Source organism: Rhamphochromis sp. 'chilingali', assembly GCF_963969265.1.
Source record: "Rhamphochromis sp. 'chilingali' genome assembly, chromosome: 2".
NCBI classification, from domain to species: domain Eukaryota; kingdom Metazoa; phylum Chordata; class Actinopteri; order Cichliformes; family Cichlidae; genus Rhamphochromis; species Rhamphochromis sp. 'chilingali'.
In genome coordinates, this window is record NC_137930.1 from 20,107,884 (window position 1) to 20,167,143 (window position 59,260).

At 39.8% G+C, this 59,260-nt stretch overlaps 3 protein-coding genes across 8 annotated transcripts; 2 read left to right on the forward strand and 1 right to left on the reverse strand.

Annotated features, from left to right (window-relative positions):
• Positions 1-4,336: 4,336 nt before the first annotated feature.
• Positions 4,337-22,198, forward strand: znf532 (zinc finger protein 532). Of its 6 annotated transcripts, XM_080875415.1 has the most exons (11): positions 4,337-4,594; positions 5,200-5,535; positions 6,775-6,835; positions 11,517-13,852; positions 14,180-14,361; positions 15,776-15,952; positions 17,388-17,550; positions 17,724-18,038; positions 18,582-18,694; positions 18,941-19,070; positions 19,156-22,198. In XM_080875415.1, exons 4-11 carry the CDS (start codon positions 11,549-11,551, stop codon positions 19,657-19,659), a joined length of 3,888 nt encoding a protein of 1,295 aa, XP_080731541.1. In that variant the 5' UTR covers positions 4,337-4,594; positions 5,200-5,535; positions 6,775-6,835; positions 11,517-11,548; the 3' UTR covers positions 19,660-22,198. The 6 variants fall into 6 exon arrangements, with proteins under 6 accessions (XP_080731541.1, XP_080731543.1, XP_080731544.1 ...); XM_080875417.1 differs by lacking the exon at positions 6,775-6,835; XM_080875418.1 differs by lacking the exons at positions 5,200-5,535; positions 6,775-6,835.
• A 2,134-nt stretch (positions 22,199-24,332) lies between these two features.
• oacyl (O-acyltransferase like) lies at positions 24,333-30,994 on the forward strand (the record flags this gene model as incomplete). The annotated part of the gene is made up of 15 exons (XM_080874310.1): positions 24,333-24,489; positions 27,475-27,608; positions 27,698-27,776; positions 27,876-28,011; positions 28,176-28,372; positions 28,547-28,759; positions 28,839-28,941; positions 29,028-29,129; positions 29,258-29,423; positions 29,517-29,596; positions 29,739-29,849; positions 30,016-30,139; positions 30,289-30,475; positions 30,626-30,768; positions 30,864-30,994. 15 exons carry the CDS (start codon positions 24,333-24,335, stop codon positions 30,954-30,956), a joined length of 2,025 nt encoding a protein of 674 aa, XP_080730436.1. The 3' UTR covers positions 30,957-30,994.
• A 17,176-nt stretch (positions 30,995-48,170) lies between these two features.
• On the reverse strand, positions 48,171-49,604 carry LOC308392864 (general transcription factor II-I repeat domain-containing protein 2-like; the record flags this gene model as incomplete). Its single annotated transcript, XM_080876148.1, has 1 exon — positions 48,171-49,604. The coding sequence occupies one exon, from the start codon at positions 49,602-49,604 to the stop codon at positions 48,171-48,173; it is 1,434 nt and encodes a 477-aa protein (XP_080732274.1).
• Between the last annotated feature and the right edge of the window lie 9,656 nt (positions 49,605-59,260).

A 59,260-nucleotide genomic window follows, 5' to 3' on the forward strand; every position in this document is an offset into this window, starting at 1 on the left:
TCAATGTCTTTATTTCTTTTGGCTAATAGGAAATGAGGATATTACTCTTACTTGTTTACTTCTTTAAATCTGTCTCCTGTAAGTCCCTGTAAGTATTGGCCCATAATAGATTATGCCAGTGGCTCCTACTCTGGGAGTTCTGCATCACAAACTCCCAATGAAAAAAGTTACTTCAATAGTCTAAATAGTATATAGAGCAATTTCTAAGTTGTGGCGGCATAAAATACAAACATGCTGATGCAAAAAAAACAAAAAACAAAAACAGCTCACAAAAAATAAATAATGGCTATCCATGACTCCTATTACCACCTGTAACCGAGGAAAACTCCTTATGTGTAGGGAGGGGTGTTTTCATTTGGTTACTGTTTGAAGATTTTTTTCCCCTAGTGCTTCAAAACTGCATTTATTTAGACCTACAATATTAAATTACAGCTTTTACCAGATTAGGGTTGCTTGCTTGTAGTAATCGGTTAGTTTGGTCAATACTCAGATCACAGTTATTTGACACATCACACACTTTTAAATTTTTTTTAAAAAATTGTAAATTTAAAACGTGTTAAAAAATATTATATTTTCAAGGGAATTTCCTTGAAATGTAAATACAATCCAAAAGTAAAGCAAAGGAATGTGCTGAAATGCAAATATAGGAATTATTTTCACAAGCAACTGGAGCCAAATACAGCAGCACAAAACGCACACTACTCTAACACAAGATTAGTAACTGTGTGCTAAAACATAGGAGGAAATCCTTCAACTTTTACTTCTTCCTTTTGCACAACACCGAATTGTCTTCACGTTTTCTGCATGTTAACAATTTGTAACTATCGCTTTATTTTCAAATCACAGAAAATTATGCACACACATGAAATAAAACCAACGGCTCTTACAAGATGCCATGAATAAGAGTGATGAATATTTTGACACCTGTTGTGTGCTTACTTACATCTGCCATCTTGTTAATGAAGAGTCCAACTAATTTATTGGCACACTTTATTGCAGAGCACGGAAAGGTCAGCAGTGTGAATTAGGCAGTCCTCAAACACAGTGAGGCACCCACGTATGTACCCGTGTGAAATTCTCGTGCTTGACTGATCCCTTTCATGACTTTATTGACATACAGATTGCTGGAGGTACAGAAATGATGAGGACAGATAAGGACTCCATGCAGGGAAATACAGTTTTGTGTTGAAAAGACTAAGGGTTCCACCTGGATAAGTCCACACACAACCCAGCAGAAAATTCGAGTGCGTATGGCTTCTAATATCATATCTTCGTTCAAGAATGACCTTAACAAAGCAGGATGAGTCACCTATGTTTAAAGGGCAGCGACAGATAGGATGCGCAGTGCAGCGTCTTATCAAATATTTGTTGGTTTATTTTTATGGAAGAAAACAAGCTCATGTAACAGAAAGAAAAATGTAAAAAAAAAGACCAGGAATATGCAAGATGCAAGAAATACAAGGTTCAGTTGGAGGTTATTCTGTAAAATCATTCATAAAGCCATAGTTTAATTGATCACTTTCACCTTTTTTACTGTAACTGCTCACTTGGAACATTTTACCAACAAAAAAAGGAACAAGATGAAAAAAACATAATGAAATTACATTACCAGCTAGTGAAAGTATGAACTTTGGATTACCCCACACTGAGAAGTGAAGGAGGTTTTCATTAACTCATTCAACGATTCACTAACACCTACTCATGTCTGATTGCCTGGATTTGATCACTTATACTAGAGGTCACCTTTTTTTTTCTTTCTTTTTTTTAATTTTCAGCCTCATAATTAAACCAACTTAAATGACTTCTCTGAAAGAATAATTGTCCACATCAATCAGCATTTTGTATTTGGAAAGTAATAATTATAGGTTGTGACGGAATAAAGTGAACTTTGAAAGTTTTACTAGTAATTTTCAAGCATAAAAGGCAATTCTTCACCACAGGTTGCCATACCCTACCATGTTTATCATAAAAAAAAAAAATCTTAACACATTCAACTGTAAAGCTCTATATTGCGCTCCCTTTGTTGGGATTTTAAACAGCAGATGGCAGTGTGGGGTGAATTTACAGAAGACTACATTTGTGATTGAACTAAGAGTTGCAATATAAGTATAATATGTGATGTCAAAAGGCATGAAACTATTGATTTTACTTGTTTGATAAGTCTACAATCTATTTTTTGTTATTACTGTTATATAGTATTTTTTCAGCTTAGTATATAATTATTTTAATATGAGTTTTGAGCTGTGAGCATCATGTCATATGACGCATTAAGCAGTGTGATAGTGGTGTCACGAACACTGACTTTTAAAGGGTGGTCTTTTTGGCAGCGTTCATTAAAATGAACAGTTTGCTTTATGTTTGTCACAGTTCTGAAATCTTTTCAGAAAGCCAAAAGCACAATATTGCTTTCATTTTATTGCATAAGGAACCTACAGTGGGTTGTTTTGATACAAATGCCATGATGGCTTGCGCTAAGTCATCAAATGAGTCAAAGAAGTTTGTCCCTTAATTTTCCTGTTATAATCTATGTTTTATCCTTTTGTCAGTCATAGCTTCATGTCTGTTTGTCAAGTTGTCTTGGTCTGGACTCAGTGTGTGTTATTTCCTGTTTTATTTTGATAGTCTCCTGTCTCATGTGGGTGAGGTTCAGTTTTGCTTCCCTTGTCTCGTCTGGTATAACACAGCGGATCCTCTCTGATCCCAGCCACCGCAGCCACAGACTTTTCACACTCCTGCCATCCGGCAGGCAGTTTAGCAGCATTCAGACCCGCACTAGCAGACACAGAGATAGTTTCTACCCACAAGCCTCCAGGCTTTTGAACTGCTGACATTCTGCATACACCATTACACACTCACTACTCTGCACACTGTCACTTCAACAAATGCCACTTAAATGCTCATTGCACAGGTTTTTGCACAAACTGTAAATACCAACAATTGTCTTAAATTCTCTAAATATTTAATACTTTATTATTTTGTTTGTTCATTTTTTCTTTATCATTGTTATTATTATTATTATTATTATTATTATTATTATTATTATTATTACTGTTCCTTTCTTGTTATTTTCTTCTTAAATATAACTGCACACTTTCTATATGCTCATGTGAAGCTGAGGAGCACGAGCCAAAGAATTTCATTATGGGTAAATGTGGCTACACTGTTTATCTGTATATGACAATAAAGGTGTATACATCGTCTGTGTCTCCCTCTATTCTTTCTCGTGTCCTCCCTCATGCTGTATGAGTTTTATGCCGTTTGCTTAGCCTCAAGTCAGTTTGTTCCTGTTCAGCTCAGATATTGTTTTTGGTTTTTGTTTCCTGCACAGTTTTACCAGTGTTAAAACAAAGCTGCGGTTTTGAGTTACGTCAGTCTGCTAAGTCCTGCATCTGGGTCAACCCTCTGTTTGCCATACACCCATTCACATGACATTATAGGGTTAATTTGTTATGAAATGATAAAGGATCAGGCTATTCCTGAACATGAAACTCCGTGTCTTCTCCTGACCAAGTGCTTCTTATGTATAACATACCTTGAATTTAAACATCTGCGCTTCATGGGATCTTGATAGTTTAATTTAAAATCCACATGGTGGTGTGCAGAGCTAAAAATCACAACACTTGTGTTCAATAACTTATGGACCTAACTGTAAATATAAGCAATAAAGTATACTATCTACTAGGTATACTGCTTCAGTTTTCTTCAGCACACATAAACAGTCAGTATTGCTGACATAATCATTAAATAATGAGACACTACTGAGTAACAACCATGTTTCACTAAATGATCCAGAAAAAATTAAGCAGATAAAAGAGTTCATCTAGAACTATGCATGAACAAATACTGAACATATCTTCCAGTTGGTTCTCCAGTTAAAAAAAAAGAATAGAAAGAAAAACACAGCATCCTGCACAGTTTATAGGGAAGTACTGAAGCACTCATTATCTACTAGGATGTCCTTTATTCATTTTTAGTACCCAGTTGTACCTACTGTAAAGTGATACTGTAGTCAGATGTTTTTGTAGCTGCCACTTATAATAGTCTATATACTCTATATCATGTAACTCCATAATTACATGATAGAAATAAGAAAAAGTGTCAAACAAAACAGGAATACATTGTTGGCGTTTCTTCTGCCTCCCTTTAAAGCATTGGGAAAACACATTCAAGTGATAATATCTCAAACAGGAAATCTGGTGGGGCAGGAGATGGCTTGCTTCTAGCAGCTCCTCTTATGCCCTGCATGAATGGAGACAACATGACGTCATGTGACTTTGTCTGTGTTAGGGGGTGGGGAGCAACCTCAGCCTCCTCTCCTGCACTGAATCTGTCACAGTGTAGAGAGACAGGAGGAACCATGAGGGCCTTTTTATAATATACATTCTCAGCTCCAGCTCCCCTTTCAGTGTAAAAAATGCATTTGTGTTGTCTGACGAATAAATCTGGCATGGTGCTTACATAATGAAGGATAATTAGTTTAAGCTGCAGCATTCGAGGCTGCCTTTGGTGGCTCTGCCAGATGTATCAAGGACTGGTAGCAGGCCAAAGAGAGTCAGTCTTATTCTGCTGAAAGCCTCTTCGTGCAGTCTGCCAGGTAGGTTATGAGCTATTTGATTTTGCGCACCAATTTTATCACACGTATTGTCATCGATGTTGTATGTTATACCTTGTGATTAGCTTGTCATTGGTATGTTATTTCTGTGCTTTGCTGTGTGGGCTAGAAGAATCATCAGATCAGGATGATTGAGCTCATGTCTGCAGACGTCCTTTGCATTGCAGTCACACCTCATGAATATTTTGTGTGCCGTTAAAAGCTGGGCAGCTGTTTGACCATCAATGCCAGTGCTTTAATGTTTAACAACAAAAACGCAGGCAAGAGTCTCGGTGGCAGCGGCACACAGACCGACAGTTGGGCCTAAACAGAGGCCTGGGCTATTTATACATTTTGTTTCTGTGTGTTATGTATCACTGGGGAAAAAATGTGCAGGATCAGAACATGGACATCAGCGGTGATCCTGTGTTAACATCATTTATTGACTTATATTTGTGTTCTGTAGCGTAAATATATGAACACGGTGCACAAAATCAGAAACTTATTATACGCTCGCGCTCATTTCCTTTTCCTCCATTTCCTCTCCGCCTCCCCCACCTCCCTGTGTTTTTGCCTCCCTCTCTCGCTCTCTTCTTTCTCTGCACCAGCTGCTGCTGTTTCAGAGCCAAAGTGGAGAGTCCTCTCACCACCTCCCCCCACCCCAGCCCCTGCACAGGCAGAGACAAAAGGCCTGGTTCGCCCGCTGAATACTCCATCCGTCCCTTCATGCACGGCCGTAGTGGTGGTGGCGAGGGGTTCAGGATAATACGAGGCCTGGGCTGGGACTGAAAGCTAGGACTGACCCAGGGAAGGAGAGTGGGAGGAGGGGGAAGGGAGGGCTGAGGATGGAGGGTGGAAGCTGAAGTGGTTGGGGCTGAGGCCTCCAAAGGAAGACTTTTTTCCACTCAATATCTCTCAGAGTGGGAAAAAAAAATCTGAGAAGGGTATGCCAAGTTTACCTTTTCATATGTACATATATATATGCATGACAGTGCATGTCTATGTCCCTGTGCGTCTCTGTGGGGGTGTATGTGGTGGTGGGGATGGCACGCGATTAAATTTTGGGAGGAAGGTGCATGTGCGGCCTGTTTGCCCATGTTTACTTTTGTTTACACTTCCTGTCATTATATCACAGTGATAGGAATAATTCTGTTAGGGGCCACATCAAAGTCTTCAGTTTTCAGAGGGGTTACTATCATGATTGGGGGTAAAGTACTGAGGGATGGGTCTGAGGAACAGGCCAAGGTTGCAGTATAAGATTTGGCTACTATCCTTATTGTTTAAACTTCCTTCTTCTTCTCAGTGCATTAGTAAGCAGCTATCATAAAGACTCATTTGGATGTCATTTTACCATTTAAGTCTTGTTGGCATCTATTACTTTTTTTTTCCAACATCTGTGTTCAAACCAATCATCATATTCTTCTCCATTATTTGTATTTTTTGGCTTGATTTCAAAGCTGTGCAAGCAACCAGACTAGTGTCCACCTGTGAAATGGTAATAGCTCAATCCTTGTTCTTTTATAAAATCTTTGACAATGTGGACCTGGTTTAGTGAGAATTGTTGCAGTGCTTCCTGGGAGGTGAGCACACTGCTTCTGTCTGCAGCAGAAGGCTTTTATGCTGGGTGACCGGAACCAGCTGAAACCGGTTTGAGGCAGTCAGAGTGCTCACAGGAACAATGCTGTCTCTGTGCTCCATGGGGATAGAGATAGCCTAGGCTGCTTCATGGCAGACCATCACAGCTCAACCATAGCACAAGCACAGACCCCGCTTCTCCTGCTAAATGCTGGCTGGATGTCCGAGCGCTAGCGTGCCGAAGCACAGCTCAGTGTGAGGGGAGCAGTGAGACTTGGGAAGGGACGAGTGCAGTGGGACGTGGCTGGCTGGGAGTCTTGAGAATCTGCAGCCTAGATCCTACCTCACACATACACACACATGCATACACATAGGAGCATGCTTTATCTGTTGTCTGTTTACATGTCTGTGTGCTCGAGTGGTGCAGAGAAGGACGATTTTTACCAAGACCACCATCACTCACCAGATCGCGGGATGTAACCTGAGCCTGTATTCTGGGCCTTTGCCTGGCTGGGAAGAAACAAGACTTTTTTCTTTTTTTTTTCAGGCAGGGTGGGGTGGTGGATGGCTTTTGTGGGTTAGTAGTATTGTGACTTTGTTTGTTTCAGGATGGAAAGAAGGAAGGAAAGAAGGTTTGGCTAGTGGCTGGAGAGGGACGGAGGCAAGAGGGTGAGGAGTTGCTGATTCACTTGCATGTTTCCTCTATTATTTATTAGACTTTAGTACTCTTTTACACATTGTGTCGATTTCAAGTGCTAACAATGCACGTCTATTAAACTGGTGTTGTCAAGATGGGTTCTATGTTGTGTATTTGACATATTTGCCTGCATTTAACCTTCACTTGGTTTCTACGTCAAGCTGTTCTGCCTGTCATGGCTGTGAATAGCTGTTCTTTCCACCAGGCCTTTCTCCCTCTGCTGCAGCTTCACACAGCTCAGCAGCCATTTTTTCCCTCACTGCATATGTTTCCTGCCCTCTCCCCCCATAAGATTTCTCCTTTTCTCTGTCATTTCATCACCAGCGAACAATATGGATTACATGGGGAATTCTTTATTTTGCAATCCAAGTCCAGGTTAAAGGATATGGGTCTGTCTGTGGAACTTTGGCTCCTGTAGATTTGGATGAAACAGCAGCACTGATTCAGCTGCACGTACAAGCAGAGCAGCTTAGCTGTCCCTTTTGTCCCCAACACTCATAACAGGCTACATTCAGACAGGCCCAATCATAGCTAGTTTAAATTGTTTTTGTAATAAAAATAAAGGCTGATTCCTAAAAAATAAAAATGTTCAAAACACAAAACATTTCACCTGACTGCCAAGAATATGTTCCTGATTTGTATTTGATTATGATAAACAGACACATAGTGTTCCTGTTTATATTTAAACAAATTATTTAACTAAGCCAATTTATTGTGAACATTTTATTTCATATTATTCAAGACAAAATTTAGCTGAGCAGTGACAACTGAAAAAGGAAAATCATATATATATATATATATATATATATATATATATATATATATATATATATATATATATATATATATATATATATATATTAGGGGTGCAACGATATTCGTATCGATATTGAACCGTTCGATACAGTGCTTTCGGTTCGGTACGCATATGTATGAACAATACAACATTTGTAATTTATTTTATCAACTTTCCTTCTGACGATGCTGTCTGTGTTGAGCGCTCAGTGATTCTGCGTTCGACTACTCCGCCTAGGCTGCAGTGTCGAGCGCAGATCCACTGAGCGCTCAACACAGACAGCATAGTCAGGAGGAAGAGCGCAGGGCAAGCTAGCGAGACAGAAGTTAAGCTCTCCTTGCAAGATGGACCTCCCCCACCCTCATTCAGATCTGGCGTTTGGAATTATTTTGGTTTTCATGTGACGTATGACCCTGAAGGTAAGCGAGTCATGGACTAAAGTAAAACAGTATGTTGGATGTGCCATGCAATGCTTAATTACATTGGTGTGAACTAGTGTGTTAGCGCAGTTAGCTCGTTAACGTGTTAGCTGTCTAGCCCCATGCACAGGGCGATCGGCGGTAGCTCGTTAACGGAGATTTGCCGTGTTGTGGCGTTAAGGTCATTTCAACGAGATTAACCTGAAAGCACTAGTGGGAACACAACGAATATGACTGCACATTTACGCCGACATCATCCTAGTGCAAAGACAAAAACAACAAGCATGCTACTAACTTTAGCCGAGTCATTTAGACAGCTGTTAGCACGTGATTCTCCTTATGCTGCTGAGAATATAGCCCAGAAGAAGCGGATAGTATAGCTTTTATTTTGGAAAGAGACATTTCTCTGTAATAAACTCTCTTTTCCAAAGATGAGTGATTCCTCAATCAGATACAGGGCTTGCAAAATCGCTAGCCCGACGTCCCGGAGCTAGCGATTTTTTCCAGTCGGGCTACAAAAATCTCTCTGCCCTGCCCGTCGGGCTATTGTAGGAAAAATATATGTCAATGCTTTTGCATTCTTTCAGAAATGTAGCTGGGTAATTATGTCATTGGCATCGGTGAGCCACTGTCAATATGTGACATATTGAAATCGCGTTTGAATTTGCACTTGTTTTTTTGCTTTCACTTTGCAATGACAGCACTGATCTGTGAGTGATGATAATTTGTGCACCAATTCCTCTGACATTGTGTTATTAATCGTTAGCTTACTATGCAAACATGACAAGTGAAATCTCCCGCAGCAAGCTTAAACATGTGAGAGGTTGATCGCGCAGAGAATCGCTGAGCTTATGTGAGTCCGTGTGTAAAAGTAGCAGTATATATATTTTAGTTCTGCTGAGCCAAATAAGACAGGTCAGGGTGAAGAAGTGACAGCCAAAGAAAAGCTTACCACAAAACGGAGAAGTTATGACAAATCAGACTATAAGGCAAAAAGAAAGTGCAGCTTTATGGTTTCATGGACAAAAGAATTTCTGTGGCTGCAATATGACGAGCTAAATAACCAGGGCTGCACATAAGTGGTCCGCAGGTGCGCATTCGCTGTCAAAATAAAAAACGCGCACAAGGGTTAGGGTTAAATTTAAAAACTGTACTTTTGAGTTAAAATATATATTTATAATTTTAATAAATGACAAATTAAAAAGGCATGAACATTTTTTTGTATCGAAAAAATATCGAACCGTGACACCAAAGTATCGAACCGAACCGTGAATTTTGTGTATCGTTGCACCCCTAATATATATATATATATATATATATATATATATATCCAGGGCTCTAGACTAACTTTTTGACATGGGCGCACCGGTACGCCTAACTTTAAAAATTTAGGCGTACCGGCACAAAAGTTAGGCGCACTCAAATTTTTCAACCGCATCGCTTAACACCGCAGTTTTACATGTGCACTTTCTTTGGGGGGGGAAGTCCATACAGACAATATTAATTTCTAAATTATTAACTAACAAACTTGTGCTTAAAGTGCTTTGTCAATATTGTAGAAAATGTTAAAAACTTAATCATCATCTTGGCCTCCTCTGACGACCTGTTTGCTGCTGTCTGCTGCTGAAAGGCCGTGGGGAGAGGGGACACTTGGGCAGTGCATTTACTGCAGCATATAATGTGTTTTCTGGATACACTGTGCTTTTTCAGCATTCAAATATTGATGGCACCGTGTCAGAGCACTGGCTATGAATTTCAGACAGATCAGGCCTTAACTTAACAAAAAAGTTATCAATAGTTCTTTTCATCTTTTCTTATTACCCACAGCTACAGTACATCCACTTCTCTCAGGCCTAGGCTGCTCACTAGGGCTGAGTATCATCACTGATTTCTATAATCCATTCAATTCCGGTTCTCAAAGTCCTGATTTGATTCAATTTAGCCTCAGACAGTCAGAAATATTATAATTCTGATCATTTATCAGTACTGATACACATGAGACTTCATCAGAATTGTGAAAATCACCGCAGATGCCTTTGTGTGAAAGTAACTGAGAATAAAACACAGGAAAACATGAAGGAGATTTTCCTGGTCTGGCTTTTTATAGCAGATAACCTTAAAAATATTCTGCAATTTTGCATAATTTTAAGAAATTTAAATTTCTTCAGTATTGAACAGCAGAAATTAGGCTTTCTTGTCCGAGGTCATTTAAGTGAAAAAAGAAAAAGCGCTGTAAACAACGCTAGACTGGTGGGTAATAAGCGAATGAATAATGCAGAAAACAGATTTGAGACGGGGAAACTGTTCCTGAAGTACAGAGAGAGAGAGAGCTGTGCAGGAAGTGTGATTTTTATCGTGGTGGAAGCAAAACAGCAAAAGTCAGAGGGAATTCATGACGACATTGATCAAATGTGAAGCGCAGTTTGCTGCTTCTTTTGCTGCAGGCTCGGTGAATTTTGGTTGGAGAGAGGCAAAACCTGCAGCTCAGAATCAGCGCAAAAAGACGTAAACACAGCGCGGACCCGAAGAATCGCTAAGCTCCGACAGCGTGTCCGTGTTCAGGCCGTCGGGTGAGAAAGCCGAGAAAGACGAAGCTGATTCTGATGTGTTGGGTCCGCTCCGTGTTTAGGTCTTTGTGTGGAATCCGTTAATGAATTGATATCGCTTTATTCAAGCTAGTCACCTCTCTCTTCCACCTGCACTTTCAACTGGACCACGGCCAATCAGAGAGGTCCCGCCCCTGACTATCTCTGATTGGTTTAGTCCACGATAGGGGCATAATGTGTGTCTGTTGTTGACCACACGGAGAGTTACAGAGATTTTTTTTTTTGTTACCGGAACAGTTGGTCGCACCTGTGCGACCAAATATTTATTTTTAGTCGCACCACTGAAAAATTTGGTCGCATTTGCGACCAAATTGGTCGCACTCTAGAGCCCTGATATATATAGTTGAGGCATAATTCCATAATTCAGCAAATTCTTGACGAGAGCTAAAATTGACATAATCAGCACTGTGGTATACTTTAAGTTTATTTCACTTTGACGAAAATATTATTACTGTTTTATTTATTAATTTATTTAATAACAAAGTGCTTTTAATGTCATCACAGCATCACATCTACACACTATGTGGATGGTGTGTTACAACCTGGTGTACCTGTCTAAAACTAGTTAGTGAACTTACTAAGTTATGACAGAAATAGGACTGAATTCTACATATTTATATTTAATGTATGAAGCAAACACAAATATAAATGGAACACATTTTCTTCCGTATCCAATTTTTTAAGACTAGCTTCATGCCATCATTGTATGACTGACCTGATCAGAATTCTTATATACTTGCACACTCTTGTAAACAGAACAATTACAATAGAGTTAAGGGTTGTAGCTCCCAAGACCAGCATAATAAAATGTTTTGATACTTTGTCTTTCTAGGGTGATCACCTCACTGGAACAGGAGCAGGAATATGGGAGATATGAAGACGCCTGACTTTGATGACCTGCTGGCGGCCTTTGACATCCCTGACATGGTGGATCCTAAAGCCGCTATTGAATCTGGCCACCAAGATGACCATGATGGACAGCTCAAGCAAACCAGTGGTGGTGTGACTAACAGTGAGAATGAGGCCCAACACCCCTCAGCAGCACATGATGTAGGTGTTAGTGTCATTGTGAAGAACACACGAAACCTAGACACAAGTGACCATTGTGGGACTGAATCAGAGAGGGGTAGGCATTTCCACTCCCATTCCCGACTCCCTTCTGTTCACAATGGACTTCATAATATTTTGGTGTCCACAATACCAATTGGGGCTCAATACACGAAGAATGGATGTAAAATTCCCAGAGAGGAAGGCCAGAAAATGAACAATGAATCATGTACCTTCAATCAGTTTAGCCCAATTTCCAGCACAGAAGAGTTTGATGATGATGAGAAAATTGAGGTAGAAGACCCAGGAGACAAGCAGGGAGGTCACACAGCTAGGAAAGGGGAGCGGAACTCCAAATCTGCTAAAAGGGAAAGTCTTTCCAAACCCAAAACAAATGGAGACCAAAAGCCTGATCTTAACAACAATAACAGTGGTACTTTTAGAAGTTGTAAGTTCAAGAATCTCTCTCAGCCAACTTTACCTGAAGGGAAACTTGAGGAAACAATGCCCAAGTCTCATAGCAAAGAGTGCCAAGAAGGTGGGCAGTCATCGGGACTTGGTAATCCATCCAGCCTTTCACAAGTCAAATCCAAATCCTCAACAAAACTTTCATCTTGTATAGCAGCCATAGCTGCTCTAAGTGCCAAGAAAGCTGGTGCTGAAGACTTAGGTACTTTGGATTCTCCTACAACACAACAAGAACCAGCACAGGTCAAAGAAAATTCAAGAGTCCCTGAGAAGCCACAGGATCAGGAATCAGCCATGGAGATTGCAAAGAGACTGCTAACAAGACAACCAGACAGCCCCTCTAGTGTGACTAGTGAACGCAGCAGCAAAGGTTCCCCTGCCTCAAACACAGACACCACCCCAGTTATCCCAAAGGTCAGGATCAAAACAATCAAAACCTCAACTGGACAGATCAAGCGTACAGTCACCCGAGTCCTTCCAGAATTTGATCCTGAGGGTCTGAAAAAAAGAGAGAACAGCACATCTGTCATGACAACCACTAATCCTAGTGCAATTTTTTCAACCACAGTATTAACCACCACAGGGGGACCTTCAATTGAAATAACCAAGCAAATGACAATTAAACCTGTTGCAACAGCATTCCTGCCAGTCTCAGCAGTCAAGACAGCTGGTTCCCAAGTTATCAACCTTAAGCTGGCTAACAACACAACGGTTAAAGCAACAGTCATCCCTGCTGCATCAGTACAAAGTGCCAGCAGTGCTATCTTGAAAGCTGCTAATGCCATCCAACAACAGACTGTCATGGTACCTGCCTCTAGTCTGGCAAATGCCAAACTTGTGCCAAAGACAGTCCATCTTAGTAACCTCAGCCTTTTGCCTCATACAGTGTCCTCTGCTGCCTGTGATCTCCAACACACCTTGTACAAACAGCCCCAACATCAGCAATCACAGCAAGCAAAACAGCAGACAATTCTCACCAGTCAGCAGTCAAAGAAAGTCTCTAGAGTTCAAGTGTTCACTAGTTCTCAAAGCTCTGTGGTGGATGCCTTCAATAAAGTCCTGAGTAGCATGAATCCTGTCCCTGTGTACATCCCAAACCTCTCCCCACCAACCTCAGCCTGTATCTCTCTACCCTCACTTGGCTACAAGTGCTTGGAGTGTGGAGATTCATTTGCTCTTGAGAAGAGCCTGACACAGCACTACGAGCGCCGCAGTGTGCGGATCGAGGTCACCTGCAACCACTGTGCCAAAAGTATAGTGTTCTATAACAAATGCAGCCTCTTGTCTCATGCTAGGGGTCACAAAGACAAAGGGGTGGTTATGCAGTGTTCACACCTAATCCTAAAACCCATCCCTGCAGATCAGATGATTGGTACATCAGCTGCAGGACCACACAGCGTTAATGGCACCACCACTACCACTCAAGCACATGCGCCTGCGGGTCAAATGCAAGACAAGGTATCTGGTGCTGGGAACCAACCTGCAGTGATTTCAGCTCCAAGCAGTGCACCTGTTGTGGCAGCCATGCCGTTGGAGGATGATGCATCAAAGCTCTGCAGGCACAGCTTAAAATGCTTGGAGTGTAACGAAATGTTCCAGGATGACAACTCACTAGCAATGCACTATCAACAAGCATCGGAGCCCAGAAGTCAGGTGTGTATGTAATGCGTAAATCACCACAGGATGTGAGGGAAGCTATTTTTGCCAACTCCGGTCAATTTGACAAAATCTCTACAAAAGCCGCAGAAAATACCATGCTATGAAAACACAAGGCATTCTATATAAAGAGTAGAGTGTATAGTTGACTGTAAATGCCAAGATACATGTAAGGAAGAAATATAAAAATAATTTAATCTGCAGTATATATTAATTTGCATTAATAATATTTTAGTTAAATAACATGATGTATTCTGGAAGCAGTTTTCTAAACATAGTAGGTGAAAAAAGTCAATTTTTTAATGTCTTTTCTTTATCCCATAGAAAACATGCACCATTTGCCAAATGCTTCTCCCAAATCAGTGCAGCTTTTTGTCACACCAGCGGATCCACCAGCACAAATCACCTTACATCTGCCCTGAGTGTGGTGCCAGTTGTCGCTCTGTCCACTTCCAGTCACATGTGACCAAAAACTGTCTGCATTACACTCGGAGAGTCGGCTACTGGTGCGTTAGAACTTTATAAACTTGTTTTTTTGTCTTCTGTTATGCGACATAGTTTTTTCTTTTTCAAAACATGTGCTATTGAGACCCAGATGTTTATGTGCATAGTGTGAAATCTGATTAAAATATGAAGCCACGTTGCACCATGATTTTCTGAAAGTGGCCATACACAGAATAAAATGTGTCTTGTTCTTGCTTTCCATTCAAAGTGGCACTTATAGTGTCATTTCTAATTACAGTTATTAAAACATCTGCAGCTTGACAATCCCATATCCCCAAAAGTGATATTATTCACAACAAAAATTACTGAGAAAAAATTAGACTGTCACAGTTGGAGTCACCCAAGTTACATGCCATTAAAAATAAAAGTTTGTCTTTGAGCAATTACAGTTCAATTATGACCCTGGTCAATCAAATTGTTATTAAAAGAACAGTTGGCCATGAAGGTAAAATCCGCAACGATGTAATACATTTTATTACATTCTTGGCCTCTTGATGATATTTTTACAGTTGATATGACTTGTAATTGCTTATCAATTAAGAGTGCTATCAACTTCATAGACATGACACTATGTGCAAATGCACTTTCAGAACATTTCAATTTTAACTTAAATTCATAAATCAGCTCAATATACAAAAAATTTACTTTTATCCCCAAGACCAGAGGTTAACAATCCCAAAATATAAATGTATTTTCTATTTCTGTGTGACGATATCTGTATTTCTACTTCAATTAGTACTTTAAAATGTGATTATAGAGAGATTTGTCAGGCTGGTCATTTCCCGCTGTTTCCACATACTAGTTATAGCTTCAGTCACATGCATAGTTGGTAACCTCATGTTGACCTCTGGACCCTGGGTTAAAGTTTGAAATCACAAGGTTTTCAGCTCAGCATATATTCTTCCAATTTCACTTTACAACTGTCCCACATCTCAGTTGCTCACAGAATACACACTTTTACTGATGGCTGCCTGGTGGTCCTGGCAACCTGTCTCTAGTCCAGCAGAAATGGGGCTTCAGCTATTGATTTCACATCAACTGCCAGCAACTGCTTTTTTTCCCTCATGACTAATGGTTGCTAAAGGGTTGCCAGCCAGTCTTTAGGCCTTTGTGACTGGGGCCTAAGTTAACTATCGTGTATTTTAATATTCAATATAAATCTTTATATTTAACTCCTAAAACACATTTATGCATATTTATTCATATATTTTACTATAAACTCAAGAATCAGGTCCAAGTTTGACACGAGTCTTTTGCAGACTAAGGTGCTGGACTTTTGATGGCACAAAGTCAATGACCATTTTGAATTCATATCAGCAAAGTTTCTGTTAGGAGAATGTGCTGAATTGATTCATAAAATGTAATTTGAGTCAATATCTTACCTGTTCTTCCTTTCTCCATTCTTTGTCCCTCCAGCTGTATCCACTGTAGTGTGATCTTTGCTGATGTCGCAACTCTAAAGTCCCACATACAAAGTGCTCACTGTGAGGTCTTCTTTAAATGTCCTCTCTGTCCCATGGCCTTCAAGTCTGCACCGGGAACACACTCACATGCATATACACAGCATCCAGGACTGAAGGCAGGCGAGCCCAAGTAGGTCTTCACATGCTGTATCTATCATCAAAAATATGTAAAATAGAACCTAATTCTGAAAATATTTTTGCAAAAATACAATCATTTGCAAATCACATAAGCCCATATTTTATTCACAATAGATCACAGAAAATGTATCAAATATTTTAACTGACAAAATGTACAATTTTAAGAAAAACATTATCTTATTTTGAATTTGATGGCAGCAACACATCCCAAAAAACTCAGGACACAGCCAAGTTTAACACTTTTTAGAATTACCACTTCTTTTAACAACTGTCTAAAAATATCTGGGAACTGAGGAGACAGTTCTGTGTCTTCTTTGTCTTATTTTTAACTTCATGATGTGGCAAATATTTTTAGCTTGTTAAAGGTCTGGACTGTAGACAGGTCTATTCAGCATCCAGACTCTTCTACTATGAAGTCACACTGTTGTGCATTAGTGCTAATTCCATAGGCACTAATGCATACTATCAGAGAGGCGCTGCCAATCAAATGACATCCTCTCTTCTGCAGCATCCATGTTTTCCAATAAGAGTTTTAAGTCCATTGTAAATGAGCAGTGTAGTCTGACAACCTGAAGATCGCAGACATGCAGTATTGAGGTTCAGCCTTGTACTTTGTGCACAGATATTTCTCCAGATTCTCAGAACATTTGATCATATTATGTACTGTAAATACTAAGATATTCAAAAGCCTTTACAATTTTACATTGAGAAACATTAATTAATTCTAAAACTGCTTCACAATTTGTATTTCTTGCAAATAGGTGAACCTTCTGACAAACTCTGCCTTTATAAGATACTTCTTTATACCAAATAATGTTACCAATTTGTTACCTAATTGGTTACAAGATACTCCTCCAGCTTTTTGTTTTAAGGGTTAGGCTTTTCCAGTCTTTTGTCCCCAATGTTGCTGCCATCAAATTCAAAATGAGCCAATATTTATCATGTATTTCCATTTCACACAGATTCCTAACATTTTCAGAGCTGGGTTTTCAAATTAATCTCAGTTATATACCCATATGATAATTGTTTTCATGGTTTACTCATCAACATAAATGTATGTAAGCTTTCTTTGACACAAGCACACGTCAATGTAACCCAGTACCCATGTCCAATACCTTTCATTATCTTTGCTGTTTCATCAGTAGTAGGATTTGTGCGTTTTAGATTTGGTGGCTTAGCTTTGGTTTGTTTTTTCCACACAGTAACCTTTCACTTACTTACTTACATCACCCATCATTAACAGTTCTGATGATATATACGCTCAGCAGCAGCTGTCCTTGACCCATTTGGCCTTAATGTCCCTCAAGTTGAATATTTCATACTATATGTAGTGAACTGGCACCAACATTAATTATAAGCATGATGTAAACCCAAAAGTAGCATTTGAACAGCTCCCATCCCTAAATACTTCTCTGTCTGTCTTTCAGGATGATCTATAAATGTTCCATGTGCGATACTGTGTTTACTCTTCAGTCCCTCCTCTACACACACTTTGACCAGCATATAATCAATCATAAAGTTTCAGTGTTTAAATGTCCCGATTGCTCCCTGCACTATGCACAAAAACAGCTCATGTTGGATCATATTAAGGTAGGCAAAAATATATAGTTTGATTTTTGTGCAATAGGATTAATTTTTGTATGAATATTTTTAACTTGAAAGTAAACATTTTACCGTAACTTCCAATTAATCTCATGAGTTGTACTTTAGAAATGTCAGACTGTAGATTTTTTACACTTTTTGCCCACATGGCTCATTTTCAGGCCATACATGGAACCTTGAAGACCACGGAGGGCCCGCCAAACCTGGGGATCAACCTTCCACTGAGCACGAAGCCCACTAATTCTAACAGCACCAACAGCAAGAGCCCCCGTAATAATAACAAAGATGGTAGAAATATCAACGGTCAAAACAAGGGAGAAAAGAAACCTTCAGCTTTGTCAGTAAAGAAAAATAACAGTAACTGTTCAGAAGACTTGAAGAGCCCTCCCAGTTCAGGATACACATGTAAAGACTGCAATAGCCTCTTCAGTTCCAGGGAGCTCTTTGTGGTGCACATGAGGCGAGAACATGGCAAGGTAAATATCTGCCACTCTCATAAGAAAGTTTAAGATTTGCCAAATTATTGTTTTTAAGATTTGCTTAGTGCTGATAAATGAGTTGAGCCAGAAATGGAAAGCATTCACCTTCTTAGTGAAGCACATTGCCACTGCAACCAACATGTTTCAAAAGGGGAAATTTTTAAATTGAAGACAAATGGTCTTCATGGTAGTTACCATTTTCCATGCAAACAACTCCGAACGAGGTTTGCAGTGCAGCATCACATACCTCTTTGCAAGCAGTTTCACCTAGTGACAAAAGGCAACTTCCTGCAACTACATACCACTGGGTGCAGGACTACACCTTTTTCCCTAGCATCCAGTGGTTACTAGGGGCCACTGACCCTAGGTCAGGTGCTTAGGCAATCAATGCCACAGCAACTGCTAGCAACCTCTAGCAACCGTTTGCAGCTGGTAGGGAATACTCATTTTCCATAGCAAATGGTGGTTTCCAGGCAGTTGCCAAACAGTCTCTAGGTCTGTATGATTTAGTCCTCAGATATTCTTCCCTTCCCTCTGCAGATGTTGAAAAAGCACCCCTGTCGACAGTGTGACAAGTCTTTCAGCTCCTCCCACAGCCTTTGCCGACACAATCGTCTAAAACACAAGGGCTTGCGGAAGGTCTACACCTGCCCGTGAGTATCACTTTCTCTGCAACTGTTTGTGTATGCTTACATTTCCTGAGCAAGTCTCACTCTGTAAATGAGCAAAAGTAAGAAATTATTTGTGTCCATGGTCTCCATGACCAACTCACATTTTTTTGTAGGGATTTTACAGGTTTACAAAGTTCAGCATCAGAACAATGCAATGTGCCTTGTACGTAGTAAAGTCTGAAATACTTTTTTAATGTGCTTTTACTTTTTTAAATTGTGATTTTACAGGCACTGCCCAGCTCTCAGTCAGCCCTTTACTAAAAGAGTGTTGCTGGATCAGCACGTTCAACTGATGCATGGAGTTAAAGATGTAGGAGGAAAGACTCATAACATGGAGGCTTTACCTGACAAAGAAAAGGTACTGTGGAACAATTTTAGAAGGAAATCACTTCTTTGTTTTTCATGACATCTCTGAGCTAACTTTCATATAATGTCCTTTACAGAGCCTCAGCCCCAAAAGGAAGACAGAAGATGATGAAGGAGATCCAGGGCTGAACCCCAGGGGCACTATCTCGCAGCCACTGAAGAGGCTTAAGGTGAACATCCTCAAAGTTCACAAGTGTGCTGTCTGCAGCTTCACCACTGAAGATTTTGCTGCGTTCCAAGAGCACATTCCTCAGCACAAGTCTGACGGCTCATCTTACCAGTGTCAAGAGTGCGGCCTGTGCTACACCTCCCACCGCTCACTGGCCCGACACCTCTTTATTGTCCACCGGCTGAAGGAGCCTCAAGGCCTTGGCCGATATAACGGACGGAGCAAGGAAGATGAGGAGAGTCAAAGAGAGAACCAGTTCGATGTTACTGATGAGAACAGCGATGGGACACCAAACACTAAATGTAAGGTGTGTGGGAAGATGTTTGAAACGGAGGGAAACCTGAACACTCACATGAGGACACACGGGATGGCATTCATAAAGGCAAGGAGACTAAGTGCAGCGGAAAAGTGAAAGAAAGACACTTTTTACTCATTCCACAATTCAACTTAAACAGCTTGTTAAACCTACAGTACCTCCACTGACTGTGTTTATGTTGTAGGTACATCATGCAAATGCAGTGGTATATAACATGTATACAATACAAACTAAAAAGTGTGTGATATACATCAAAGATCATTTAACGTGTCTGAGGAAATTGAACAAAGTTTCTGGTAAAGATGTTTCTAAAGCCTTACATAGAACTTTTTTAGAAGAGCCTTTTATGTGAAATAGTTTCCATAGTTGTCTTCTTGCTAGGACCAGATAATGTATGGACAATATATTCTAATGGGATTAATCCTCATACAGTCAGCAGTGTTCTAAACTTTCAATGCCCAATGAATGTCTGTCAGAAAAATATATCAAACTGTGGGAAGCTTCAGCTTCCCCATAGCGCAGCTAACTTGATTTGAAATTGTTTTTGAAAATTCACGGAGCCCTTTAAGACTTACCTTCTACAAAAAGACCGCACTTCTTATAACACACCCAGAAGAACACATGTGCAGTAACTTTGAGCTGGAGTAAAAGTAAATATCAAACAATTCAGGACAATCGGTTAAAGAAGCAGCTTAGTGTCATTTGAATTTTCATAAAGTAAGCTGCTAACATATCAACAAAGTTTGGAATATGGAAACATAAATATGTGACGCAGCATACAAAAGCTAGGCGAAGTTGTTGTTTTTTTTCCATTTTATGTTTCCTAAAATTTCCTAAAACTTCTCGATTAACATGCGAAAAAATATATATATTTATTTTTGATTATTTTCTATGAGGTTTAACTTTAGTAAATGATCAAACATTCAATACAAACTTCACGAAGCATACAAGTAACCGTCAGTCGATTACAATTCACAGGCTAGAGACAGAAAAAATATTCAGCATCACTAAAGGGAAAATTTCGTTGAGTATCTGAGTTGCACTCGTATGCCTGAATTACACTTCTGAGGCAAATCTACGTAGCGCCTGTGTTTCAGAAGGGTTTATGGTTACAACACTCCTGCAGATGCAGATTTAACACAGAAGTATAAATCCCCTGTCAGGCATGTGTAGGGTGACCATATTTTGATTTCCAAAAAAGAGGACACTTGGCTCAATCATGAAGAACTTGCTTAAAGAAACATATTTAAACGGCACCTTCTCTGTGCGGTTATTGAATTGTGAAATAAAATATGCCATATAGGCTTTTACAAGTCAACAAGTGCAAAAAAAAAAAAAAGCCTCTGGAATTAAATAATGGTACAGATAATGGTATGCCTCATCTGCATAGGAAAAATTACCAGTACTGGGTCGGTACGAGGGAAATTTCTTTTGCAGTTCGTCTGAAAAGATGGACGTGCGCTTTGGGATCTTTTAAACATCATTAGGTGCGTTGCTGCGCGCTGACTGTCCCGTCTGTGAGTGCAGAACAAGCGCTCACAAAGCAGCAGTTCGGGGATGACGTCACACACATGGGTCCTCTGTCGGAATATAGGAAAACCCGGACATTTTTATCAATCACGAAAATCCCCCCTAACAGAACGTGAAGAGGACATGTCCGGGGAAAAGAGAACGGTTGGTCACCCTAGGCATGTGTGGCTGTGCTGTGTTTGATTTGAACTTGAGCTGAGAGCTTTGATGTGAGGATTTGGGGGTAACATTGCGCATTGTTTATATGCAGTTTATTCATCAGAAGCACTTACAGAATCTGTATTTGTCAGACGGTGAAGTTAAGATAAACACTGGCGATATCGTAAAGTCCCTTTCCTGTGCTGCGTCACATATGAGTTCAAAGCTCCCAACTTTACTGATCATAAAGTCAAACTTTACTATATCCTTTAAAGACACTTGTGGGCCAATTTTTTTTGGAAGTATTTTATAAAGGATTGTGATATTTTTTTAAGTTGATGTTTCATTACTGTCTTAATATACTGTAACTGGCAGCTCTTTGAGATTACAATTCACTTAAAATGTTTATTTACCTAAATATTGTAAATATGAGACAAAGCACTTGACTTCCTTTGAACAGCAGTCCTCTTTACAGTATATTAGCGTAATTCTAACAAGAGCACAATAACATTAAAATTGTAAGGACACTAGAGTATCATTTAATTTGCTGCCTTATTGTGTGGATGTGAATCTTTTTTCATTTCATGGTTCTTCAAGTTATGCGATGTTATGTTCACTGACAGGAATTATACTGAAACAAACTTCTGAGACATAAGAAAACGTCTATGAATGTACGCTTGGCTGTAAATAGGCGACAGCCAATTCAGTGAAATAAACACAAGATTGTTGCTCATTGTTTTCTTTGGTCTCAGCCTTTCCCAAACGAAAGCCTCACTTTGTTTGTTGTTGTTGTTGTTGCTTTATAATGACAATAAGACTTGAAATGTCTTGCGCTGTAAAACTGCATGCGAGAACCAGTCTGTTGATTAGAATGTGTCTTGCTGCCACTGCTGCCATTTTTAAACATTTCTGATGCTTGTAAACAAAATTGTTCTAAATGTTAATAAATGATGTCTGTTACACAGGAGACATCACCTCTTCACTGGGGAAGAAATCCTGTCATGATCATCCTGATGTACCTGATTCTGCTTAATGTTACTATTAAGACTAATGTCTAACAGCCAGATTGATATAATTGTACTCAATGATAAAAACAAGTAGTTCTCTGATGAGCCACGCTCCCAGTAATACTTAAGAGTCAGGTGAAAAAGAAGGAAACTTTTAGCCACTTTTAGCAGAAATAAGTTTAGGGCAATCATTTTCTGCATGCCTTTATCAGTCTCTCACTTTGTTGTGGAAACATTCTGGCTCACGCTTGTTTCACAGTTCTCTTAAGGTCCCACTACAGCATTTCAATCTGCTTGACATCTGAGGTTTGACTTTGCCATTAAAATAACTTTATTCTTTCCTTTTCAGTCATTCTGCTGTTGATCTGCTGATTTGTTTGGGACCATTGTCCTATTGTGTGACACAGTTTGGGGCAGGCTTTAGCTTTCAGACAGACGCCCTCACATTTGCCTCTAGAATACTTTGGTACACAGAGGAGCTGATGGTCAACTCAGTGACTGTAAGAAGTCCATGTCCTGTGGCTAGAACACAAGCCCAAATCATCACTCCTCCACCACCGTGCCTGATAGTTGATATTGGGTGTTTGTGCTGATTTGCTGAGTTTGGTTTTTGCATCATGTCCAAACATCTCCACTTTGTTCTTGTCTCTCCAAAGGGCATTGCTCCATCAGATGCAAGAGTCAGCTATTCTGCAGTGTTCTTTTTATATAGAGACGGACTTTCTCGGACAGCCCGTCTAAACATACTCTTTTAGTCTTTTTCTAATTGTACTGTCATGAACTTTAACATTTAACATTCTAACTGAGCCTTCTTTTTTGCATGACTATACGTGTTACATCATGTTTTTGTTTAAAAATATAAAAATTTCAACAATTTCATCACTTATTTCAACACTAAATCCAGTAGCTATCAATGCAAAAGAATCACTGACATTTAGAAAAGTTTCACTCTGCAGTTCCCCTCGGCTTTTGCTTCATTTTTAGTATGTTGTGGCACTTTGTTATGGTTTGACTTCCTGTTACATAAATTAAGAAAAACTATTCTTTTACTTTTATTGATTGCCCTCCTTTGATGAAGCCACAAAATGTGTGTTCCGTGACAAGAACACAAAATTGTTATTTTTTAGCCCAGTGTGACAATTCAAAATCCTCTAAATCAGCATGAAAAACATAAAATAAACATAAATAACCACACTGCACTGTTATCTTTTAGAATTAAATAACCCAGTAATGACTATGAGTATCTTGCAGCACATGGCTAACAAGTGCCGCTAATGCCCAGTATTGCATAGCTCTAAAGGTACCAGTTAGCTGCAATGTAAAAACAGAAAGAAATGTCTATTATTTATTAAAAACTCTCCTTTTCTCTATAGATTCTAATGCTGCACTGTCAGTGACAAAATGTTTTAATCATGCTATGGAGTAAGTAGTTAAAATAAGTGGTGATTGTAGGGTCTTTTCCTCTTTGTAAGAGACACAGAAGCACTTAAGCACTAAACTACTATTATTAGATCAAAATAGGGTTGCATTCTATTAAATATGTGTTGCTAGGTAAAAACGAGACGGCCCAAGAATGTTTTATGGACAATCGCTCCCTCTAGTGGTCAGTTATTTGGAGTGCTGTACTCTGATGGCTGGATGATCTGTGGTGTTTCTTCCATCACTAGAGAAAAGTAGAAAATTGTAGTAATAGTTATAACTGAGCAGAGGAATTTTCAAGTAATTACCTTTGTGTCTCTGTGTCTATTTAATGCTATTTAAAATGTGTGAATATGTAAAATACAATTGGTATATAATAAAAATATAACTTAAAAATGTGTGCTTAAATGGTTATGTGGACTGGTCACCCGTCAAAGCTGCACTTTAATAATGTTGTTCTTGCGTAGTGAGAAAAATCACAGCCTGGATTGTTTTGTTAGCCTCTCATCCTCCTTCATGTAACCAAATCCTGTTTACACCTGCTAGTGAAAACCAGTTAAAGTCATTCAATTTAGCCATGGAAGATGAATTTCACAGTACACTCTGAATGGTGACGTGTTCCCTTCTCTGTTATTTAAACACCTTCTTCCCTAAAAAGAAACAGTCAGAGCCAAAATGATCCTCCATTTGGTGGCGTTTCTTCTTTTTGTGGGGGGCAGAGGAGCAGTGGAAAACACACAGATTTTGACAGTGTCCCAAAGATGCTTGGAGGATACAAACACTTTTCTCCGGGAAATTAACCAGGATGAACCAAAGGGCTATGCTGTTCTAAGTAAGTGATTGTGATTTTTGTATGGCATTTCTTATGCGCTTGTGTGGTAAGTGGCATTTAATCCACTTTAGCAGAGGAGCCAAGATAGAAAAGTCAAAAATACAGAAATAGATTACAAATTCTTCAGGACAATGCAAGACCATAAGCTTAAGTTCATTTTCACCTTCTCAGAGAATAAAAATACTGCCGCTGGAAGCTTCTGAAAATTACAAAGATTAGGTTTTTATGACTGTCATGCTTACATCAAAAATGATCGATGCATACATCAAATCCGTGACTTTAACCTGTGCAGCTGGTGTAGAGCCTATGAAACTGCATAAGTGTTCAAAAGAACTGTAAGAATATTTAAATAGTTAAGATGATGATGTTGAAAGTGTTCATTTCATACCTACATTGTAACTAATTCCTACTCATTGTGTGCTTACAGTGGGGCAAAAAAGTATTTAGTCAGCCACCGATTGTGCAAGTTCCCCCACTTAAAATGATGACAGAGGTCAGTAATTTGCACCAGAGGTACACTTCAACTGTGAGAGACAGAATGTGAAAAAAAAATCCATGAATTCACATGGTAGGATTTGTAAAGAATTTATTCGTAAATTAGGGTGGAAAATAAGTATTTGGTCACCTCAAACAAGGAAGATCTCTGGCTCTCACAGACCTGTAACGTCTTCTGTAAGAAGCTTTTCTGTCCCCACTCGTTACCTGTATGAATGGCACCTGTTTGAACTCATCATCTGTATAAAAGACACCTGTCCACAGCCTCAAACAGTCAGACTCCAAACTCCGCCATGGCCAAGACCAAAGAGCTTTCGAAGGACACCAGGAAAAGTATTGTAGACCTGCACCAGACTGGGAAGAGTGAATCTACAATAGGCAAGCAGCTTGGTGTGAAAAACCAACTGTGGGAGCAATCATCAGAAAATGGAAGACATACAAGACCACTGATAATCTCCCTCGATCTGGGGCTCCACGCAAGATCTCATCCCGTGGGGTCAAAATGATCATGAGAACGGTGAGCAAAGATCCCAGAACCACACGGGGGGACCTGGTGAATGACCTGCAGAGAGCTGGGACCAAAGTAACAAAGGTCACCATCAGTAACACACTACAACGGCAGGGAATCAAATCCCGCAGTGCCAGACGTGTTCCGCTGCTGAAGCCAGTGCATGTCCAGGCCCGTCTGAAGTTTGCCAGAGAGCACATGGATGATACAGCAGAGGATTGGGAGAATGTCATGTGGTCAGATGAAACCAAAGTAGAACTTTTTGGTATAAACTCAACTCGTCGTGTTCGGAGGAAGAAGAATACTGAGTTGCATCCCAAGAACACCATACCTACTGTGAAGCATGGGGGTGGAAACATCATGCTATGGGGCTGTTTTTCTGCCAAGGGGACAGGACGACTGATCCGTGTTAGGGACAGAATGAATGGGGCCATGTATCGTGAGATTTTGAGCCAAAACCTCCTTCCATCAGTGAGAACTTTGAAGATGAAACGAGGCTGGGTCTTCCAACATGACAATGATCCAAAACACACCGCCCGGGCAACAAAGGAGTGGCTCCGTAAGAAGCATTTGAAAGTCCTGGAGTGGCCTAGCCAGTCTCCAGACCTCAACCCCATAGAAAATCTGTGGCGGGAGTTGAAAGTCCGTGTTGCTCGGCGACAGCCCCAAAACATCACTGCTCTCGAGAAGATCTGCATGGAGGAATGGGCCAAAATACCAGCTACTGTGTGTGCAAACCTGGTAAAGACCTATAGTAAACGTTTGACCTCTGTTATTGCCAACAAAGGTTATGTTACAAAGTATTGAGTTGTATTTTTGTTATTGACCAAATACTTATTTTCCACCCTGATTTATGAATAAATTCTTTACAAATCCTACCATGTGAATTCATGGATTTATTTTTTTTTCACATTCTGTCTCTCACAGTTGAAGTGTACCTCTGGTGCAAATTACTGACCTCTGTCATCATTTTAGGTGGGGGAACTTGCACAACCGGTGGCTGACTAAATACTTTTTTGCCCCACTGTATGTATTTTCAGTGAGACAGTAACAAAGACCAGCCTTGAGGCTAATAACTAACTAACTGTACTACCAGCATAAGGAGTAGCACTGGACATTGCGTGGTCAACACCACCCTCCTGATGGAACCACTGAAATGCAAATCTTTGCGGAGCTGTGATAAGAGGCTATAGCTAATAAATGTAGCTGTTAGCTAACACATACTTTTGTAAGCTAACAGCTAACTTATGAAGAACAAAATACCTTATAAATCAAAATATGCTAATGCTACTCAAGTTCAATGTAAATGTTACTTACTACTTCACTATTTCAATACTTTTTTTAAGAGCCACCAACTATAAACCCTACACAATTAGCTTAAATTCACCTCTATCTGTTTTATTTAACTCCCTTTTCCCCTACCAGTGTCACAGCAACATTAATGACATCACTGTTTGTTTCACACTTACTAATAAAAGTAGGTATGCCAGCTCAGCAGGGGTCTTGGGACACACGTAAATCCAACCTACTAAACCTACTGTTAATGCCCTACAATCCACCTAGAGGGCGCTCATGAGTTAGTCTTCAGTGAATAGAGCCAAATGGCAGACTGAAGTATCTAAGCTTGCTCCTGCCACGGGGAAAAAAATCTTCTTTTTTTTTTGTTATCCAGAAGTCCAAATTTGGGGTTATTTCCTCAAAATTTCAACTTTAAAATTACAAATTTCAAATTATTTTCCAAGAAGATACTAAGTCGAAACTTAACTATATTTTGGTGGATGCACTAGTATGTGTATGTCGTTTTGTGATCAAAATTAGCAAGACACAAGACACTTCTTCTTTATTTGTTATCTAAAGGGTGTCTTTAAAACCTAGAACTTCATGAAAAAGTGAGATTTACTTATATAGTAACACCATGCATCTTTACAGCCAATGGGCCTGTGAATGAATGGCTTTTTTTCTTCTTCTGTGTGTTTTGTCAGTGTATGATGCTTTTGGGAAAGTGGGCAGCAATGTTGTAGGAGGTAACACCAACCAGCCTGGTTTGCTGCAGCAGTGCCGCTCTGCTCACGGCCCCAGCTTTTCTGGACAGTACTGCCAGGTGTTCCTTCGGCAGGTAACAACTAACACGATAAAAAGTCATGACAACCAATAGATATTAGATGAAAGTAAGCATACTTTAAACTACGTTTTCTTCTTAAACAGGGAAGAGTCCAGTACTTTGTCGGTATTTGTGTACCTGACTCCTGTGAGAAAGATGACGTGCAAACATTGGTGCTTTACGGTCAGTGATTTAAAAATGAATTTATGCGGTATCATCTATACAACACAATATCGCTTCTTTCTTTTTTTTTAAACGTGACTAATTTTCACTTTTCGACAGACCAGCTTCAGTTTAATCAGATGTCCCTCATTCCTCCTTTACCTTCCATCCTGGTCAATCAGTCCACTCAGGAGATGATCATGACTCACTGTTTGTCCAGCAAAATTGCCCCTGATACATCTGATATCACCTGCCTGTCAGTATACGATTACACTGCTCTCACTTTCTTTACTGTTTTATCTGCATATGCACTTCCATTAGGGTTACCTGTGGAGCAAAGATGAGCATCTTTTCATATGTCCAGGCCTTTAGCTCAGGACACCTTGTTTTTGTCTTGTCAAACTTTATTTTCTCCTGCAGGTTTGTCTGTTGTGTAATGGTAGCAATTCCTCTCGGAGCCACCCTGTTAACAGCTATGATAAGGTGGCAGTGGAAAAGAAAGGTCGAACCTACATTAGAGTCTTCCTGCTTAAACGCTGCGCTCAACCTTTACGGGACCCTGAAGACCAGCAGCTCATCCAGCAGTGAAACTAATAGCTGGAGTTCAGAAGAAAGTAGTAAGTGCAAAGTGCATCATCTAGATTTGCTGAGGAGTAGTACTGCATATCACACATATTATGGTTACTATCTTCAGTAACCAAATAATGCGATTATGTGAGCTGCAGAATCAGTTATTACAGATGTATTTATATTGAGACAATACTGACCTTGTATAATATTGGTTTTGGCAGATAGCAACCACCCCACACAAACATGCGCTCTTCAAAGCCGTGTGTATGGCTGCCTTCAAGCAATCTCTATACAGAAGACCACGCAGGGCATTTTTAGCACCTCCACATCAATTCCAGTCGGAGGCTACGCTTCACTGAATGGCATCCGTGTTCTCAGCCTGTTATGGATCATATGTGGCCACTCTGCACAGTTCCCTGTAATCAACAGCTTGGGTATGGCAGTACATTGATGGTCTCATTACTCCATAACACACATATACTTTCACTTATGTTCATAAGACCTGTGTTGCAGACAATTACAAAGACTGGAGGAAAACTGTTGAAAGCAGCCCTTTCTATGTGCTAACCATAAGTGGACCTGTTTTCATGGCTGTCGATACCTTCTTACTGCTGGGGTGAGACTGGAACAATTTCAGATTGACAGTGTAAACATATATTTTTTAATTATTTTATTGCCAGCTTAAGAAATTTGATGTTTTAGGGGTCTGCTTAGTGCCAGGTCCCTGCTGGGCTCTATCAACAAGGCTGAAGACAAACTGAGCCTCAGCCTGGTTGGGAGCTATCTCTTAAAGCGGATTACAAGGTGTTGTATTTTGGTCAGTTAACCAAATTAATTTGTGTCTGCGTCACTCCATTTTTACACTCAAGTAAAAGAGGCTTTCTGCATGTGTTATTCATTTTTTAAATTGCTGTTCTCTGTCCTCTTTGCAGGATTCAGCCACTGCATCTGTTCATTATGTGTCTAACCATTGGCCTTATCTCTCTGGTCAAGTGGGGACCCTACTGGTTCCCATTTATAGACACAGTGATGGATTGTAAGACATACTGGTGGGCTAACTTACTATTGATCAGTAATCTGCTCCCAGTCCATGAGATAGTAAGTTTAACTTATAATTTAGTCCTACATTGGGTATTTTAGAACAGATTTACTTACCTGTTCTTAACCTTTTATCTTCATATCCCTGTGCAGTGTATTCCTTGGACGTGGTACCTGTCTCTAGACTTCCAGTGTTATGCAACCACTCCTCTCTTGGTTTATTTATACAGACTGTATGTTCACATCCTTTAATATGATTCTGAAATACTGTTAAAGTGATTTCTTCATTCTTGAACTAGAGCATCACTAGGAGCCGTATACATTTTTATTATCTCTGTGGTTGTAATCCTATCCCCTCCATGTTTTATTTGTCAGAAATAGGAGTGTGTTTATGGTTGTGGCAGGTGGCCTCCTCCTGATGACTATTGTGGCCAGTGCTATTATAACTGCACACCTGCAGCTACCAGTCTTTCAGCCATCTACAATGTAAGATTCAATGCAAAACAGCGTTTGGTGAAATGAATATCAAGGTTTTTTGTTTTTAAGTTTCAGTGTTTCCTTTTTCTACAATGCAAAAACATAATTGAGGCTGTCTACCAACTATGCATCTCTTCTTATGATTTCCCAGAAAATAAACTTGTTTATTTTGCAGGACATCTGAGAATTATGTTTTGTATTACTATGTGAAACCCTACACGAGATACGGGCCATTTCTAATAGGGATCTTGACCGGAATATATCTGACAGCAAAGAAAAATCCACTGTTAAAGCAATGGGTGAGAGCATTTTGACAGGTTTCAATCCCAGACCGTGGCTTAGTCTTTTCTGAGAATTTAAAAACAGCATATGCCTTTTGGTTTATAGCCAAGCCAGAATTTGAACATTTGCCACCACACTTATGTGCTTATCATATCTGTTGTTTCAGTGGCAGGCAGCACTTGGTTGGCTCTGTTGTCTGTCACTTTTGGCTCTTTTGGTTGGATTGCCCTACATCCTGAAGGAGACGCCAGCCAATCCATCTGTGCCACATGCCCTGTATCAAGGGCTGCATAGACCACTCTGGGCACTGGCTGTGACCTGGATTATACTGGCCTGTGAGGAAGGCTATGGAGGTAAACCAGGTGTTGGGATGAACTAAATCCCATATCTCTACATTAACAGTAATAACAATATAGGAAAGCACATAGTATGTTAAAGGAAATTGAGTCTGTATGTTCTTATTTTTATATGTCTTTATATTTTCTTGTTTTTTATCACTCCAGGCTTTATCAAGAGGTTCTTATCCTTGACTTTCTGGGTTCCTCTTTCCAATATCAGCTTCGCCTGCTATCTCATACACCCTGTCTTCATCATCCTGTACATTGGCTTTCAAGAGACCCCAATCCATTACACAGACATCAATTTTGTAAGTATTTCATGTTGCACGTTCTGTTTTAGTGTGCTTATTTCAAATGATTTGGCACAGTTCTTCATAACATCAGACTTTTCTCCTCTGCTCAGATGTACCTGTTCCTTGGCCACCTGGTGCTGACATTGGCAGTGAGCTACATGCTCACTGTGTTAGTTGAGAAGCCCTACCTGCTCCCAAAATAGAGCAGGGCATGGACGTGCCCAGCTATTCACATCCTTAATAACTACCCTCATTATCTTTGTTTATGCATTGTGATCTCTAACACTGCTTTTATTTATAGCTGCTTTTGTAGCTAACGAAGCAATTTAATTAAAAACTTGGAAATATGCTTTTAGTGTGTGTGCGTGTGTGTGTGTGTGTGTGTGCTGAGGTTATTATCTGACACAGTAAACACAATTTACATATCTGACAAGTCGCTATGGGTTGATGGAGAAAACATCCTGCAGGGTCACATGACATTTTCTTGACTACATTTTTATTGCCTCACACATCCATGTTCTTAATGCCTTGCAGATACCACACAAGAAAAAGATAACTTGTCACCATGTGTTAGCGTAAGGTGCAGACATTTTGAGCAACCCCGTATTTCTTTATATTATCTCAGGAAAATGGGAAATAGGTGCAGTGATTTACTGAAGCGTGCCAACATAGATGGAAATACAGTAAATAAGGCAAGAACAGAGTTCAAATTCTGAGAAACAGACAAAAAGTTTATGTTTAGTATGACCACCTTTAAGCCCAAACTCTCTTTCTTGAAGTAGTCTTCGGGAGTAGTTCTCCAGGCATCTTGAAGGACATCTTTAAATGTTGGCATCCTTTCATTCTGATCTCTGTCAACATGATCCCACACTGCTTCAACAATGTTGCCGTTTTAGTCATGTCTATGTGCCACTGATTGACTGAAATCACAAACCATGACAGAGACAGCACTGTGTTTATGGCTGTAGATACTCACTGGTCTCCCTGTCTTCTCTGTACATATTGACAATGATTTGAACCAAAACTTTCAAATTTCGATTCATCACTCCATTACACCTGTTCCCATTGATTTTCAGTCCAGATCTTTTGTAATTTGGGATACCTTAACCATTTCTCCCTGTTTACCCTTCTTTTTGACAGCTACCCGTCTACTGAGACCATTTTTTTTGGCAAACAGTAGATAGATCAGCTGAAGGACCAAATGTATGTCTCAGACCTTGTGTCAAGTCTTTGTTTCCTATTTCTTAAGTGCATGACTTTCAGACATTGTTCATTTGTTGTAGATAGTTGGGCTGCCACTTCTTCTTTTGTCCGGTTTCCTCAAATTTTCAAAGAACGCACGCTCTTTGTGAATCTCTTTGTTGCAAAAAAAACAAAAAACAAACTATTATCTTTGGTGTTTTTCATAGATTTAATGGAGGAAACTGGGTTAAAAAAAATCATGTTCTTTGTAACAGGCTGCCAATATCAAAATGTTTGAAGATATAATTTAAAATTGGTTGTTTGCTAAGCTATGTGTAGACAAGAGAGTTAATACCCTACAGCTTATGACAAAATTTGATCCGAAGTGATTGATGGCCCTAATCACGACCTTTTGACCTCCCGCCCCTCCCCCCCGGAAGCGTGTAATGAGCGTGACGAATCGCATCCGGAGAAGGGGGGTGGGAAACCCCCCGCGTGACGAATCGCATCCTGAGAAGGGGGGGTGAACCCCGGAAACGCGTCATCTGTTGTTGGGAAAAAAAAAAGTTTTTAGAGGGAGGGGGAAACCTCCGGAAGCGCGCCATCTGTTGGAGGGGAATAAAAAAGCAGAGAGGTGGAGTCCGTCACAATTTCTAAGGCACAGACACAAGATGGATTTCCTTCTGCAGCCCAGCAGCGTTCCTGTGTCCGATGAGATCTGCTCTCCCAAAGAAGAAGGCTTTGAATATGACATATTCAAATACAGCATATTTACTATGGAAGGCCTCGATCCGGACCTTATGACCCTACCGGAAATACTCCGGAAGTGTCTAGTCATTTTCAGACCTGTTGCGTCATGTTCCCTAAGCACAGCGGTGATGCAGCAGATGATTCTGTGATGTATAGAGAGACAGAGCGGATGTAATTTTACTTTCTTAAGCTGCACCGGCGTTTGTAATGGAAATAAAGAGTGACTTCCTGTAGAGATTTCAATAGTATTTTATTTTCCTATAATACAGACGCTGTAAAAAAAACCTTTAAGATACACCATAGCTTGTGATGAAAAGAAGAACTTTCTATCCGCTTGTAACCTACAGGCTGCCTATGTGTAAAAAACGAATAACTATCCCTTAGTGAATACTACTTTTCCTTTTGAGAGACTGAAAAACAAACCAGCGACAGGCGATCTTGTTTCACTCACACACACACACACACACACACACACACACACACACACACACACACACACACACACACACACACACACACACACACACCGCGGGCCAAGGAGGAGTTTTTTTTCTTCAATACTTTAACAATAAGTTTTCTCAATAGATAGAAAATGATGACGCTGAGGAGTCAACATCCGATATTATCATTGCTTGTAACCCGGTAAATAATTTCTCGGTAAATAACATCTCCCCATAAAACAAGTCTTAGTGGAAAAAAGCTCATATTCTAATAAGTTTATTCCCCTCTGTGGGAAAGAGTTTTTTTCTCAGAGTCAACCATGAGGCGAGTTTTGTCAACAGCAAGAACAACTGTTGCCCATAAAGTAAAACAAATATCCGCCTCTAAGTCGTATTTTACCGTTGCAGAATGTGGAAAACAGACAGCCCTCACAGGAGGCACCATAGTTAAAATATTTAAATTTCAACTAAATTTGTAGTAATGATCGGATTTCCTCACTTATCTACACCACACTCCTTGTCCTTGATTTCTTATCGTTTCTTATCGTTCCTCTGTCCCTTAATAGAAACCACATATATAGAAACTATCCTCCCTTTCAGTTGTCTTTTGCACTTCCATATCGCAAAGCAGTTACTGTAGGTTATTTTCTGCTTATGCATTAATGTAATTAATTAACTTATTTATCCTTAAGTAAGGTAATGACTTGAGTTCTAATGCTTTTTGTCTCTTGAGTTAGCTGTCAATGTGGGATTTTTTTCCCCTTTTGTCCAGTTAAAGCTGCCTTTCATTCTTCAACACAGCTTAAACTCTAATAGGTAAGCTTTCTTGTAATTTCTTAGTTCTGCAGGCTTCTTGAAAGACATCCGAGACTCTTCTTTGGATGCTGGCTGCCTTTTGTTTTGTTTTCTGTCAAGATGATCCCACACTGCTTCGATTATCTTGAGGTTCGAACCCTGGAGAGATCAATCCATGACTGATGCGTTGTTTCATCCAGGCATACTTTGACTACATTGGCAGTATGTTTGCGATCATTGTCGTACTGAAAAATGAAGTTGCTGCCAATCAGACACTACGTGGTATTACATGGTCGATCAAAATCTGGTGGAACTTTTCTACATTCATAATTTGATTAATTTGGATAAGAGCTCCAACAACACTGGCTGAAATCCAGCCTCAAAGCACGGTAGAGTATCCACGCTGTGTTAAAGACGGCTATAGACATTCACTGTTGTATCTCTCTTCGGACCTCTTCCATGCATATTTCAAATTTGGATTCATTACTCCATAAGACATATTACAGCTGATTTCTTTTTCCAGTCAATTTCTTGTGTAATTTGGCACACCTCAGTCTTATTTTTCTCTGTTCTCCTTCCTTAAGAATGGCTTATTAACAGCCACCCTTCCAACTCAGATAACTTTTGATGAGGTTTCATGAAATGTTTACAGCACTTGAGTTACTCGCCACGGCCATCCTAAATGCTAAGAACACTAAACTTTAATTCTAAATTACGTAATTAACGTTAACCAGAAAAAACAAGCCAAAGTCGAAATGTTGCTGAGCTGACCTGTGGTATGCTATGTCTTCTAAAGCACGTATAATGTAAACAGAACTGGTCTTTGCACAGAAGCCTGTGGAGCTTCATAATTAACCTCAGTGTGTGAAGAGGACTCTCCATTTAATAATAGCTGTAATAAAATGTTATGGCCGACGGTGTTAATAATAATAATGGATACTTTATTGATCCCCATGGGGAAATTACTTGTTTTTCTCTGCATTTGACCCATTCACTCAGTGAAGCAGTGGGCAGCCCACTAAGCAGGCGCCCGGGGAGCAGTGTGTAGGGACGGTACCTTGCTCAGGGGTACCTCAGGGTAGCCGTTAAGTGGATTCGATCATGGGGCGACCACTTTACCTACTGAGCTATCCCTACCCCGCTGCACTTGGGTCTAGCAGGGAAGATTTCAACTTTTCAATATGAATGAAGGCTGAAAACTGATTAGATTAATGTCTGATGATCTTTTCTGTGCTTCTTCAAGTTTGTAACACCAAACATATTAAAGGATGATGTAAGGCTCACAGGAAGAGTTTAATTAGACACACATTTACTATTTTTCTTTATACTCTTTCTTTCTTGACATGTTTAATATGCTTACTATCAGAGGAGAAAATGAACCTTGTGTAGTCTAAAAACTTTTTTATTTAATCAAACTGTAATGTTGTTGAACTCTGACGGACGTGTCTTTTAATCTTGTCAACAAATCCTTAATCATCTAAATCTGCCATTTATCATCTTGTAAAATGTTCCCTCTGCTTCTGTTGCACATCTCCCCGGACACTCTCTGCTTCACCAGCCCTGTGCAGGTGGTCCAACCCCTGCCTGCCTCCTTAAACTGGGGTGTTTAAATCTCTTTACCTCTGTTGTGAACTTCACACAAAGTTTGTGGTAACAAAATCAAACTGACGAGGATCTCGTTTGAAAAACACACACACTCACGAGACAAAATAAAAACAGACTGCTCAAAGCAAAAGCAGAGCCCTCACAGCTGGTAGTACAAACACAGTGACAACATGCGTATTAGATACCCTCAGTGCCAAAAGCATAAATATGAAAAAATGTGATCACCAAGAATATCCTAAAAATGGCATTGAGGTGGGTGTTACAGTAAAGAAAAAAAAAGTAGCCAAATTTTCATCGGAAAATGTTGAATTTTAGTAAAAACAATGCTCTGTAGTTTGATACTGTCGTTACAGACAAAGCAGATGTTTAAAGCCTTTGGACGCTCATTTGAAATGCACTCATTCTCCTTATCAGCTGGAAACATTAAAGCCGTAAAATGACTTTTTCAAACGGATAAAAACTATTGAACAGCAGCAATGTTGAGCCTGTTCCAAAATTTGAATGTACATGTGTTGAAGGTGCGGGTCTTGTTGAATTATTAAACATACTTTCTTTAATTTTTCGAGCCACAAAAACAACAACTTTTAATTTTCTTCTGCTTGAGTCTCGGCCTCGGGTAGCTCTACTTATCATTGCTCAGTCAGTCGTCTGTTTGTGCTACTTTTTTTCAAGGAGCAGTGGATTATTGGTAAGGGTGACTTTATGTGTTTAGCTACTTAAGTGGAAGTACTGTGGAAAGTTTTACCTTACATACATAGATCTACCAGTACAGCTTCTGAGGTAACTGTTTACAAAATGTTATAATCTATTCAAAGGTTCTTTGCAATTTTACATTGATAAACATTATCCTTAACACATTTGGCCCACATAAAGTACTATGGCCATCACACTGTCATTTAGAATTGTTTAAATAACTCGTGTCTTAAGTCCTTCCATCAAACAGAAAATTAAAAAAAAAAAAAACATGGTTCACTTTTATATCACAAAATGTTAGAAATATAAGCCGTTCATAACAACCTGAAAGGCTGGGAGTTTAAAATGTAAACCGATGGAAGCAGAAGTAGAAGACTATAATGTCTCAGAGCACACGGTGTCTATTATTGTGTAGACATGTATAAATAAGAGCTTAATAAAGATGCTTAATTTCTTAAGAAATAAACAGGTGGAGTGATCTTTATCAAAAGTGGATGTTGCATCTGTGGCTAAACCACTGTACCCAAAAAAACTTTAAAAATCTACTGTGTGTGAGGCTGTGTAAGTAAAGCTTGCCCTTCACACCTGCGTGTAATAAACCATTTGTTGGGGGTTGTGGATTTGGCACCTCAGCATTGTGAAAGTGGGGAAACATATTTCTGGCTGTGCATAAGATTTCTGCTTACAACTTAGAATCTCAGTTCTAAATGAAATTCAGATGTTTTTTTAAGTATGGCTAATGTATTAATTGACTTCTAAGGCACACACACACACACACACACACACACACACACACACACACACACACACACACACACACACACAAGAACAACACAGAGAAGAAAAAGAGGGGGTCGTTTTACTACACATCATAAAAACGCAATCATTCATCTTCCAACTGTATCTTTCTGTTCTGGCTTTAGAGTCAAAGGTTGTTTACTGAGCCGTACTTTGGGAGTCATACTGTTGTGATACTGAGGAGAAAAGGGTAAGGTTTGATAGACTAAACCCTTACACACACATAACTTGAAAAACCTAAAGAGTGTGTGAGACTGCTAGCTGTGTTGTTCAGCATTAAACTCATCTACAAATGTGTTAGTAAAGAGCGACTTGTACTTCTGTCCCATTAAGCAACGGTTTAACAAATTTCACTGCAAACTATAAAAGGAATCTGGATTTATATAGAACATAGTAGTGATGGATTAAGTGCAGGAAACACTAGTATAAGGTGTCTATTGAACAAATCTCCTTCAGCGTTCAAAATGACCAAAGTGAGGCCTACAGGCGTTTCTCTCGGTTGGTTGTGTTCAGGGAAAAAGCAGCTAAATACACTGAGATTGCTCCCCATTGTTAGCGAGTTAACTCTGGATATCTGTAGGTTTTGTCAAACTTGGAGTGAACAAAAGCAGAAAAACAGTAAAAGATGCAGACAGTGAAAGTCTGGTTTATTTCATGAACACAATGAAACATTTTACAGTCCACAGAGCAAAGTAGCATACATGATAAATAGATACACATAACATGAGAAGTAAAACTCGTCGTCTTACTACATGTTATATTCTGTAAACTTAAAATAACCACAGAAATTAGAGTTTAGTGTTTTAAAGTCATTATTAAAAACATGAGTCAACATTACTGAAGTGACGCTTTAACGATGCGTCTTATCACCGTGTTTATGATGATAAAACATGTTCTCTCGTTAGTAGATGTCAGCGCTGTCACTTGTCATGAAAATGTCCAGAGCCAGGGTTCCTCTTTAATCACCATTGATCATTAATAGGGTCACAAAAGATTTGTCACATTATCCCCATAAACAAAATTGCTTTTATAGAAATCATTGTGATACAAATATTTAGATTCTTGATTCACAATGTGCACGAACTCAAAATCTTTAGAGGTTCATATTTATAAAGTATCGCAAATAATACATTTATACCATTGTATGAGCTACACTTCTTGTAAAAAACTGATTGAAAAAAGCTCCTGTCGTGACCTTCCTTCTGTGAGGACACACACACACACACACACACACACAGAGAGAGAGAGAGAGAGAGAGGGGGAGATCATTAGGATTGGAGGCGTTTTTGGATTTTCACTTATTGTTGGCTTTACAGTCACATAAAATTCATTCCAATTTTTTTGCCTTTGCTTCAATTAAGGTGTTTCTTTAAATCTACAGCAGCTTCCTTTTCAAAAAGTTTACTGACATAGTAAGGAAGTAGCTAGGGAACTCAGTAAGTATGAGCAACAACAGCTTAGGGACTGTTTCTACAATAAAGAGGAATTCATCATCATCCGCAGTTCATCAAAAAAAAAAAAGAAAAAAAAAGTGCCATTAAAAACAATTCAGCAGATCCTCAAAGTATGGATACAATCTGTTTTCAGCTGTAGAGGTACGCTTCACGTACTTATCAACATGCAGTTTAGAGGCTTGCATTAGAGTGCTTTGGTACTTGGGCCTCTTTTATTTAGCACGGTTATACCATTGTGTATTTAGCTATATAAATATGCTCAAGAGTCTATTGTATGTTTGTCATGCAATTAAAAATTCAAAAATATAATTTTTAAATCACTATCCTGAGAGCCTAGCTGCAGCGAGACCTTTCTTTCACACGGATTCCTGGATGTGCGTTGGATCCGACTTTGCTACCCACACAGAGCGTTTCTGACAGTCGGGCGCTGCTTATACAATAGAGAACAGCAACAATACACCGTGTTTCTCTGCTCCAAGGTAAGGATGTCTGTTATACCCAGCGCATAAATGTCTCTGTGTTAACGCTGATTATTCAAACCCTGTTGAAAATGTGACATATTTGTTATCCAAAAACATTTCCACTAAATTTGCAAAGTTACTGATTTAAAAATTATATTTTTGAATTTTTAATTGCATGACAAACATACAATAGACTCTTGAGCATATTTATATAGCTAAATACACAATGGTATAACCGTGCTAAATAAAAGAGGCCCAAGTACCAAAGCACTCTAATGCAAGCCTCTAAACTGCATGTTGATAAGTACGTGAAGCGTACCTCTACAGCTGAAAACAGATTGTATCCATACTTTGAGGATCTGCTGAATTGTTGTTTTTTTTTTTTTTTTTTTGATGAACTGCAGATGATGATGAATTCCTCTTTATTGTAGAAACAGTCCCTAAGCTGTTGTTGCTCATACTTACTGAGTTCCCTAGCTACTTCCTTACTATGTCAGTAAACTTTTTGAAAAGGAAGCTGCTGTAGATTTAAAGAAACACCTTAATTGAAGCAAAGGCAAAAAAATTGGAATGAATTTTATGTGACTGTAAAGCCAACAATAAGTGAAAATCCAAAAACGCCTCCAATCCTAATGATCTTCCCCCTCTCTCTCTCTCTGTGTGTGTGTGTGTGTGTCCTCACAGAAGGAAGGTCACGACAGGAGCTTTTTTCAATCAGTTTTTTACAAGAAGTGTAGCTCATACAATGGTATAAATGTATTATTTGCGATACTTTATAAATATGAACCTCTAAAGATTTTGAGTTCGTGCACATTGTGAATCAAGAATCTAAATATTTGTATCACAATGATTTCTATAAAAGCAATTTTGTTTATGGGGATAATGTGACAAATCTTTTGTGACCCTATTAATGATCAATGGTGATTAAAGAGGAACCCTGGCTCTGGACATTTTCATGACAAGTGACAGCGCAGACAACTACTAACGAGAGAACATGTTTTATCATCATAAACACGGTGATAAGACGCATCGTTAAAGCGTCACTTCAGTAATGTTGACTCATGTTTTTAATAATGACTTTAAAACACTAAACTCTAATTTCTGTGGTTATTTTAAGTTTACAGAATATAACATGTGGTAAGACGACGAGTTTTACTTCTCATGTTATGTGTATCTATTTATCATGTATGCTACTTTGCTCTGTGGACTGTAAAATGTTTCATTGTGTTCATGAAATAAACCAGACTTTCACTGTCTGCATCTTTTACTGTTTTTCTGCTTTTGTTCACTCCAAGTTTGACAAAACCTACAGATATCCAGAGTTAACTCGCTAACAATGGGGAGCAATCTCAGTGTATTTAGCTGCTTTTTCCCTGAACACAACCAACCGAGAGAAACGCCTGTAGGCCTCACTTTGGTCATTTTGAACGCTGAAGGAGATTTGTTCAATAGACACCTTATACTAGTGTTTCCTGCACTTAATCCATCACTACTATGTTCTATATAAATCCAGATTCCTTTTATAGTTTGCAGTGAAATTTGTTAAACCGTTGCTTAATGGGACAGAAGTACAAGTCGCTCTTTACTAACACATTTGTAGATGAGTTTAATGCTGAACAACACAGCTAGCAGTCTCACACACTCTTTAGGTTTTTCAAGTTATGTGTGTGTAAGGGTTTAGTCTATCAAACCTTACCCTTTTCTCCTCAGTATCACAACAGTATGACTCCCAAAGTACGGCTCAGTAAACAACCTATGATTCTAAAGCCAGAACAGAAAGATACAGTTGGAAGATGAATGATTGCGTTTTTATGATGTGTAGTAAAACGACCCCCTCTTCTTCTTCTCTGTGTTGTTCTTGTGTGTGTGTGTGTGTGTGTGTGTGTGTGTGTGTGTGTGTGTGTGTGTGTGTGTGTGTGTGTGTGTGTGTGTGTGTGTGTGTGTGTGTGTGTGCCTTAGAAGTCAATTAATACATTAGCCATACTTAAAAAAAACATCTGAATTTCATTTAGAACTGAGATTCTAAGTTGTAAGGAGGAATCTTATGCACAGCCAGAAACATGTTTCCCCACTTTCACAATGCTGAGGTGCCAAATCCACAACCCCCAACAAATGGTTTATTACACGCAGGTGTGAAGGGCAAGCTTTACTTACACAGCCTCACACACAGTAGATTTTTAAAGTTTTTTTGGGTACAGTGGTTTAGCCACAGATGCAACATCCACTTTTGATAAAGATCACTCCACCTGTTTATTTCTTAAGAAATTAAGCATCTTTATTAAGCTCTTATTTATACATGTCTACACATTAATAGACACCGTGTGCTCTGAGACATTATAGTCTTCTACTTCTGCTTCCATCGGTTTGCATTTTAAACTCCCAACCTTTCAGGTTGTTATGAACGGCTTATATTTCTAACATTTTGTGATATAAAAGTGAACCTTTTTTTTTTTTTTTAATTTTCTGTTTGATGGAAGGACTTAAGACACGAGTTATTTAAACAATTCTAAATGACAGTGTGATGGCCATAGTACTTTATGTGGGCCAAATGTGTTAAGGATAATGTTTATCAATGTAAAATTGCAAAGAACCTTTGAATAGATTATAACATTTTGTAAACAGTTACCTCAGAAGCTGTACTGGTAGATCTATGTATGTAAGGTAAAACTTTCCACAGTACTTCCACTTAAGTAGCTAAACACATAAAGTCACCCTTACCAATAATCCACTGCTCCTTGAAAAAAAGTAGCACAAACAGACGACTGACTGAGCAATGATAAGTAGAGCTACCCGAGGCCGAGACTCAAGCAGAAGAAAATTAAAAGTTGTTGTTTTTGTGGCTCGAAAAATTAAAGAAAGTATGTTTAATAATTCAACAAGACCCGCACCTTCAACACATGTACATTCAAATTTTGGAACAGGCTCAACATTGCTGCTGTTCAATAGTTTTTATCCGTTTGAAAAAGTCATTTTACGGCTTTAATGTTTCCAGCTGATAAGGAGAATGAGTGCATTTCAAATGTGCGTCCAAAGGCTTTAAACATCTGCTTTGTCTGTAACGACAGTATCAAACTACAGAGCATTGTTTTTACTAAAATTCAACATTTTCCGATGAAAATTTGGCTACTTTTTTTTTTCTTTACTGTAACACCCACCTCAATGCCATTTTTAGGATATTCTTGGTGATCACATTTTTTCATATTTATGCTTTTGGCACTGAGGGTATCTAATACGCATGTTGTCACTGTGTTTGTACTACCAGCTGTGAGGGCTCTGCTTTTGCTTTGAGCAGTCTGTTTTTATTTTGTCTCGTGAGTGTGTGTGTTTTTCAAACGAGATCCTCGTCAGTTTGATTTTGTTACCACAAACTTTGTGTGAAGTTCACAACAGAGGTAAAGAGATTTAAACACCCCAGTTTAAGGAGGCAGGCAGGGGTTGGACCACCTGCACAGGACAGGTGAAGCAGAGAGTGTCGGGGGGAGATGTGCAACAGAAGCAGAGGGAACATTTTACAAGATGATAAATGGCAGATTTAGATGATTAAGGATTTGTTGACAAGATTAAAAGACACGTCCGTCAGAGTTCAACAACATTACAGTTTGATTAAATAAAAAAGTTTTTAGACTACACAAGGTTCATTTTCTCCTCTGATAGTAAGCATATTAAACATGTCAAGAAAGAAAGAGTATAAAGAAAAATAGTAAATGTGTGTCTAATTAAACTCTTCCTGTGAGCCTTACATCATCCTTTAATATGTTTGGTGTTACAAACTTGAAGAAGCACAGAAAAGATCATCAGACATTAATCTAATCAGTTTTCAGCCTTCATTCATATTGAAAAGTTGAAATCTTCCCTGCTAGACCCAAGTGCAGCGTTTAACACCGTCGGCCAGAACATTTTATTACAGCTATTATTAAATGGAGAGTCCTCTTCACACACTGAGGTTAATTATGAAGCTCCACAGGCTTCTGTGCAAAGACCAGTTCTGTTTACATTATACGTGCTTTAGAAGACATAGCATACCACAGGTCAGCTCAGCAACATTTCGACTTTGGCTTGTTTTTTCTGGTTAACGTTAATTACGTAATTTAGAATTAAAGTTTAGTGTTCTTAGCATTTAGGATGGCCGTGGCGAGTAACTCAAGTGCTGTAAACATTTCATGAAACCTCATCAAAAGTTATCTGAGTTGGAAGGGTGGCTGTTAATAAGCCATTCTTAAGGAAGGAGAACAGAGAAAAATAAGACTGAGGTGTGCCAAATTACACAAGAAATTGACTGGAAAAAGAAATCAGCTGTAATATGTCTTATGGAGTAATGAATCCAAATTTGAAATATGCATGGAAGAGGTCCGAAGAGAGATACAACAGTGAATGTCTATAGCCGTCTTTAACACAGCGTGGATACTCTACCGTGCTTTGAGGATGGATTTCAGCCAGTGTTGTTGGAGCTCTTATCCAAATTAATCAAATTATGAATGTAGAAAAGTTCCACCAGATTTTGATCGACCATGTAATACCACGTAGTGTCTGATTGGCAGCAACTTCATTTTTCAGTACGACAATGATCGCAAACATACTGCCAATGTAGTCAAAGTATGCCTGGATGAAACAACGCATCAGTCATGGATTGATCTCTCCAGGGTTCGAACCTCAAGATAATCGAAGCAGTGTGGGATCATCTTGACAGAAAACAAAACAAAAGGCAGCCAGCATCCAAAGAAGAGTCTCGGATGTCTTTCAAGAAGCCTGCAGAACTAAGAAATTACAAGAAAGCTTACCTATTAGAGTTTAAGCTGTGTTGAAGAATGAAAGGCAGCTTTAACTGAACAAAAGGGGAAAAAAATCCCACATTGACAGCTAACTCAAGAGACAAAAAGCATTAGAACTCAAGTCATTACCTTACTTAAGGATAAATAAGTTAATTAATTACATTAATGCATAAGCAGAAAATAACCTACAGTAACTGCTTTGCGATATGGAAGTGCAAAAGACAACTGAAAGGGAGGATAGTTTCTATATATGTGGTTTCTATTAAGGGACAGAGGAACGATAAGAAACGATAAGAAATCAAGGACAAGGAGTGTGGTGTAGATAAGTGAGGAAATCCGATCATTACTACAAATTTAGTTGAAATTTAAATATTTTAACTATGGTGTGTGAGGTGGGCCCCTGGGTGCCTCCTGTGAGGGCTGTCTGTTTTCCACATTCTGCAACGGTAAAATACGACTTAGAGGCGGATATTTGTTTTACTTTATGGGCAACAGTTGTTCTTGCTGTTGACAAAACTCGTCTCATGGTTGACTCTGAGAAAAAAACTCTTTCCCACAGAGGGGAATAAACTTATTAGAATATGAGCTTTTTTCCACTAAGACTTGTTTTATGGGGAGATGTACGAAATTATTTACCGGGTTACAAGCAACGATAATATCGGATGTTGACTCCTCAGCGTCATCATTTTCTATCTATTGAGAAATCCCATTGTAAAAGTAATGAAGAAAAAAACTATTCTGCCGTCTCACTCCTCCTTGACCCGCGGTGTGTGTGTGTGTGTGTGTGTGTGTGTGTGTGTGTGTGTGTGTGTGTGTGTGTGTGTGTGTGTGTGCCTTCTTGCGAACGCCGTCTGTTTTCCGCATTCTGCAACGGTAAAATACGACTTTGAGACGGATATTTGTTTTACCAAATGGACAATTGCTGTTGACAAAACTCGCCTCATGGTTGACTCTTTCCCACAGAGGGGGGTGCTTTAATAAACTTATTCGAATATGAGCTTTTTTCCCCGCTAAGACTTGTTTTATGGGGAGATGTACGAAATTATTTACCGGGTTACAAGCAATGATAATATCGGATGTTGACTCCTCAGCGTCATCATTTTCTATCTATTGAGAAAACTTATTGTTAAAGTATTGAAGAAAAAAAACTCCTCCTTGGCCCGCGGTGTGTGTGTGTGTGTGTGTGTGTGTGTGTGTGTGTGTGTGTGTGTGTGTGTGTGTGTGTGTGTGTGTGTGTGTGTGTGTGTGTGTGAGTGAAACAAGATCGCCTGTCGCTGGTTTGTTTTTCAGTCTCTCAAAAGGAAAAGTAGTATTCACTAAGGGATAGTTATTCGTTTTTTACACATAGGCAGCCTGTAGGTTACAAGCGGATAGAAAGTTCTTCTTTTCATCACAAGCTATGGTGTATCTTAAAGGTTTTTTTTACAGCGTCTGTATTATAGGAAAATAAAATACTATTGAAATCTCTACAGGAAGTCACTCTTTATTTCCATTACAAACGCCGGTGCAGCTTAAGAAAGTAAAATTACATCCGCTCTGTCTCTCTATACATCACAGAATCATCTGCTGCATCACCGCTGTGCTTAGGGAACATGACGCAACAGGTCTGAAAATGACTAGACACTTCCGGAGTATTTCCGGTAGGGTCATAAGGTCCGGATCGAGGCCTTCCATAGTAAATATGCTGTATTTGAATATGTCATATTCAAAGCCTTCTTCTTTGGGAGAGCAGATCTCATCGGACACAGGAACGCTGCTGGGCTGCAGAAGGAAATCCATCTTGTGTCTGTGCCTTAGAAATTGTGACGGACTCCACCTCTCTGCTTTTTTATTCCCCTCCAACAGATGGCGCGCTTCCGGAGGTTTCCCCCTCCCTCTAAAAACTTTTTTTTCCCCAACAACAGATGACGCGCTTCCGGAGGTTTCCCCCCTCCCTTCTCAGGGTGCAATTCGACACGGTTAGCAACAGATGGCGCGCTTCCGGGGTTCACCCCCCCTTCTCAGGATGCGATTCGTCACGCGGGGGGTTTCCCACCCCCCTTCTCCGGATGCGATTCGTCACGCTCATTACACGCTTCCGGGGGGGAGGGGCGGGAGGTCAAAAGGTCGTGATTAGGGCCATCAATCACTTCGGATCAAATTTTGTCATAAGCTGTAGGGTATTAACTCTCTTAGACACAACACTGGTTCATCCCTTGAGGTCGATCGCTTTTTTATGCTTGAGTGATTCATAGGTCAACGTGAAGAGCAAAGTTTTTTTCTAGCAGGAGAAAAAAAAAAGAAGAAAACTTAAAAAATGAGAAAATGAGTAGTCATTTCAACACCAGTGCACTGAAAATGAGAGAAAAAGTTGCCAATGTATAAAGAAAAGCTTTGAAAGACTTTGAAAGCCTGGAGAACTAGTGCTCATGATAGTCTGGCCTTGGAAGCAAAATATAAAGAAATGAGCAATGGCTCAGGACTGTTGCATAGTAATGTAGGTATTCAAGCCCATTAGCCCTTTAAGAAAACCAAGCTCCGACTGTACATAGCCAGCCTGTAAGCAAGGTACAGATGTGGTTGTGATTATAGTTATATACCTAAAACAACTACTACACCATTTGTGGTTGTCAAATATATATATATATATATATATATATATATATATATATATATATATATATATATATATATATATATATATATATATATATATATATATTAGGGGTGCAACGATACACAAAATTCACGGTTCGGTTCGGTTCGATACTTTGGTGTCACGGTTCGATATTTTTTCGATACAAAAAAAATGTTCATGCCTTTTTAATTTGTCATTTATTAAAATTATAAATATATATTTTAACTCAAAAGTACAGTTTTTAAATTTAACCCTAACCCTTGTGCGTGTTTTTTATTTTGACAGCGAATGCGCACCTGCGGACCACTTATGTGCACCCCTGGTTATTTAGCTCGTCATATTGCAGCCACAGAAATTCTTTTGTCCATGAAACCATAAAGCTGCACTTTCTTTTTGCCTTATAGTCTGATTTGTCATAACTTCTCCGTTTTGTGGTAAGCTTTTCTTTGGCTGTCACTTCTTCACCCTGACCTGTCTTATTTGGCTCAGCAGAACTAAAATATATATCTGTCTGTGAAGGTTCTCAGTCATCCAGGTCATCGTAGTCAAATATATATCCTGCTGCTTTTACACACGCACTCACATAAGCTCAGCGATTCTCTGCGCGATCAACCTCTCACATGTTTAAGCTTGCTGCGGGAGATTTCACTTGTCATGTTTGCATAGTAAGCTAACGATTAATAAGACGATGTCAGAGGAATTGGTGCACAAATTATCATCACTCACAGATCAGTGCTGTGGCTCTCTATACACAGTTCACACGATTGCAAAGTGAAAGCAAAAAAACAAGCGCAAATTCAAACGCGATTTCAATATGTCACATATTGACAGTGGCTCACCCAATGACATAATTACCCAGCTACATTTCTGAAAGAATGCAAAAGCATTGACATATATTTTTCCTACAATAGCCCGACGGGCAGGGAAGAGATAGATTTTGGTAGCCCGACTGAAAAAAATCGCTAGCTCCGGGACGTCGGGCTAGCGATATTGCGAGCCCTGTATCTTATTGAGGAATCACTCATCTTTGGAAAAGAGAGTTTATTACAGAGAAATGTCTCTTTCCAAAATAAAAGCTATACTATCCGCTTCTTCTGGGCTATATTCTCAGCAGCATAAGGAGAATCATGTGCTAACAGCTGTCTAAATGACTCGGCTAAAGTTAGTAGCATGCTTGTTGTTTTTGTCTTTGCACTAGGATGATGTCGGCATAAATGTGCAGTCATATTCGTTGTGTTCCCACTAGTGCTTTCAGGTTAATCTCGTTGAAATGACCTTAACGCCACAACACGGCAAATCTCCGTTAACGAGCTACCGCCGATCGCCCCGTGCATGGGGCTAGACCAGGGGTGGGCAAACTTTTTGATTCGTGGGCCACATTGAGTTCTAACATTTGACAAAGGGGCCGGAACAGGAGTAGATAGATGGCATGCTTTGAAAACATCACCTCATTGGGGGAAAAATACACATCTTGGGATATGGAGAAAACATGTGCTTTAATTTCCAATGAAAATGAAGAAAAGCATTACAATAAAATCTCTGACTTCGAAATGAGCCTTTAAACACTGAAAATCAAATAAATGAATATTTTATTTTAAAGCACTGAAAGTTCTGTTATCCTTCAGGATATCACATCACTCTCCTCCTAACTCTTTTTTTTTTTCCAAAAACGGTAGGAGATGCAGATGTACTTGTCCTGTTCCTTTTATTCAATTTGTTTCCCCGGTGCCAAAAGTCAACAACGACCAGTGCAAGGACGAAACAGTTGCAGCAAGTCAGTCTGTGAAGCGTTATATTTGATCTGCGCGCACTGTTCATTTTAACAACGTGCGTATCACGGAGAGACACACATTTTAATGGGAGCAGTGTTGTTGGTCTCCTTTTTTAGCCAGCGCATCAAAGTCTGGAGTTAGTTTTGTTGTGGCGATTCTCAGGATTGATCTGAGGTGTAGGTCTGTTAACTTGGATCTGTGGCTGGCTTTGTTGATGTTCATGACGCTGAATGTCTGTTCACACACGAAGGTAGAGCCGAACAAAGCCAACATCATCTGCGCTTTTCGCCTTAGATTTGGAAACGCGGCATCATTGAGTGAAGCATAGAAGTCATTTAGTTTCAGAGAGCTGAACTTCTCTTTTAAGGCAGGGTCAGACTGAAGGTCGATGAGTTCGAGCTGAAGCTCCTCTGGAGCTGTTTCGGGGTCTTGTGACAGAGGAAAGGCCACCAATTGAAGTGACTTGTCAATTTTATCGAAATCCAAAAACCGACGGCAGAATTCTCCGTGCAGTGCATCCAGTGACTCACTGTATTTCTTTACTTTTGCTCCGGCCTCTTTCAGCGTGGCTAGTGTAGGAAAATGAGTGAATGACTTGTTCAAAATCTGCCTGGAGAATAAAGCCAGCTTGGATTTGAAGGCTTTCACGTTTGTGTGCATGTCATGCACAAACTGCTCCTTCCCCTGCAGTTTCACATTGAGCTCATTCAAGTGTGAAAATACGTCTGTAGCAAACGCGAAGTCACACATCCAGCTCTTGTTGCTCAGCTCAGGAAATTCATCAGTCTTCCCCTGCCGCTCCAAAAACACGCCAATCTCCTCTTTGAGCTCCCACACTCGTTGAAACACTTTGCCCAAACTCAACCAGCGGACACGGGAGTGATAAAGCAGGTCCTGGTGATCCGCATCAGTTTCCTCCAGGAACGCAATGAACTGACGGTGCTGAAGTCCCCGTGCGCGTATGAAGTTGACAAGTTTCACCACAGGATTCACAACATGATTCAGCTGTAACACCGATTTACATAGAGATTCCTGGTGGATGATGCAGTGGAGGAAAATCACATCCTGGTCAGAGTTTTCATCTTTCACTTTATTCTGGATTCTCCTCAGCAGGCCAACGTTTTTTCCCGTTAAATTTGGAGATCCATCTGTGGTGACGTTAACAAGCTTACTCCAGGGAAGCTTCATGTTTTCGATGGCAGCAGACACTCGTTCAAACAAGTCCTCTCCCCGTGTTTGTCCTTTCAGAGACTCCATTGTCAAAAACTCCTCCGTTATTTCAAAGGTTTCGTTGATTCCTCGGATAAAAATGAGGAGCTGAGCAGTGTCTTTGACATCGTTGCTTTCATCCAGTGCTAAAGAATAAAAAGTGAATGACTTCGCCTTTTTGTTTAATATGCTGGTGATATCTTCATCTATTAGTTCTACACGGCGAGTCACTGTCCGCCGTGATAAACGGATTTTCTCAAATTTGTCTTTGGTCTCCGGGCACAAAATACCTGCTGTCTCTACCATACATTCTTTTAAAAACTCGCCCTCTGACAGTGGTTTGCTGGCCTTTGCTATTTTGAATGAAAGCATAAAACTGGCCTTGGTACTTGACTCTTGAATGGCAGTTTGACGGTGAAAAAAACTTTGCTGAGCCTTCAAATTAGCTGCCAACTTCTCAGCAGCAGATTCCCGTTCTTTTGTTGAGAGCTTGCTAGCATAATTTGCGTGCTTTGTGGCAAAGTGACGGCTAATATTATACTCTTTAAAAACCGCCACAGTTTCTTGGCATATCAGGCAAACAGCAGATGATCGGTGTTCAGTGAAAAAATATTTAGTTGTCCACTCCTTTTTGAACACTCGACATTCTCTGTCCACTTTCCTTTTCTTGGGTCCGCTCATCTTCATAGAGGGGCGGTAGGTCACAGGGTAAAGTGCAAACGTGGAGTAATAGGCCTACGCCGCTTCACCTCAACAAAGCCAATATATCTAGAGTGCGCCATCTAGTGAGGAAACATCAGAATTGCAGGGGAAATAAAACATTAACAAGGTTAATTTATTAAATTTTTTTCAAGTTTGGCGGGCCGGATCAAAACGTTTAACGGGCCGCACGTGGCCCCCGGGCCGTAGTTCGCCCATGCCTGGGCTAGACGGCCAACACGTTAACGAGCTAACTGCGCTAACACACTAGTTCCCACCCATGTAATTGAGCATTGCATGGCACATCCAACATACTGCTTTAGTCCATGACTCGCTTACCTTCAGGGTCATACGTCACATGAAAACCAAAATAATTCCAAACGCCAGATCTGAATGAGGGTGGGGGAGGTGCCCTGCGCTCTTCCTTCTGACTATGCTGTCTGTGTTGAGCGCTCAGTGGATCTGCGCTCGACAGTGCAGCCTAGGCGGAGTAGTCGAACGCAGATTCACTGAGCGCTCAACACAGACAGCATCGTCAGAAGGAAAGTTGATAAAATAAATTACAAATGTTGTATTGTTCGATACATATGCGTACCGAACCGAAAGCACTGTATCGAACGGTTCAATATCGATACGAATATCGTTGCACCCCTAATATATATATATATATATATATATATATATATATATATATATATATATATATATATATATATATATATAAAGGCCTTTTTCTTTTACTGAAATTACAGAAAAATACATCGAACACTCCTCTTGAGTGTCTAAGTGCTTTTCTTGCAACTGACTCATAGCTCACCCCACCATCCTTTCCCTACCATTAACTGTTCTGGCCAAGACAATACGTTTGAATTAGACCATGTTTTCACTTCACTTTCCATGTCAGTGACTCATCTTAAAGTGAAACTGATTGACGAGATCACGGCAAAAGGTTTTAAATGTTTGGTGACGCAAAACACACGGCTACGTTTCCATGAAAGCACTTAAAGTTACGACAAGTTTGGTTCTATCAAGATGCAAAATGTTTGGTGAGCAGCCTTAAAGAAAAACATTGTTTTCTCCATTGTGTTGCTTTTCTCTGCCACATACACAAAGACACACATTACATTTTTACTTGAGTAGTCTCTGCTTTTGTAAAATGTTGTCAAGTGATTTAAAAACTCCTAATAATAGATCTGTTTAGCTCATGTTTGACAAAAAAATCTGTATCATTCAAATTTTAGACAAGTTTTCCAGCTGCAGCATTTAGTGTGTCATTATGTAAATAATGTCTTCATACAACAGCGTAACATTAAAGCCAAGTATTTCTTTCATAAGACTGGTGTAATGCATTTCTCTGTTCTGGTGACCTCACCTTAATTGGTTATGGAACATCATCCTTTAGCTGACGCTCTCACGTACACGCAAAAACAAAACACGGCTGTGACGCACACTTGTTTCATGTGCGGGACCATTCTCACCCCCGCCATACTGCCCTAGAAGTTCTGGGAGAGAGAAAGAGAGAGGGAGCACATGTCGGGCTGAACAAGTTGGTGTAACAACATGGTGTAAAAATACATCTTGTTTTGGTAAGATGATACTTTTCTCTCCATGACAACACGACTCCATGGGGCCACGTCCCAATGACATGCTCGTGGTGGAGCAACTTGTCTGCCAAATGCTTTTAAAAAATAGTTTTAAGGTTTGTAATGCTGCAAAAATACTTTACGATTGTGTTTTTGTGTAACAAATAAAACTCTATCCAACCAACAGAACGAAGAAATTGGAATATGGACCTTAGGTTGACTAACATCTTCCTCTCACCCTCTGCTCTATGGGCTCTAGGGGACTGTCCAGAACAGAGCTAGCCCTCTTTACTAGTCTATTAAACCATTTCCTATCCCTCTCTGTGGTTCCACCTCCCCAGCAGAGAACCGTATAAAAGATAGCAGAAGCCATCACAGTGTCATAAAAGGTCCTTTGTAATGTTCTGCACATCCCAAAAGACTTCAGCCTGCCCAGTAAATGGAGCTGACTTTGGCCCTTCTTGTTTTGACCAGTCCAGTTTATTGTTAAGGTGAACACCCAGAAATGTGTACGTCGGTCCACTTGGTACCGATCAAGCCTGCCGCCATCATGAAATGCAGAGTTTTGGAGCCAAATACAGATGGATGGAAACTAAACCAAAAACAAAACAAACTCCAACAAAGTCCGTTAGGAGAATAAACTAAATCCACAACTGGCTGGAGAAATGTGGGGAAGTTAAGAGACGCACAAAGAAGGGCAACCTGGGAAAGCAGACATGGCTTCCCCTGGAAAGGGAAAAAGTAAACTAAACCCAAGACACTGAAGAAATCCCCAAATTAAAACTAGAAATAAGTATTATAAGTAAACGGAGAAACACCATCACGTATATGTACTTATCATAAGGGAGATGAAGACTCAAAAGGCAAACTAAGACTCCAAAAGAAGAAAATATAACAAAGGATTCAACCACAAGACCCAGAAACAGACCTAGGCCAGGATCATGACAGCCACAGCACCCTGTGAATCTATGGCAGAAAAAATGCATATCCTTTAACAGTTACATTATAACAAGTTCAGATTCATTAAATCAATAACTTTTCCATCTATACAATTCAGGGGAGGTAAAACTTATTCCAACTGCCAATGGACAAAAGGCAAGGCGCATGCTGGCATATACTCAACAACACATTCACACCTACAGCCTAACTCCATGCATGTGTTTGGACTGTGATTTCATTTTCTAAATCTAAAATGTTACCACAAAATACCAAATCCGGCCTCAGATCTTTTTTCTAAAGTAAAATAACAGAAGATCCCAACAGAAGAATGAAAATTTAAGCAAAAACAAACGCAGCGAGGACAAACAGATACACACTAAATGTCCATTAATATTCCCTGTGTTGCTTGGTAGATTTTCAAAGCCCCCGACAGGAAAGCAACAGCTGTGAGGACGCGAGCGTTACATAATGGCACAAATGAGTAAAATGATATGACACGGTTTCAATGGTTTGTGTCCTCATCCAGTCATTCAGGAAACGTGTCACTGATTTGCATGCACAACAAACAATTATGACGCAGTGCTTTGTCAAAGCTGTTGTTGTTGTTTTAGAGTTTGAAAGGATTAAACAAAAATAGTCATAGAAAATCTGTTACACTGATATTTTTTTCTCTTAGTTTTGATGTATTGCTGTTTTATTGGACAGTGCTGGCTCCTAAACTACTATTTACAATGTGCTGATTTTAAAGCGGTAAAATGATCCATTCCCGTCCTCTCACCTGTTCCAGGGAGGATGATGCAACAGCCTCGAATCACTTAGTTATAAATCTGTCCATCCCTTAAAGACAGGAACATGGGAAAGATTAGCTAAGAGAGAAGATATTTTACAGTTTGTCCTGCTGATAAAGAGCTCCATTATGACCATTCATGCTACACCAAAGTAATGAAGTAATAGATAATAATAAATAACAGTTAACTTCCTGTTTTTTCACCATCTACTACTGGAATGTCTGTTTTGGATTGTTTTTGTTCATAATGGGCCAACAGTGAAAAAATAATCCTTTCATTTTTCATTGTAATTCACAAATACTTTCAGTTTTATAATTAGAGGACATCCCGGGCAATGAATGAACAGAAATATTCTCCAGTTTTACACATTTATTTCTTACAATTTTCAGCCCTAAAACTTGTAACTATCTAATTTCTCCATAAGCATTTCATTTTGTGCAGAAAAACTGAGATGAAGTGTACATTTTGAATTTCTTTTTTCCGATATAAAGATATATTTGAGAGTAAATGAGTAGTTAAACTTCTTTGGGCTGATAGAAAAAGTAGTCCGGCCCACCTAAGAACAAAGTGGTCCATGATTTAAAATGAATTTGACATCACTGTCCTGAAGTAACCAAATGACTCATCGGTCTTCAGATTCTTTCTTCACATTTAGCATACGATGAGTATGGTATAGCACTATAAGACGATCACTCTCTGAATCCACATCTCAAAAGATAATTTGCTTCGTTTCCCAGAACTCTTCACCACTGACAACAGGGCATTGTTGCTTTGCCAGAGTAGTTGAAGGGGTATTAATTTCTCAAGGAAAATAGCCCTCATTGTTAAAGGTGTGCCGCTAGCACAGTTTAATCAGACAGGAACTTTAATTACATGAAAATAACTGAAATAGTATATGCTGTATTTTATTATATGTGTAATATCTGTTGTTATTTAAATACCGCTGTAAACTGGGGTTATTGGGGATGGGACAGAAACAAACAAGATTTTAAGATTTTTTTTTCCTGCAATCAGAATCTACAATTGAACAAGAAACCAAACAGACAATTAAACAACCGCAACTCAAGTCTTCAGTCTGTAAAGTAGGCCATCATTGAAACGGCCTGTAAATATAGATATCGGGTGTTAGATCGGCACATGTCCACTATATCAGGTAACCGACTTTGTACTTGTGGGGAGACAACATTTAAAAATAGACTCACACCCCGAGACCGCCAGCTCTGCCTATGCTTGTACTGAAGTCCTACATCATAGGTCTATATTCTCAACCATACGGCTATCAAAAGGGTACGTACTACTTGCATGGCTGGAAATCCCCCCCACCTCACCAGATAGACAACTGTTTTAATGCCTGGAGTAATAGTTATACTTTTATCCTTTATGATTCACTTGTGTCATGACTTGTTAGACATTTGTTTGTGGCTTTCTTTGGAATGGTAAACGTGGACAGTCACACTTCATGTGGATATGTGGACGCATAAACTCCGCTGTGCTACACGATACACAAGACACGCTTGGTTATTTATTAAGTGTGCCTATGCGAAGGCACACTTATTACTATTGCTCGGATTTATTATTATTATTATTATTATTCTTTTTCCGCCTGAAATTTTGGACCTTAACTCGCCCCACAGTTTTGAGACAAGGTTCACATATGATATATCATTGTGTGCGGCTGGAGCTGGAATGAGTTGCTATGACTTTTGGTGTTTATTACTTCTATAGTTTTTTAAATATGAATATTTTAATGCAAGTTTTTTCCCATTGAAATGAATGGAGAACAAGAAAACTTCATTTGTGGTGTGCTGGCTCACTCTAGTGGTATGTCGGGAGTAATGCGAGGCGGCCGCTGTGTCCCTGTGGTTGGCCTACTTGTCAGATATCGACAAATCCTACACTACAGACCAGTTGACAGCGTGCAATAACCCAGCCGATTCATTCGTCTTTACACTACCTCACAATCGACTCAACGGTGAGTTATTTGTTTGTTTTGTTTTCTCACAATTAATGTAAAGCCAAGGTATATATCAACGGCGCGCACAGCGGAAGTATGGCGTCCCGCTTGCCCTTCACAATAAGAGCATTATAGCGGATTATAATGGGGGCGCTTTTATTTTGTATAACTACCGGAAGTAGTTCCTGTGTACTGACGCTAGCTGGGTAGCTAGCGCCGCGTCGCTTAAAAAGCAGCCGGGCTTGTCTTAAACTTAAGAGGGTGACACTCGCTAAACCACCCGATCGCTCGCCAAGCGACTGTTTCACACTGGACTTATTTTTCGTTTATATGGGCCGATGATGCTGGTCGATGAGGAAAAACTGAGTTGTTTGGTGGTGGCTAACGCGGAGCTAGCTAGCCACCGGTATGTGTCTCTTTCCCCTCATATGTGGGGAAAGAAACATGTGAGGCGGCCGCCGATCGACCGGTTTTCAGGTGAGAATGTAGGTGTGTAAACGTCAAATATCTGCTCGTTTTGTCAAAACATCCCATATTAGCAACAGATTTCTCACGATGTTGCTGCTAGCCGGCTAGCTAGTTTGGCCGGCCGGCTAGCCGGCTAGCTAGCTCGGCTAGCTAGCGCCGCTTCGCTCAAAAGCACCCAGGCTTGGCTTTCAGTGAGGCGTCTCTAACTCCTTTCACCCCCGATCGCTCCGCAAACAGTCTTTGTCTTAGCTGGACTTATTTTTCGTTTATATGGGCCGATGATGCTGGTCGATGTGGAAATAGTTGAGTTGTTCATATACCGGTGGCTAGCTAGCTCCGCGTTAGCCACCGGTATATGTCTCTTCCCCTCGTATGCGGGGAAAGAAACACCGATCGACCGGTGGTGGCTAACGCGGAGCTCAATCGTGGATAAGGGAAACCCAATGCAGGAGAAGCAGGCGGCTGGTGAACTGAATTTCAGGTAAGACGTTATTAACTGCACTCTATTTGGGTCAGATATAAACCGAGTTTAGGTGTAGTTTATTTTCGTTGTGCTGACAGTTACAATAACTGTACTGCGTGCTAGCTAGCACGACGGAGTTTCTATACAGCTGTGCGCGCTAAGTTACTGATTTTGAACTTTATGACAGCCTCCCCTATTTTCAGGCGAGAATGTAGGGGTGTAAACTTCAAATATCTGCTCGTTTTATCAAGAAGTGCCATATTTTATCAAGAAGTCCCATATCTCTCACGATGTTACTGCTAGCGCCGCATGGCAGCTAGCTGGCTAGGGCGGCTTGGCTGACACCTAGGCCGGGCTGACTGATACCCAGGCCGGCTCACGCTCTCGTTTCACCGCCGCATGGCGGCTAGCTGGCTAGCGCGGCTTGGCTGACACCCAGGTCGGGCTGGCTGACACCCAGGTCGGGCTGGCTGACACCCAGGTCGGGCTGGCTGACACCCAGGCTGGGCTGGCTGACACCCAGGCCCGCTCACGCTGTCGTGTCACCCCTAGTCTTTCGTGATGACTCTTGGTTGGCTGCTGGACTTATTTTTCATTTATATGGGCTGGTGATTCAGTATGAGTGTCCGGTGAACTGAATGTCAGGTAAGACGTTATGTATATGTAAGGTAGTGACTGGAATAAGTCACAAGGTGTCGCTGTTGAGCTGCATATATGTTGTAAATTTTAGCAATTTTGACCATTTGTCCTCTGCAGGACACCGTAGTTCAGATTTCTCGTTCGCGTGGGCGCCATCTTGGTTCAGTGTTTACTGTGATGTGCAAAGGTAAGCACTGTCAGTGGCGAACTGCATTGGTTTTGTTTAAAAATAAGTGTTCCACTGTGTAAAATAGCGGTTTGTCATTTAAGCCGAGCAAATATTTTGTTTATTGAGAGGTTCATGTATTGTCTGATGAGAGTATGAGACAAAGATATACTTTTCTTTCTTACTCTCATATAAAATATTTAGCTTTTATTAAATAGTTATCTGAATCTTACAACCAAAGTTTGTATAATAATACACAAGATTGGCTGTAGACCATTGTTAATCATTCAGAACACTGTGTAAAAATAACAAAAAACAAAAAGTGAATGAAAAGTGCATAAATATTTATTTTACGTGTTTGATGTGTGTGGCAGGGCGTGGTCTGCAGTGCCGCTGCAGGGGAGGTGGACCCACCTCAGCGGCATCTGCAATCACGCCTCTCAGGTGTAAAGTCTGTGCTCTCTCTGCTTTTTTTTTTTTTTTTTTTTTTTTTTTGTGTATGTGTCGGGCTATGAGATGAAAAGCTACAGCCGGCTGTGTGGGTACAGCAACTATGTGTGAAAAGTGGTCCATAACGTAATGCTTCAAAGTGTGTTCATGCAAACATTGTCGGGTCTGCTTATGAACCTCTACGCACAGCGTCTACAAATTGGGGCTGTACGAAGTCACCTCATCTTTACACAAAACTGTAAGCTGTCATCTGTGAGGCGCGAGCGGTGTTTGGTTTTACCATAGTTCATGGTGGAGAATGGCTGCTCCGGTGAGTTTTGCTCTCTGTAGCCGTTTGAATGGCAAACTATACTGATTAGCGGCGGCATAGGCACACTTAAAATTTCTTCAGAAATTTTCGCTTTCTAGTTATTATTATTATATTATTTCGGTTTTCATCTCCCTCTCATTTTTAATGTGTGACTGTCAGGAAACGCTTACATTATCAGGCAGCCTGTGCTGATATTATCAAAATTTTGTTCAAAAGCTTTTCAGGCAAAAAATTGAAAATAGATGCAGCACACTTGGGGAGGTTATTTGGCTGAGGTTGGTTTTATTTTGAAAGATCCACAAGAAGAATTCAAACCCAAACACATTTACATTACGCCATTCAATCCTGCCACCAAAACTGCTTTGAATTGCATGTGCAAGAGTGAAATGTGCTGTCATATCTTAACAAAGTCTCAATATGGGGTTAAGAAATGCACGACATGACACAAGAAAAAATTCAATTTACTTTGGTTGGTATTAAGGTCATTCATCAAATTAACTGGCTTTATTGTGATACAGAAAAATGATGTTGGTGATTTTTTACATTGATTTTTTTTTCTGTCTAAAATCATTGTGAAATCAGTTTCAAATATAAGTTTGTCAATAAACTCAGAGTAGGTAGGATTTGAATTTCATAGTAAACATCTGAGGTGGAGGGCTGTGCGACGTGTCCTTCCGTGCAGCAGGAATGAATGTGACAAATGCAGGTCACGGGTAAAGATGTTCTGGTATTTTTCCAGTGTCTGTGCCACGACCTCCCCTCCAGAAATCTTGTATATCAGTGTGCATGATTTAAAGTCTCCACCATCAACACTTCATATATTGCCCGCTGCACGTGTGTCGGATTGTCTGCAATGGCATTTTAACGATGCTAAAGTCACGTAGAGACACCAAATAATTGCTGCTGTAGTCTGAAAAATAACAGTGAGGTATTGCTGTACAACTGAAATTGAAATTAAGATGAATGTGAAGGGGCTTAACTAACTATACTATAGCAATAATGATAATAGATATAGACCAGAGATGGTACCTTCCCTGTAGCTTCAGGAACATCAGGTATCAGGTTAGCAACAATCATTACATTTTTAATTAACTTTTTTTGTTTTCACAAAGAATCCCAACTTTGCACCTTTTGGTTCGTCAAATAAATAGTATATTGATAATGTAGTCAATGCACATTTCACCACCACTTGACTATTCAAGAAAATAGACTTTAGAAAGCACAATCTTCCACTGGCAACAAGAAAAGCATCACGAGGCAGACTTCTTTATCAGCAAAGAAGTAATGGCAGGATGGCTTCCCGTTGATAAGATATGTCAAGTGTGTCTTAAACGTCCTTGAAATAGATGCAACATGCCTCTGAATGAACCATCTCCTGCTGCTTAGATAAGCAAAATGCAAACTGACAGCTGAAAGGAGATAGTAGCTTTTGCTTCAGATACTTCAGGGAAGTAAATTCAAACTTAAGACTCAAGCCAGAGATTCTCTTTCACATCTTTGCAT

Excerpts from the sequence above, each read along its gene's own strand:
- znf532 (XM_080875415.1), top strand. The coding sequence starts at position 11,549 with ATGGGAGATATGAAGACGCCTGACTTTGATGACCTGCTGGCGGCCTTT. Across the intron at positions 14,362-15,775 it reads ACTCGGAGAGTCGGCTACTG|CTGTATCCACTGTAGTGTGA; the intron begins GTGCGTTAGAAC and ends TTGTCCCTCCAG. Across the intron at positions 15,953-17,387 it reads CTGAAGGCAGGCGAGCCCAA|GATGATCTATAAATGTTCCA; the intron begins GTAGGTCTTCAC and ends TCTGTCTTTCAG.